The sequence below is a fragment of the Mytilus galloprovincialis genome, chromosome 14 (assembly GCF_965363235.1).
Source record: "Mytilus galloprovincialis chromosome 14, xbMytGall1.hap1.1, whole genome shotgun sequence".
Classification (NCBI taxonomy): domain Eukaryota; kingdom Metazoa; phylum Mollusca; class Bivalvia; order Mytilida; family Mytilidae; genus Mytilus; species Mytilus galloprovincialis.
In genome coordinates this window covers 29806279-29878367 of record NC_134851.1, presented here as the reverse complement: position 1 = coordinate 29878367, position 72089 = coordinate 29806279, and the positions used below count along the sequence as shown (strand labels likewise).

At 31.6% G+C, this 72089-nt stretch overlaps 3 protein-coding genes and 1 long non-coding RNA gene across 4 annotated transcripts in view; all 4 read left to right on the top strand.

The window, feature by feature from the left end:
* Window positions 1-155, top strand: part of LOC143059831 (uncharacterized) — a 5141-nt gene extending 4986 nt beyond the window's left edge. The window contains exon 4 of the long non-coding RNA XR_012973626.1: window positions 51-155. This is a non-coding gene — a long non-coding RNA (uncharacterized LOC143059831). The remainder of the gene's footprint in view (window positions 1-50) is intronic.
* Window positions 156-1671: 1516 nt separating this feature from the next.
* LOC143058490 (uncharacterized) lies at window positions 1672-4466 on the top strand. Its single transcript, XM_076232006.1, has 3 exons — window positions 1672-1796; window positions 3075-3178; window positions 4162-4466. Exons 1-3 carry the CDS (start codon window positions 1726-1728, stop codon window positions 4458-4460), a joined length of 474 nt encoding a protein of 157 aa, XP_076088121.1. The 5' UTR covers window positions 1672-1725; the 3' UTR covers window positions 4461-4466.
* A 27519-nt stretch (window positions 4467-31985) lies between these two features.
* LOC143059424 (opioid-binding protein/cell adhesion molecule-like) lies at window positions 31986-46438 on the top strand. Its single transcript, XM_076232915.1, has 7 exons — window positions 31986-32112; window positions 35761-36027; window positions 36684-36950; window positions 41763-42029; window positions 42634-42738; window positions 44513-44540; window positions 46309-46438. Exons 1-7 carry the CDS (start codon window positions 31986-31988, stop codon window positions 46424-46426), a joined length of 1179 nt encoding a protein of 392 aa, XP_076089030.1. The 3' UTR covers window positions 46427-46438.
* A 7167-nt stretch (window positions 46439-53605) lies between these two features.
* On the top strand, window positions 53606-60830 carry LOC143058849 (uncharacterized). Its single transcript, XM_076232322.1, has 5 exons — window positions 53606-53726; window positions 54486-54587; window positions 55567-55594; window positions 58586-58686; window positions 59755-60830. Exons 1-5 carry the CDS (start codon window positions 53657-53659, stop codon window positions 60708-60710), a joined length of 1257 nt encoding a protein of 418 aa, XP_076088437.1. The 5' UTR covers window positions 53606-53656; the 3' UTR covers window positions 60711-60830.
* The last annotated feature ends 11259 nt before the right edge of the window (window positions 60831-72089 follow it).

Sequence of the window (72089 nt, the reverse complement as noted above, 5' to 3'; positions counted from 1 at the left end):
CTTTAAGTGAAGTAAGTTTTAACATTTGCAATATGTATTATCTATTTCAGCTAATACTTCATCAGTTAAGAAATCACTATTATTTCCAGGCATCATTATTCTAGTATTAATGATAACTATTGCAGTCATAACACCAGGGATTGCATTAATTGTTCGTAAGTACACAGTGTTTGCTTTAGTTAATGTAATGACAATGACTTGGAATATCTAACCAAAACAATTGAACTTTAATATCAACATCATAGACCTTATGTCCCAAATCCAAGATTTGTCCATCATTATAGAATAAAATACCAGTAGCAGGAAGTGAATTTCTTTCTTTCTGGATAGGCGACAATAATAACATTTTGTAAATGACTTCTTTCACTATAATTTAAAAATATGTCCGATCTATTTGCCTTGAAAGTTTCAGACTAATCAGACAACCCGTTGTTAGATTGCTACCTCTGAATTTGTAATTTTAAGAAACGTCTGCAGCTTTTGTTTTTTGAATTTTATTATCGATAGAGATAATCAATAAACAGCAATAATGTATAGCAAAGTAAGACCAACAAAAAAGTCAGCATGACTTAAACGGTCCATTGATCCTTTAAAGAGGTATTGCCCTTTAGAGTAAATTTTTAACAACTTTCATAACTTTTGTAAATTTTTACCAAATATTTTCCTTTGTAAATAATAACTTGCCCAAGTTTATTATAGATAGAGATCTAAAAACATATCACCATCACCAAACACAATTTTGTCATGAATCCATCTGTGACCTTTGTTTAATTTTCACATAGACCAAGGTGCAACACAGGCTCTTCATAGCCTCTAGTTTAATTAAAATCTTGATAACACAGTTTATATGATAGTTAGAATCTGTTCTTTATTATTCTGTTTTTGAAATTGGAGTCATATGATATCATGATCATCTTTAAACAGAGATTGTTAAAGATATCCATGGCCACCGTCAATTTACACAAATTGATGAAAATGGGGAAATCCTCAGGGATAATAAGCTAATGTTCCCGTCTGTTTGATATACTTGTATTCACACCGCAGTTATTCATAAAACATATCAAAACAAGATTATGTCCATAGTACACTTGACCAAAAACTTTGACCTGAAGCGGGACGAACAGACGGACGAACAGACGAACGAACGAACGGACCCACAGACCAGAAAACATAATGTCCTTTACTATCGTAGGTGGGGCAAAAATATGTTATACCTATATATTTATTCATTGTGCTTCAAGGTAAACATTTTCACCTGCGCTGGTTACAAAGGAGTCCTTCCTAAGTACGGGAAAATGTATTTCTACTTATTTCCTTAACATTTCCATTAGAATTGAACTGATAACTGTATAATATGTATGATATATAGAGAATATTATATGGCTTTTGCAATATCACATACTTTTCTTTCCAACCGAACAAAGCTCTTTGAATAATATTGGTCGAGGGTTGATAGGGTGTGTCATATTGACAAAAATACATCATATACACTTTATTATATATATACCTCATGTAGATGTTTTTTTTTATGTCACATGAAGTCATACAGATAAAAGGTTTGACATAACGTCACACAGATTAGAGGATTCTAGTTAACATTTGCAACCGTGACTGTATTTACTTCTAAGTATTTAATAAATATTCAAGGTCGAAAATTACAGTAACTATGATCGATGTTTATTTGAATACGACTGTTATCATTTATCATCTAATACGAAACGTTAAATGATAAAGATGGTATACAATTTTTTCTCCTCATCAATTGCAGATTTCATGAAACAGATGCACAAGAAAAGGTAAGGTTTTCTTTTGTAAAACAAAATAAAAAAGAGTTATTTACAGATCAAAAGAGATAACCTTAGTTTTCATGTTTTCTCTTTAAATTCTAGGACTAGAACGTCGGTCTTAGACAGTAATATATTTTTTGTCATCCAAATTTTTCTTTTAGACTGATGACGTGAAAAGGAAATACTCCAAAGATTCGTATTCATTTGCAAAATATCTAACACAAGGTTTGTGATAAAGGTGATTTATTCAGAAACCATAAAAACATAATACAACTGAATGTTATGACCAATTAGGTAATAAACCAAAACTGAATAAATGACCATAATTTGCAAAAGTGGGGAATAAATACCGTCAGCCTCAACAAGTAAATTGCAAAATATATAAACAAACAAATATTGTACAATAAAAGATTGCAATCATATGAAATTCAAAATGTTTAATTTAAAAAATATAACCTATGAATATAAATCTGTTAAAGAATCAAGGGAGTAGGTGGGTGGGAAATCTTCACTTTTCTTGAGAAAACTTAAATGCGCTAGCATTCAGTGCAATTGCGAGAATTCTTGCTAATCTAAACACATGTGAAGAGATAACATGCGCCTAATCCTCATTGGTCAATTAAATATCATTAAACAATCATATTAGTAATTAATCTTGACCCTGATCGTGAGATGACCCCACTGATCTTTGCCTGTAATCAAAACCTTACAGACAACCCCATGAAGAGATAACACGCGCCTATTCCTCATTGGTCAATTAAATATTATTAAACAATCATATTAGTAATTAATCTTGACCCTGATCGTGAGATGACCCCACTGATCTTTGCATGTAATCAAAAAATTACAGACAACCCCATGCAAATTTACAGTTTCATATTACTTTTGATAAGAAGAATTTTCTGACAAAAAGGTTTTTATGTACCATAAAATAATTATTTGGCGCATCCTTTTAGTCGTACAACTTGTTGTGTATTTCAGCTGTGCACATAGAACATAAATAGTAACTTGGTTAAAAAGACATTTGCTTTATTCTTTTAGTAATCCTTTGTTTTTAATGTCATGCTTTATCATTTAGAATAATTTATAACCTATTGCAATTTGAAATTTGAAAACGTACTTTATGCAAGCTAAAATGAAGTGAACTATTTTGTGATTTGCTTATTTGAGATTATATAGTACGGTGGACAAAAAACTACTGACAAAGATAGTCTTTCAGGTTTTTTTTTCAAGAACTATACTTGGCTCAATCACATTTTAATTTCATAATGTATGCAATTATTTTAGGACGGTACCTCCAAATGATGTCCAAAAACCTGAAGAATCTGAGGAGGAAAGCGCTGATTATACAGAGATAGCTGAAGGTTATAACCTACATACCACATCGCAAGGTATACAATGTAAAACAATCACCTAAGAAATTAAAATATTCAAATTTGATTTTTCTATCTATAAAAGGTAGCAATTCCGAAACATAGGCGGTTCAAAAGTGGAAAATCAGTCCTGTTTTAATTAGATGTGATGCTAAAATAATTTCATCATCACTTTTCCATACTTATTGTTGTGAAGTATTTGTGTATGTGCAAAGAATCGTGAACTTCAACTTTCTTGGTAACTTTTACTTTGGCCTTCTTGGTTACATTATTTAAATCCTTAATACCTGTAAAGTATTTTGCCAATTCTTCGCTTCAGTTCTAAAAGAAGGTAATTAAAAAAAAACTATTTTCGAGCATATTATTTTAAAAGCAATTGTACACGGCTAAGGTGACTTTTTTCGGTCTAAGTTTGTCTTGTTAGAGTGTATTAATTGGTAACATCAATAATGTTCGATGTGGGTGACAAAGATCCGAATTATTTAAGAAAAAAAACGTTATGTTCCATGATATTACTCTAAGTTTGTAACATTGATAACACAACCTCTTTAATCTTAATCGCCTCCTGAAAACATTTTAATCTTTTTACAAAAGGAAGTTTTGGTATCAAGCTTCATATCGTTCATCATATTTGATTAGATTAACCCAAAACACTTATATTGTCAGAAGGTAAAGTTGGTGTGCATATCAATTCAACAAATTCTGCATGTTAGTAATTAAAAAACAACCAAGTCACAAATACTCTTAGAATATGCAAATGAACTTCTTATCACTTTACAAATAGACGTTTGTGTATTTTTGATTTGTAAAATAAGCTTTAGAATATATTGTTTAGAGTGTTATATTTAAATTGTTTACAAAAACACACATGAATGACAGTATTCAATAATTGATAAATAACACTAATCAAATTATTAAACATGTAAATATGTCTGTGGAAGTGAAAAACATGTACATCTGTAACTGTTGAACTGTTTATGTGATAAGTTTACTTATTTCAGGAAATGATAATCCGGTTATATCAGCAGTCACACGAATTGGTGTTAGAAATAAAGTTACAGCCCTAGTGTCCGTAGAACATGCATCCATATCCTTGGACAATGGCAGTAATGTGTCAGAAAATGTTGACGATGATTATGAACATCCTTACAATACACTGAGTGCTGATAATCGAGCAAAAGACGATCATACCTATGTCACGATCAAAGGGAATTCAAACTATGAAAATTCACATCCTTTTAAGAATGCTGCATGCGGACGTTTCATTGACAAGAATCGTCACAAAATAAACAAAATATAAACTTTTTTCAAAATCGAATGAAGGTCAGGTAAAACTAAATCTGAAATACAGTATGAGGGATCCCTGCTTTACATGCATTACATTTCATCTTCAATTAATCACATGCCTGAGGCTAAAAGAAGCCAGTATTTTCTCCCAACTATAAGTTTCGCTATTAAAAAGAAGTTGACCGACTGAATTATCAAAAGTTTGATGACTAATTTGAACGCATCTATCCCATTCAAATTGAAGTTAAGAGTTAAACTTAAACAGTTAAGACTGTCTCATATCTTGTAATTGATAACAAGACAGTTTGAAATAAAATCATTAAGACAAAAGGGATGATTTTAGCTTCACATTTCTATGCATTGTGAACTTTACATTTCCATGTATAAACATTCAAACAGCGCCTGTATACAAAAGTTTTGAACTCTCAGTTGATACGACATTCCAGAGCTCTCGTGTCCCATCATTATATCTTTGTTAGAGTTTTGTTGCCGACAAAGAAGCTATTAAACCAAGAATTCCAAGTAGAGAAATAATAAGCATTCCTTCGAAAATTTTACGGAACCATCACGAGTTGTATGCCCGCAATGAAGTTTCTATTTCAGAGATAACGTTATATTGTCGATTCTAATTACCTCAATTCCGTGCTTTTTATTGAATATGTCTTACCGAATTAAACCATAATCACTCATTTCTCACTAACTCGAGAAACAAGATGGTTGTCACAATTCGAACAAGATCTGATTAAACCTTATTTATACCTAATTTTAACTGATATAATCGTTTTTTGTTGGTTCGTTTTGCTGAATCTTTATTTTTTTGTTTTGTGTTTTGTGTACCGTTGTTCTTTTTTTGTCATTTATCAATCGCATTGTCAGTATCTTATACAACTCTTTTGCAGAAACATTCATTAAGATTGTGACTTTCTAATTCACGAGCTTTACCAAACATTTCAGTCAATATTTGGATAAAGACAATATTAGAATTTTAATTTAGATGTTTGATTGTTATGAGGGGGGGGGGGGGGGGGTGGGGGTGGGTAGGAGGGGTCCTGAACCCGTAATCCAGGGCTTAAAACACGAAATCCCGGGGTCCCGAATTTGAATCAAATTAAATCCCGACATCCCGAAATTCGAAAAAGAATTCCCAGATCCCGAAAGGGTCAATCCCGAAATCCCGAGCTTCAAAACACCTGATCTCGGGGTCCCGATATAGATCCTTTCCCCCTCATTTCGGTTTACGGTGTATATTTGCGTGCTAAAATAAGTTGATGTTTCGTGTTAACGACAGCAAACCAATAAAACGAAGATCCAAGAGACACAAATTATTGGCCCAATAATCTTCTCACTAAATGAATGTGTACCAAAGTTCATATTTTGAAAAAAAAACTTGTCTCTGATGTCATATATCATGTACATTGTATATGTATGATTTTGATCACATACAGGAAAAGCCAAACATAATTAACATCACGTTTTGTTCTAACATCAAGTATTGTTATGATTCATGAATGCACATCGTTTCCTGTGCAAATGTCTGAATATTCCAACAAGGAAATGATTCGATGATCTGTCTGTTACTTTGAACTTTCATTAAATAACATTTACATTTATGAGGTTAACTGGAACATATTTATTCATCATGAGGTAAATCACTCATCTAAATTTGTATTTTAACCAGCAATAAGCACAATACACGTGTAGTAACTGCTGGTAACATTCGTAGCAGTGTTTTCACTCGTTCCGTTGATTCATAGCGTTTGATTTTGTTCTTTTTGTTACTCCACCGTTTCTGAATTTGACTTTTGAATCAATATATTATAGATACGTCTTTAATGCATAAGATAAAATATATTTTAATGTTCTTAAAAAATAATGTCTAGACCTTCATAGCAATTGGTAATTTGAGATACTGAAATCACTTTGCGCCAGTTGTCCGTCATCAAATTTTCAACCTCTTTGATTCTTAAAATTTATTATTTGTCCTAAAATTACTTCATAACCGAGTAAAAATGATATTTCAGAGACCTTCACCTCTGATAAAAATTAAACCAATTCACAATAGTCTATACAAGAATAATTCAAAACGCATTTATAATTTTAAAAGTTTTAAATTATGGTTCTTAGGGAATCAGTTTTCAGAAGCAGGAAATGATAGAGAATAAATGACGCAAAAACTCTCTCTTGTATGAGAGAAATATCCCTATTTTCAAATTTGCATAGGCTATGTTTTGTTCATTCGTTCATAAGGGACTTTCCGTTTTGAATTTTCCTCGGAGTTCAATATTTTTGTGATCTTACTTTGAACCCATCTTTTGAGTTTTAATGTCCCTTGGTATATTCGTCTCTCTTTTGCAATACATTGAAAAAATATGAAGAAACAAAATATCTTAAAAATAGCACCAAAACTGAGAAGCAGAATACCATCATAAATCTTAATTATTTCAATGGTTTCATAGTTTATTATTAATCAAGATTAATGTGTGCATTCTGATGTCGTTTAAAGATGTTATATGATCCGGTTTCACTTAATTGAGTTCGAATTGTTTGTGCTTGAAAAGGAATGACTTATCTCCTGCGAAATATTTTAAAATCTTGAAAAGAAAGAAAAACAGCATTTGAACAGCATTATTTGTAAGTATGCCGTTTGTTTCAATTTTAATCCTTCAGTCATAATTGTAAAACAACATAATTAGCATCTTAGTTGAGAGTGAATATTTTTAGACTTAAAACAGCTGGAAAATTGTTTAAAAAGTCTAATATTTGAATATGAGAGCATTTAAAAAGGTATTTGCTCTCTAGGCTATACACACGTGTGTTCTTATTTGGAAATTGTTACTTGCAAAAATATTAATGTTAATATTCATATATTAATATATTATTAAAACTGTTAATAAGTGTTGCTTGGTCTCTGGTTTTCTATGTTGTGTTTAGTGTCTCCTTCCTTTTTTGGCCATGGCGTTGTCAGTTTATTTTCGACAGATGCGTTTGAATAACCCTTTGGTATTTTTCGCCTTTATGTTTATCTTAATAAAATGGGAATGGGGAATGTGTCAAAGAAACAACAATCCGACGAAAAAGCAGAGAACAGCCGATGCTGCGAGAAACTCACGTACCAGGAGGCGTGCTTCAGCTTCAGCTTATTTTGTTGTATTTACATTGACATTTAGGGTTTATTATTGAGAAGTTTGCAGAGCTCTAATGTCTGTATAGAGTGATTTTATCCAGCAATAAACATCTGCGACAGTTTGTTAATGTCTGTCATTTTGGTTTTTTGTGGACAGTTGTCTCATTGGCAATCATACGACATCTTCTTTTTTATATGTACATTTATTATTTCAAATTGTTTACACATTAAAAACTGACAAAAGATAGCAATTTTTCAAACATAAATGAATAACTCAGGTTATCATGAAAATGTTCCCCAAAGTTTATAAAATGGCGAAAAGAAAGGATTCACACTATTATTTCAAAAAAGGTGAAAAGAAAAGATTTTGAAATGATATATTTATATCCCCTTATCGACACTCTCTTTGTCATATTAGAGGTTTCTCAACATCTTACGAACAACTGAAAAAATTGACCTACCTTGACGTAACTTGCCGTAACGAGAAAAGAGGGAGCATTCATTTATTCAATAATTTTGGACTGTCAGCTGTGATCTTCTTCCCTTTAAAATTTCTTGTTTACATAAAAGATATATATATTCTGGAATTTTTAAGACCATTTTGAGTATCAGACACATTATATTGAATTAAAATATTTAATATAATTTATACAATTTAGGGTTTAATCAAACATTCGAAAATCTAATTGATCAATAAATTATGGCAAAGAATATAAAAAATTAAGACCCAGGACAGCAATCGGACAAAAGGTTTTGATAAACATGGCAACATTACATCGAATTGTTAATACATAAATGAAAAATGGTAAATATAGAAATTTAGAATGAAAGAAGCTATGAACATGTTTGAATCCAAGGATCAGATCAATGGAAGAAGGTCTTTAGCAAACATGAGGTAAAACTAATCTCGGTATCAACGCCTCTATTTATAGTTTCTTATTTGAAAAAAATACATCCTTGGATACTGGGTAACATTGTTGTCCCAACTCTAAAATTCAAATGGTCACTTCTTGACCTTAAGGGCATACGATACAGTTTTGATGCCATATTTAAAGTTTGCATATCGGCTATTTTTTGCCTGATTAAATCATATATGTAATAAAAAATATACATCCATGTGCTACTTTTTGAGCAAATTGAGGCCGAAATATATATATTTGCTTGAAATTCGGATTTGTGGACGTATTTTACTTTTCGACTGAAAGCATAACTTTTCAAAATAGATAAACGCAAGCTGTTTTTTGTTGAATTATTTTCAAAATTCTGTTCTATATAAATGTCATTTAATTAGTGAAATATTTTTTTCAAATAACTCATATTAATCATTTATCACGAAAGTAGAAAAAAAAATTATTGGCTGTATATTTTTCAAATTGAAGAACAATGCTATTTAAGTTTTCATAAAAATTGGCACACATAATCTTCTATATATCATTATCAAACCAAATGCCATTTTAAAAAAGAAGGGTCCAATAACTCGTTTTCAAGTTAACAAGTTTGAATGATAAAAATTAGTCGAAAACTGAACCTTTCCCCGATAAGTCATAGTTTGACGTCGCGAAAATAATAATTTTCGTTAGCAACGTCATTATCTACTTGTAACTGTATCGTATGCCATCAAATGATTTTAACTGATTTATATTCTAGCTAAACTGATAAAGATAAGAAAATACTTAATAGTCCAGTCGATATGTGAAACAATTGCTCAGATTGTGGTACAAGCATAAAATTTGGCAGAGTGTTAGTTGAGGTCAAAACTAATATTTATAGCTATGAACCCAATTCAGAAAATTAAAATGGCGGCTCTGGGCGGCCATTTTAAATCATGTCCAAAAAATTAATAAAAATTATTAAAAAAAATATGAAAAAAAAATATATTACTTTACCAATTTTGATAAACTTTCGTATATCTTATGACAAAGGATATCAACTGAGGACTATTGAAGTATAAGGTGGCCATTTTGGAAACGTAAATTTCAAATATATCATTATTCGCTATCTTAAATTGTTTTTGGAATTAATACTAAGTTTTATATGCATTTACAACTAGTTTTTCTTATCATTTATTTATATGACTGTTGCTATTCATATAGGATATATTCACCAAGTGCTAAAATAAGGCATGCATATGTTAACTGATAAATGTATTTAAAAAATATGCGTTAATTCTTTTAATTGCAGTTTAGCATGTAGGGCTTAGTCACTTTTTTCCCACCAAAAAATGCGTATATACAATATAAGTTATGACCACTGTATGTTGAAAAGGAATAATACGTAGGTATTAAGGCAATGGAGCTGAAAAAAACTGCACGACAGGGCAATTAGACAGAATTCGAGATACAGAAAAAAGTCAAGAATCTGTTATCCATGGAATGGGGCTCGCCAGATTGATAGAAAACAGTGACGGCTCACACTATGGAACAGATATTATTTTAATATTTGAAATTGATGATATTGGTAAATTGTACAGTAAACGTTCTTAGTAAATATGAGTTGTCATGGAAGGAATGATTAATACAACACTTCTGAAAAATTGAATACTAGCTGCCATAGATGATATGCAAGCACACATGAAAGGTTGCGTCTTTCTCCGGAATCTCAACGAATATGTTGTATAAGTTCTGAAACAGGCCATGTCTTTTAGTCGTGATGATGAAGGCCTCTTCATAGTCAAAGTAACTAGAAAAGTTTGAAGAGTTAGGCTTGTTACTATAAAAAGGTTTACAGGGACATTCAATGTAGGCTTTCCAAATGAATCAGTTCCACAATCTTTGAGACATCTTACTCTCTATCTGAGGACTGATAAGTTGCAGTTGTATCCTTTCAACGACGAGTTGCACAATTGAACTATTATAGCTGAGAAATGGTAAGTCTTTTCTGCCACTCAACGATATTTCTGGACTGTATCTTGATGTTTGGCCATCCTGTATCATTCTTACTAAGGAAACTTATGTCTGTTGAACTGATTCGTGTCAACAGCTGTTATTGAGTGTCCTTGTAAAGCTATTCTTAGTATCAAGCATATACATTTTGCCTGCTCTGGCTATAGGGATGCCTTCATTTTTACTTTTATTAGGTCTGTTTCAGAGCTTCAGGATTACATTTGTTGAAAATCAAGAGCACTAATTTATCTTGCTTGTATGCTTATAGGTATCCTATAGCAGCTACATTCCAATTTTGTTGTATCAGTTCTTCCTTCCATGATAACTCCAAGATCTTCCAGGCGTTTACTGTACAATTTAGCCTGATCTGCAAGCTTTGAGGTTGGTAAAATACTTCTTCCAGACCGTGTGCCATCAATGTATTTCATTATTTAGGAAAACACAACTCCAAGGATAAAAGATTCCTGGCTTTCTTTCTGTGTCTTTTATACTGCCTATTTGCTTTGTATCAATCATCAAGCATGATACTAGTGATTTGACATCTCCAGCTCTTACTTTGGCTAAGGATATATGTCTTGTAGTACAAGTGCACAGTCATGCCCTATTTTTGTCGATTTAAATGTCGATGTATCATGGAGATCTTCAGGTACATCACCACAGAAAAAATACATTGCAGTTTCTTTTTGATCCAGTTCCACTTTACAGTGTCTGTTTACTTATTGTTTTCTTTCAATTGGCAACTTATCTTCAACATCAGAAGTATGTTTTCCCTTTTGCTGATGAAATATTTTGAGGTCTGAAAATTTATGACAATGTTTGTGCCATTTTGCCTTGTGATTCTGGAGTGCTTCTGCAGTTCCATAGCCCTCATTCAACTGATTCGAATTGAGCGAAAGGAAAACCAATTCAAGACCCAAAATCTTCGTATGCTTGCATCAAAAGAGTGATTGCCAGCTCAAATGTCTATGACTGTTCTGTTTGTATCTGCTTGGCATTGCAAACCCTTACATGTCCTCTCTTGCCGTTTCACAAATTCCTTCCAGTCTAATTGCCCTTTATGTTTTTCTTATATCTAGTTCTAGTGTTTTCGAAATCTGCAATTTTGATCTTTTCCAAAAAAAAAAAACCTTTGGTAATAAATTATATAATATATACGGAATTTCTGTTTTAAAAAGTGACTTAGGCAAACGTGTAACAGAAATTTTGATACTGATATCTTTATTTTGTAACATATGCATGCCTAATCTGACCTCTTTGTGAATATCCAATATAAATTAGTAAAAAAAAGTATGAATGCAAACAGTGAATTAATAAGATTAGTTAATAATGATATATTGGAAATTCATGTTTTCAAAATGGCCATCATTCAAGATGGCTACCAAAAAATCAATATATATGAAGTCCTCAGATGACAAACCTTGTCAATTGTGATAAATATACCATATGACTATATCATAATTTCCTGCAGCAAGCGCTTAACTTATAAGTCAAAGTGAACATGGTTACTAAGGAATTGCAAATGTGTAAAAGCAGTATTAAGTTGTACTACTCTATGTTAATGTGGAGGACAATGTGATAGAATATGATAAACAGAGTGTGGTTTGACAAAACATGTACATGTACATTTCATTTATTGTTAGATATTGTTAACGTCAATTGAGAACATTTGAGCAGTTGATGTTCTTATAACATTACTTGTATGATATCAAATTCATTATGTCTGCAATCAAGGTTTTTGAAAGTTGTTTCAAATGAACAATATCAACAAAACGAATTATCCAGTAATCAGCCAACTATTATAACCGACAGGTATACAATTATTTTCTTGCTTTATTTCTACGTATAAATTAACATTCTCCTGTTATTCTATGTTGAACAAGCGGTTGCACGAATATTGCTTTCAGCGTAATAGTTCATTTTATGATCCTCTTCGTGTACACGTTTTAATGCTTTTGTACCCGCTACAAAACAGAAGAATAACTTGGGGAGGGGGATAGGCTAGCTTTTTGTCCTGTTTATATAGCTCAAACAAGTACATTTGTATATATCTTCCACAATGCATTTTTTTTTATTTTATCTAATAATGAAAAAAAAAATTCAAGATGGCCGCCATTCAATATGGGTAATATTTCCAAAACTTTTGTTCTACAAGACAATTGGATTCATCACTGTTATTCTATCAACCAAATTTCATGTCAATATCTTCTCTAATATCATTTTCATGATTTTCTATTATTAATCTATTGAGATCAAACGACCGCCATTTTAAAATGGCCGCCTCTTCCGCCAATTTCGATTTTCAGATTGGGTCCATAGCTTACAATTTTGTCCATGACATATACTACTACTATGTCTAATTTCATGCTTTTACCACAATCTGAGCAATTTTGTCAAAAATCTGCACAAATCGACTGGACTATAAGGGAAACATAGAAATACATATTTGAAAAAAAAGTTAACACTTTAAAAAGATATTCTGTCATGTATTTATGTTTTTGTTTGGTTGGTTTTGTTTTCATGGTAGTTCTTATTTTCTTTGTGTTTTTTTGTAAAACTATTTGTTTTAAGATTGTAACAAAGTGATGACTGCTGTACCTATATTTTGCCTATTTTGTTTGTTTTGTCTGTTTTGTTCACGAATCGGTGTAAATATAACGGAATTTGATGAAACTGTCGCACAAGTTAGAGGTTTATAAACACCAGGTTCAATCCACCATGTTCTACATTTGAATATGTCTTTACCAGACAGTGGCTGTCTATTCGTTTTTTATTTGATTTTGACATGTTATCCCATTGAAATTTTTCTGTTGGGTGCATTATTTTAGGAGACAGAATTTATCCAAACTCAGCCTCCTTTATTCGTTCCATATTTATAAAAGAAGTGTGGATACAGTGGCAGATCCAGAACTTTTCATAAAAGGGGGTAGCTGACTGATCCACGAGGGGGGACCCTCCAACCATCCTTAAGTGATTCCCTTTATAATCAACACATTTTCCCCACGAAAGGGGGACCCGTAACCCTCAGCCTTCAATTTGGATCCGCCTATTGGATATAATAAATGAAAAATAATAAACCTGGGTTATCTCAATCACTCTAAAATCCTTTTACTGACGCTAGTCTCGTCGTGACAAAAATTGTATACTTGCCACTGAACGTTAAACATCCAACAATCAATGCAAACAAGACGCGCCAATTGCTTTTAACTACATTACAAACTGACAATGTTCTTTTAAATGGATAAGGGAGATAAGTCGAACGCATATATTTGACATGTAAACAAACGAAACGCAACGTAAGAATACGTAACATTCAACAACAGAAAATTAATTGGAACACCGATGTATAACAACAAAAAAAAGATGTAAGTTTGCAAAAAACTATGCAATTGTTTACTGCTGTCTTTAAACACACTGCAATATCGGTTGAAATTTATCGTGGATTTGATCATAAAAAAACAACTGCTCCTTAACGATACGTTCGTAGAGTTTCGTCCGTTCGTAAGATGTTGAGAAACCTCTTATATACCGTTATATTATACTGTTTTCCGGCTGTGTCTAGACATATGAAAAACAAAGGTTAAAGAATCTTTGATACTCTTTGAAATTTTTATGGAATATGTAAACCAGTTGGACAAAGCTCCGGTTGGATTCGGACAATTTTCGATTTGTTGTTACAATTTGTTTAGATTTTAACCATCAAAGTTCAGGCAATGTTTCACATGTTCTGCACTTGTTCGAATATGCATTGTTCAAATTACTTCAATCTTTATATTGTTGCTGGGATTGGTGAAACTATGCTCTGCTTTGCTTTATTAGAATTTTTGGAATATAACCGCCAAATTAAAGACAATTCTTTTACGCCCAATGATATTTTTTTTTATTTTTAAGGCAGGGCATTTTACTGTTCTCTGCAATATTCAATTGTTTTTGCAAGAATTTAAAAAGACAAATTAAAAAGGCAGGAGACAGAATTGTGTAAGTCGAACAGAAATAGACACTACATAGCAAAACACCCAAAATAACACTAATACAAGGAACACACCCAAGATAACACTAATACAAGCAAATCACCCAAGATAACACTAATACAAGCAAACACCCAAGATAACACTTATACAACGAAAACACCCAAGATAACACTAATACAAGCAAAACACCCAAAATAATACTAATACAAGCAAAACACCCAAGACAACACTAATACAAGCAAAACACTCAAGAAAATACTAATACAGGCAAAACACCAAAGATAACACTAATACAAGCAAAACACCCAAGATAATACTAAGACAAGCAAAACACCCAAGATACACTAATACAAGCAAAACACCCAAGATAACACTAATACAAGCAAAACACCAAAGATAACACTAATACAAGCAAAACACCCAAGATAATACTAATACAACGAAAACACCCAAGATAACACTAATACAAGGAAAACACCCAAGATAACACTAAGACAAGCAAAACACCCAAGATAACACTAATACAAGGAAAACACCCAAGATAACACTATTTCAACAAAAACACCCAAGATAACACTAATACAAGCAAAACACCCAAGATAACACTAATACAAAGATAACATCCAAGATAACACTAAGACAAGGAAAACACCCAAGATAACACTCATACAAGCAAAACACCCAAGATAATACTAAGACAAGGAAAACACCCAAGATAATACTAAGACAAGCAAAACACCCAAGATAACACTAATACAAGCAAAACACCCAAGATAAAACTAAGACAAGGAAAACACCCAAGATAACACTAAGACAAGCAAAATACCCAAGATAAAACTAATGCAAGCAAAACACCCAAGATAAAACTAATACAAGGAAAACACACAAGATAACACTAATACAAGCAAAGCATCCAATATAACACTAACACAAGCAAAACACCCAAGATAACACTAAGACAACCAAACACCCAATATAACATTAAGACAACAGCAAAGATAACACTAAGACAACACCCAAGATAACAGTAATACAAGTAAAACACCAAGGATAATACTAAGACAAGGAAAGCACCCAAGATAACACTAATACTAGCAAAACACCGAACTTAATACTAATACAAGCAACACACTCAAGATAATACTAATATAAGCAAAACACCCAAGATAACACTAATACAAGGAAAAACATCCAAGATAACACTAAGACAAGGAAAACACACAAGATAACACTAATACAAGAAAAACACACAAGATAATACTAAGACAAAGAAAACACCCAAGATAAAACTTAGACAAGCAAAACACCCAAGATAACAAGGAAAACACACAAGATAACACTAATACTGTTCAAGCAAAATACCCAAGATAACACTAAGACAGGGAAAACACACAAGATAACACTAATACAAGCAAAACACCTAAGATAACACTAAGACAAGGAAAACACCCAATAAAACACTAAGACAAGGAAATCACACGAGATAACACAAAGACAAGCAAAACACCCAAAATAACACTAAGACAAGGAAAACACCCATGACAACACTAATACAAGCAAAACACTTAAGATAACACTAAGACAAAGAAAACTCCCAAGATAACACTAAGACAAGGAAAACACCCAAGATAAAACTAAGACAAGGAAAACACCCAAGATAACACTAAGACAAGGAAAACACCCAAGATAACACTAAGACAAGGAAAACACCCAAGATAACACTAAGACAAGCAAAACACCTAGAAAAGCACGAAGACAAGCAAAACACCCAAAACAACACAAATACAAGCAAAACACCTAAGATAACACTAATAGAAGCAAAACACCCAAGATAACACTAAGACAAGGAAAACACCCAAGATAATACTAATACAAGATAAACACCCAAGATAATACTAATACAAGCAAAATACCCAACATAATACTAATATAACATGTACAAGGAAAACACCCAAGATAACACTAATACAAGCAAAACACCTAAGATAACACTAAGACAAGGAAAACACCCAAGATAACACTAAGACAGGGAAAACACCCAAGATAACACTAATACAGGCAAAACACCCAACTTAATACTAATACTAGTTAAACACCTAAGATAATACTAATACAAGACAAACACCCAAGATAACACTAAGACAAGGAAAACACCCAAGATAACACTAATACAAGCAAAACACCCAAGAAAACAAGCAAAACATCCAAGATAACACTAATACAAGGAACACACCCAAGATAACAATAATACAAACAAAACACTCAAGATAATACTAATACAAGCAAAACACCCAAAATAACACTAATACAAGCGAAACACCCAAGATAACACTAAGACAAACAAAACACCCAAGATAACACTAAGACAAGCAAAACACTCAAGATAACACTTATACAAGCAAAACACCCAAGATAACACTAATACAAGCAAAACATCCAAGATAACACTAAGACAATCAAAACACCCAAGATAACACTAATACAAGCAAAACACCAAAGATAACACTTATACAAGCAAATCAACCACCCAAGATAACATTAATACAAGCAAAACATCCAAGATAACACTAATACAAGCAAAACACACAAGATAACACTAATACAAGCAAAACACACAAGATAGCACTAATACAAGCAAAACACACAAGATAACACTAATACAAGAAAAGCACCCAAGATACACTAATACAAGGAAAACACCCAAGATAACACTGATACAAGGAAAACACCTAAGATAACACTAAGACATCACCCAAGATAACATCTTAGACAAGCAAAACACCCAAGATAACACTTATACAAGGAAAACACCCAAGATAACACTAAGACAAACAAACAACCCAAGATAACTTTAATACAAGCAAAACACCCAAGATAATACTAATACAAGCAAAACACCCAAGATAACACTAATATAAGATGTACAAGGAAAACACCCAAGATAACACTAATACAAGCAAAACACTTAAGATAACACTAAGACATGGAAAACACCCAAGATAACACTAAGACAAGGAAAACACACAAGATAACACTAAGACAAGCAAAACACCTAAAATAGCACGAAGACAAGGCAAACACCCAAGATAACACTAAGACAAGGAAAACACACAAGATAACACTAATACAAGCAAAACACCCAAGATAACAATAAGACAAGGAAAACACCCAAGATAATGCTAATAGAAGATAAATACCCAAGATAATACTAATGCAAGAAAAATACCCAACATAACACTAATATAACATGTACAAGGAAAACATCCAAGATAACACTAATACAAGCAAAACACCTAAGATAACACTAAGACAAGGAAAACACCCAAGATAACACTAAGACAGGGAAAACACCCAAGATAACACTAATACAGACAAAACACCCAACTTAATACTAATACTAGTTAAACACCTAAGATAAGACTAATACAAGAAAAACACCCAAGATAACACTAAGACAAGGAAAACACACAAGATAACACTAATACAAGCAAAACACCCAAGAAAACAAGCAAAATCCCAAGATAACACTAATACAAGGAACACACCCAAGATAACAATAATACAAACAAAACACCCAAGATAATACTAATACAAGCAAAACACCCAAAATAACACTAATACAAGCAAAACACCCAAGATAACACTAAGACAAGCAAAACACCCAAGATAACACTAAGACAAGCAAAACACCCAAGATAACACTAAGACAAGCAAAACACCCAAGATAACGCTGAAACAAGGAAAACACCCAAGATAACACTAATACAAGCAAATCACCCACCCAAGATAACACTAATACAAGCAAAACATCCAAGATAACACTAATACAAGCAAAACACATAAGATAACACTAATACAAGCAAAACACACAAGATAGCACTAATACAAGCAAAACACACAAGATAACACTAATACAAGCAAAGCACCCAAGATACATTAATACAAGAAACACCCAAGATGACGCTGAAACAAGGAAAACACCCAAGATAACGCTGATACAAGGAAAACACCTACGATAACACTAAGACAAGCAAATCACCTAAGATAACATCTTAGACAAGCAAAATACCCAAGATAACATCTTAGACAAGCAAAACACCCAAGATAACACTAATACAAGCAAAACACCCAAGATAACACTAAGACAAACAAACAACCCAAGATAACACTAATACAAGAAAAACACCCAAGATAACACTAATACAAGGAAAACACCCAAGATAACACTAAGACAAACAAAACACCCAAGATAACACTGATACAAGCAAAACACCCAAGATAACACTAATACAAGGAAAACACACAAGATAACACTAAGACAAACAAAACATCCAAGATAACACTAAGACAAACAAAACACCCAAGACAACACTAAGACAAACAAAACACCCATGATAACACTAAGACAAACAAAACACCCAAGATAATACTAAGACAAACAAAACATCCAAGATAACACTGATACAAGCAAAACACCCAAGATGACACTAATACAAACAAAACACCCAAGATAACACTAAGACAAACAAAACACCCAAGATAACACTAAGACAAACAAAACACCCAAGATAACACTGATACAAGCAAAACGCCCAAGATAACACTAATACAAGGAAAACACACAAGATAACACTAAGACAAACAAAACACACAAGATAACACTAAGACAAACAAAACACCCAAGATAACACTAAGACAAGCAAAACACCTAAAATAGCACGAAGACAAGCAAAACACCCAAGATAACACTAATACAAGGAAAACACACAAGATAACACTAAGACAAACAAAACACACAAGATAACACTAAGACAAACAAAACACCCAAGATAACACTAATACAAGCAAAACCCCAATATCAAAAACTATAGACTGAGCAACACGAACCAAACAAATTACTAGGCATAAAAAGATCCTGCTCCAATAATGACACCTGTCATGTTGCTGATAATAAAATACTTTTTCGATGATAAATTTAGTTCGGTGATGTGACAATAAAGCAAAGGAGGACGGAGTGTTGTGACGACAACTTATTCATACTTATTCTAGGAGTTATTTCTCAATTTGCCATTGAAATACAACTAAATATCATCTGTTTTTTCATAAAGTTGTCCCAGCTATCCATAAAATACGTTAGGAAAATGTTTTAAATGTTTCTCTCTCTTCGGTATATGCTTTTAAATTTTAGCTTTGCTTTGTTACATAGTCATGATTGATATCGGGTTCATCTTTGATATTGTGTGACTTAACAATTTGCACTATGATACATATTTTGTATGCTTTTTGTTACCACTACCTCCTAATACATTAAAAGAGACATTTTAATTCCTTTCAAAGTTTCTACGATACATCGTCAGAATATTTCAATTATTATCTGGAATCGTTCATGAAAATCATCGGGTTTTCGGTGTACAATGGAATCATTTATTTTCGAGGACATTTAAAACTAATATCATAATATTATGTAGATATTTGATTTAAATAATCCGACATAAGTCTGTATTCATATCTATTACATAAATTGTGTTGAACAGTGCAGAAATCAGCTGTTTAAAAGTATACATAATTAAAAGTGGAGGTCTTTTGATTTGAAAAAAATGACCTAATAATACATGTTTTACCTTGTAATTGTATCAGGTAAAGGTCAATGTTCCATTTTGTACCTGATTTAGGTCTTGTTATTGTAACAAATTAACAAACAAACAAATTAAAAAAAAATAACAACCCGAGCAAGCAATTTGACATACGGGTTTAAAACAGATATGAAAATAAGGAGATGTGGTTTTATTACCAATGAGACAACTATCCATAATAAATCTCAAATGAAGTGGATGTTAGCAAATAAAGATAAGTGTACGGCCGTCCAAAATGCAAAAAGCCCATGCAGAATAGTCATAAAAATATGAAACATGAAACTATAAAAAAAACTATGAAAATTGCTAACATGTAACTTAACAGATCGGAATAAGTAATTAAGCTTTAAATGTTTAGATTTGTGTTTCAAAGTTAAGTTTCTCGCTGATAAAGCAATCCAGTGTTGTCATCGGTTTTGTATAACATCATGCATGTCACTGGAATGGAATTTGTGTAAAGCCAAAATTTGGTTAAGTTATATAAAAAATATATAAAATATGGGTTACTTAGCTTCTTTTCAAGCTACAGATTACGCAAAATTGTCAGATTATGTACAGGTATAGATAATGTATAGAAACTGCTATTCTGTGTTATAGTTAGAAAACTGAACAATATAGAAAAAAGAGATGAATTATGACAAGATAGCTTATATAATTAGCTTTAAAAAAAACCCACTTAGGGTCATGGGTGAGTTTCTCTTGACACAACACAAAAATGCAAAAATAATCCTTTGTATAAGTAATTTTATCTAAGTTATATCTCTGTGCATGGCGAAGTTTATTTTTTGTTAAATCAAACAAAAAATATGTATATGTAATGAACAGTTATAAAAAAATAAAAAACAATATTTTTCTTCTTTAGTTGAAAGTTTGACAAATGATTTACATTCTTCTCTTGACATTTTCACATTGTTTTAAAATCTGTACCGGTTGTTTCCTGCTATTGTACAATGCAAAATTTTGAAAACAATCCCGATCTACCTTCAATCATAAATCATTTGATTGAATATACACAAGGTTTTAATTACATTGGTGAATTGATTATTATTTGATTAACGTCAAGTAACAAATATTACATGCATATACATTATGAGAAAAATAACAATAAATAAAATTAAAAACAAATTGTTCAAAGAACAATTGCAGGTCTTTCAACCAGTAAAGATCTATCTTGATAACATTATTTCAGAAATCAGTCTAAAATGTCAGTTTCTATGGCTTTATGATGTTTTAATATGAATTTAAAGCAAAGGTCAAAATCCAGAACGTCCTATTAACCTATGAGCCTGACCTCAATTTCAAGGTCACAAACCAAGGACCTTAAATCAAAAGATCCTAGGTCTTTGATATGTTTGGTTAATGAGTAATATCACTTTGCGCATAATTCTAAATGTAAGATGGACAAAAACTCCAATTTATTGTCTGCGCACCCTTTCAACCAAAATTTACAAGTAACGACATGTCGAAATTAACAATTTATTACCAATTATTTGTCGACATGTCATACAGTATATGGAAACAAGTGAAAATGAGCCAAAATAAAAAGTAAGAATATGACCTTGACCTTTGACCTTGACCTCATTTCATTTTTCAAGGACTTTAAATCAAAAGACCCTAGGTCTCTATCACTTATGGTTTACCAGTTATAAATGCATATTACTTATATCAAATGCACAAGGGGAAATAACTCTCAAATGGAGTCTCCGAAAATCTTCGGTCCAAATGAATATCTTAATCCTGAAGAAGTAACGAGCAATTTGGAAAAATAAATTTGTATTAACCTTTTACGGTTGCGAAGGAGTAGTGGCCTCAAGAAAAACAGTGTTAGGGGAGATAACTCTTACCACGTAAAGTATTTGGTTACGCGGTGGTCAGTTTTGAAAGCGTTTAAATTATACGATATCATACTCCAAATATCTAAACAACAATACTACAAAGAAAAAAATTAGGCAGAAGAAAAAAAAAATAATAATCAGAACAAAACCAAAAAGACCTAATTAGGTATATATAAAGGAGGTTGAGCATGATGAAAGGCGGAAATATTACACTGCAGAAGGTAAAATAGTTTCAAGTGTTCTAAACGTGCAAAGAGCGTGTCACTCTATAAAAGAGCTATCGAATTTAACATCCACATTCTGACCGGCAGTGGGTGCGTCAATTAGGACAATCCAATCAGCTCCTCACTTAAGTACAGGTTTTACCTCCGGTTTGAAGTAAACCAAGCCATGAACATATTTCTATAGTTTAAATCAGTATAGTGGTAGCAATTATAAAGACCAGACGCGAGAATGTATTACCCGGTTTTATCGTCATTCCTAGTATTAAGAAGAAGAATGTATACAACGGATGCACTTTGAACATTAACTTGACCCAGTTGAACAAAAGGGTCCGGATACCAAAAAGTCATTAGAACCAGATGCAGCAATTGCTATTTTAGATCAAACCATACACCATTTAACCTCTAGTATCATGAATGGTTGTATGGTACATATAGATCTTTTATCCTACAGCTTTTATCACATGTTCGAGCTTTGGTAGTCTTGAATGCCTTAAATGTGATCTTGTAATGCAAAAAAAAAATAAAACGCAAGATCACCATAACCTTTCATATAAAAAAAAAAGATAAAGAAAAAGAAAATGAAGAAAAAATTTAAAACATCAAGTTGCAACTTCAAAATGCAAACTTTATTGAAAAGCTACAACCAAGATAATCCACAAAACTTCAAAAAATGATATATATGGTCAAAACACAGAAACAGTTTGTTATAGAGATCACATGACTGCTTGATTCCTACAGAAGGGCTTAGATAGAAGAAAATAAGTTATAATCAAGCTAACATATAGTTGCGGAACCGTAGCTCTTTTATATATGAGACCGAGGTTATTAGAGTTATCTGTTCTTGTTGTTCGTGACGTTACGACGAGATTCAATGCTGCTGAATAAAATAGGCGTAGAATGTATACAAATTATAATATGTAGATAATAGTGTCACGGAAATGCATATTCAAACATAAATAGGTACGTCATATCCTATAATTTTTTTTTCACGATACGAACTATGTGTATTGACAAGCTATTCATTGATAAAAACAATAGTTTTTTGGGAAATAAATTCGACCTGCACCTTGGTTCGCAATTCCGAACCTTTTGAAACAGGAAAACTCTGTAGCTCTTTAGTCCGTTTATAGTAAAACAAATATCATAAGGTCTAAGGTTTCGCAGCTACCTAACCTATGTCCAGCAGATATTACCAATTACTTATCAAGTCAATCGACAAGAAATCTAAAACATCAAAAAGGCGTTATGACGTTTTCCCGTTTTCCAAATTACTATAAATTATGGTAAGCACAGGAATCTTATAAAATTTAAAAAAGAAGAACGTAAGCTTTAGCTGACCTCATTAAAGTAGGAACTTTACCATTCCACAGCGAGAGTGTGCAGAATGCGTGGCATTCATAAAAGGTGAACATATTTGTTCAGATTTGATGGATAAAATTGTTCTGGATGTGATACTTAAAATGGAATATAAGTTTAAGAAGATGGATATTGGGCAACAGATAAAAAAAAGAAGTATTTTATATATGATGAGTGAAGAAATAGTTTTGAAGTCTTATTAATTGGTAGAGTCCTGAAGATAAAGCAGTATTACGTGTTTGTTCTGCTTATAACTGTACTTTTTATTTTAAATACACTTTTTTCTTTCCTTAAAGAATGAAGACAAATTGTGTGTTCAGAAGTACGATTATTTTTCAAGCTTTGTTATATTTAGCAGGTAACAGTTTCATATTAACATCATATCTCTTGTTTCTATGATAGTACTATAATATAGGGAGATGCTTATTACATTTCAATATGGTTAAATTCACTAAATCAAATTTAAATGTTTTGTAAGTATACCTTCACTGATGATATACTGTTTGACGTATGATTGTAAAAGAATCTTTACAAAAAAAAAGACCAAATGACAAAACAGTATTTCTTTAAGTCACTACCAAATACAATTATATTGCAGAAGCTTCCGGGTTTAGATATATTTACTATTCGGAAGGTTCGACAGTGTTTCTCAAGGGTTCATCATATTTAGAATTGATGGAATGGTTTGGACCAGCTCACACTAACGTATCTGTTGAAGTGGGAGGAATTGATATGTTTGGACATCATATATGGTGGAATGTTATTGAATATTCACAAGGACAATTTGTTATACCTACTTTGCCTCATAGAAATAGGTTACAAGTAATAAGAAGAATGGGAACAGTCGAATTTGATCTTCAGATCACTAACGCTTCAATTTTGGACGAAGGTCTATATTTTTGCTTGGGGGGAAGTTGGTTTGTTTTAAAAATGATAAGTAAGTAAACCAATATTCAAAAGAAGTAATCAATTAGACTGAAATATTAGTAACCCAACAGTGCTATGCAACTTATATGATCTATGACAAAAAAATTCTGAAAATGGTTTTTTTATTTATTTTAGAAGTTAAAAAGACCTTAATCATTTAATTACTTAGACACCACTTATATTTGATTGTATTAATATATATTTGTTGGCCATATAGATACCCAAGTATTTAATGCGGCCTTGGCATCTGAATTTTGACTTGAACTTTCCTGATAAAACCAATAAAGGCTATCTAATGTATTTTTGATTCATACACTCTATAAAGTGTAAGTGTGAAATACATTTTTCTTGTGGAGTTCTGTATAACGAGGCCTTACGTTAAGCTCATATCTACGGTCATGCAACTTTTTAAAATTCATTGCCGTGTATGTGTAGTAATATAAGTAGTTTTGTAAAATTGTGATCTAACTAACAAAGATTGCGAGACAACATTTTGTCATCAAGTAAATAGAATGAAGAAATTAACAGAACAAAGTATGTACTTACGTGACTTACTAGCCACTATTCTGCAAACCAAACGGAAGTCATGCAGCTAGGAAAAAAGCTTTAAAGTTAAAGCTTTTTTTAAAACGACATGAGAAAATCAAATGGATCTAATGAAAATTGTCCATCAAATTCTTTTTTTTATTAGCAAATGTTGCTGATTCTTATTCATTTATGTAGCCTTCATTAGAACTCAAAGAAGTAATTGTTTACACCAATTGGAACATATGTAGCTTCGATACAATTTGCAAGGTAATGGTTGTTATGGTATAACATTTAACCTTTGGACACTATGATGTCAAGCTATTAATCAATAACTCTTGAATAGAAAAAAAAATGTTTTGCAATATTATCCGCTATATTTGAAAGTTTAAAACAACAGTCCTATTTCTTACAAAGTGCTATCTTTTTCGGAAGAAAATCGTTGGCTGAACTTGGTGTTACATTCATATGTGTAATCAATCTCCTGTGCAGGGATCATATCCGTTCCGTTCAATACTTTGTAACACTACACGCAATATTAAGTGCAGTATTGCGGAGCATGTATGGAATGAATATGAACTCTGCTCCGGAGATTGATGTGTAATACCACCACTGTTTCTTCTAGTAGTCTTTGTAATTGTGCAGAAGTTATCTTGTTACAAATAAACAAAATGTTGGCACAAAATAATTTTTGTCCTGTCCAGTATTACAAAAAATATTTCATTGCATGTAAGAAAATTTTCATTGCATATAAGAAAATTGTCATTGCTGTAATCATTCAATTTTCATAATTTTGGGTTTACAAGCTTTAGTACATTTGTAACCACGTAAGGTCAAGTTTTCATAATTATCTATAAAAACACAAAAGAAAAAAGAATGGTGCCTTGAAACACCCATGATGTATGTTGATGACCCATTTTTTTATGATTCGGTGGTATTACACTTACATGTAAAGATAGATATATCGCCCATTCATTTCCATTGGTATGACAGTTGTTAAACTTCTGAGTGAAATTTTACACATAGCTGTTGTTAATGAATCTTTAATCAAAGAAAGGTATGCATGTCTTTACAAAAACCCAAGATTATTACAAAACTGTAATCTATTGACTAATTTACTAATAAAACATATTGCAGATTCATCCAGAATGAGATATAAATACTATCCGGAAGGGTCAAAAGTGTTGCTAAAGTGTTTACTAGATATGCAATGGTTTGGACCTGCGCACTTTAATAATTCATTTAATCAACCATCAGTGATCGATTTGAATGAAAACCGTAGCATGTGGACTATTAATCGTTATACAGAAGGGAAATCAGTTTCTCCTACCCTGCCTCATCACAATAGATTTAAAGTCGTAAGAAGAATACAAACAGGAAATTACGAGCTTCAGATTAGTAATGCCTCAGATTTTGATGAAGGTCTTTACTTTTGCCAGGATTCTGAGATGCCTACTGCTTACGATTATTATTTTCTTAAACTGATTAGTAAGTAGATAGTTAAGGCAGTAGTCAGTTAGAATAAAAATTAAAAAAAAAATGAAATGGGTCAACCACAAGAACAGAAGCTAAAAAACAATTAAAAAAAAGGCAATATATTTTAATTCGTGCATGTTTGAATAAAATACTGTGATTCTAGATCATTTAAAAAATATTTTGTGAATTCGGGTCTCTAAAAAATGCCTCTTTCAAAGGCATGATTTTTTTCAGAATCAGTTTCACGGTTTTTTGTATCAAGAATATATCTCCACAATTATTAAAGAATCCTTGTCTCTCGCAAAGCTTGGTTTTGTGCTTTCCTATAATATGGCGGTTAATTAACAAGAGAGCTACAAACGAACCAAAATAATAAAGGCTTTTTTTAGTCAGCAGTCAGTGTTTCGTCACTCACATAATGTAAAGCACAAGTATCGTAAGGTGACTCGGGTGTCTTTCTCCATCTTGGATTTTTAATTAGCAGATAACTTTGGTCTAGATCTTTCACGAAACTTGTAATTTAGGTTTAAAAGAAGGACGAAAGATACCAGAGGGACAGTCAAACTCATACATCGAAAATAAACTGACAAAGCCATGGCAAAAAATTAAAAAGATAAACAGACACACAATAGTATACATGACACAACATAGACAACTAAAGAATAAGCAACACGAACCCCCACCAAAAACTAGGAGTGATCTCCTGTTCTCCGGAAGGATAAGTAGATCTTGCTCCACATGTGACACCCGTCGTGTTGCTCATGTTATAACAAATCCGATAAATAGTTTAATTCAATAGGTCAAATTCATAAAAGGGAAGGGGATTGTAGTTACGACCTAAGGCACATATCCGATATCATTTGTGAAACGGTTATTCCATAACGGTCAACCAACTCGTGGTGGCGTCTGAATAATTTACGAAGGGATGATTTCAACTTCACCATTTGGAACTCTTGGTTTAATAGCCTCCTTGTGACCAGCAACCCTCTACCAAGAAAATCATGATAGGAAATGCATGCACGGGAATATCGTTTCAATTGGGAGATATATACCCCTTATGCAGGTTCTCCTGGAATGTTGCTACTTAGAAATTAAAAGTTCAAAATTGAAAAGCTGAAATCATCTCTTTTGTCGTCAAGTTTTGTTTTCAACCGACCCGAAATGTCAATTTCTAGATGAAAGTCAAGATATGAGGCCGACGTAACTGTATAAGTATAATAACATCATCTATATAGCGGAAAGAAAAGTTAAAAGGATAAACTTCTTATCTTTCCTACTGAGATTCCCTGTATGAAGTCAGTCTCATTATAATAAAAAAAAAAAACAAGTCGGTAAGAAGAGGGGCACATTGGGTTCCCATGCGAATGCCGACAGTCTGTTGAAATACACGTCCTCTTTAAGACTTTTACGGCTGTAATATCTCTAAAGTAGAAAATAACTACAAATAAGTGGAAATAACTCAGATGAAGTAATTTTTATAATAGAAAGTGTTGTGAAAAACTCCATGTTTTATGCCTCAAATTGCAAGTAGGGGGGGGGGGGGTGAAATTACACTGTAAAAAAATTTGGGTCCAGAAATTTAAAGGAAAGTAGTGATTTGGTCCAGCTGAAAAAGGTTACAATTAGAACTTCGGAACCTGTCAAAAGATTTCAAGATGCCCTAAACATAAAATTGTCCATATTTTGAGTTAGAGCCGATGAGGTTTTTTTTATAATTTTGATATAATTTGTCCCAAAAGTATTACAACACAAAATTTCATTGAAAAAGCGCAGGTGGGATTTTTTTAATTTTCATTTATGTTCTAAAATAAATGCACTACGAATCAATTGTGGTCTCGGACCTATGAGATGAAATCTGTAAATATAGAATCTGTACTTTGGCAACTTCCCTAAATGATTTGATGGTGTCAATTTGTCAAATAGCATGAAACTAAAGGATTTAAACTTTTATTTTATAGAATTTCTGCAAAAAAACCATTGTTTGGTATTTTATGGTCAAAATAGGCATTTTATATTTTTTTCAATGTTGATATATAAATGGCATCCTGACTTTTTATCTGACAGGTTTTCATGTGCCAATATTTGTGTTTCTATGCCTTTATCCAGTTTTTTTACTTATTTATGAACTCTGAATCTACAGAAAAGAAAGTTATCTCTGACAATATGTGCAAAATATGTTGTATAAATGACCCTTGTCTAACGCCCTGTTTGGATGAAGTCAAAGTGGGGAGCTTGGTACATAATAGTTGAAGTCCATGATATAGACCTCACCAAATTTGTATAAAAAGCACTTAACAATGTCTGATGTACCTGTTTCATTTCACATAACATCTTTCTTTTCTTCTGTAGGATAGCAAGTGGTTCAAATATAAGCCTGTTGAGACTAAAACTGCACGCAAGTTTTTCACTAAAAAGGCAAAAATCTTTGTATCAGACCATACTGTCTACAAGAAAAGTTAAATGCAAGAGTCCTTTTGTATTCAGATTTGTTGTATCATGTCACATGAGTATAGAAATGATTAAAAAGACACATTTTTTTTAATTTCTTATAGCCTCAATATGCATTTTTTAATGTAAATATGTGGCACGGCCTAAATTGACCCTAAATTATTTCCAGTCTTACTTGGCCTAAGACCCTTTTAAACTAATATGATATGTTATATGTAACTTTTCTTTCCATTTAAAGTACATTCAATACTTATGTAAGGATTATTTATAACCAAAAAGCTTCACAAATTTAAAATTTGCTGGAAAATATAACATGTAAAAAAACTCAATTTTAGGAGCAGGCTCATCTATATTTGACCTTTGAATAATTATTCTAAGTCTGACAAATCAAATGAGTACTCTTTTGAATTAAGTACATGATAATTGATATATTAAGGCATTTAAACAGGTTTTTTTTGCAATATTTTAATTTTAAATGGCCCAAATGTTGATAGTTGAAATATTTCAATTTTAACGTCAAAATTTAACACACTATGTTGAGAATAGAATTTAACATACTGTCTATAATATATATCCTATCGTTATGAAACTTTGTAAGCAGTGTTATAACTTATTATTATTGACAGTGGGTTATTTGCCAATATTTTTTTATACCCCTTCCAAATTTTATGCTCCATGTTTTATGCCTCAAATTACAAGTAGGGAGGTGAAATTACAATGTTAAATTTTACAGGAAAGTAGTGATTTGGTCCAGCCGAAAAAGGTTAAAAATTAGCACTTCGGAAGCTGTCAAAAGATTTCAAGATGCCCAAACATAAAATTGTTCATATTTTGAGTTAGACCCGATGAAGTTTTCTATAATTTTGATATGATTTGTCCCAAAAGTAGTACAACACACTGTAAAAGTTTCATTGAGAAAGCGCAGGTGGGATTTTTTAAATTTTCATTTATGTTCTAAAATAAAAGCAATACGAATTAATTGTGGTCTCGGACCATATCAAATTCGAGATTGGCTTTCGTAACTATTTTATTATCGTCATCAATGTATGATAATCCACAACACTCACTAGTTCGTACTTAATCGCAAGCATCCTTGAAGATCTTGATCTTAAATATAAATGACTCGTCACAACTTATAAAAGCATGTTTGTACTCTTACTGATCCGTGACAGGAGAGGCAAATGTTTTGATAAGTCAATAGTCTGCCTGCGATTGTCCACTGATTGATTTTCCCATAAAAAAGTGGTAGCACGTCGTAAGTATAACACAACTCTCGTAAATCGCTTTATAATCACTCACTAACCACCAGATGAAACACGTAGAAATCATCCATTTACTGCATGTATTTTCGTTTTACGATAATTTACGATAAGTTAAGGATTTGTGCACGGATTAACAACGGATTAAAACAAGTGCTCATGAGTTATTTACGATATTATCAAGACTTGTTGCCCTGGCTGTATGAATTGTAACACATTATTTCTAGCCTGCATGTGTAGTTACGAATACTTACAATAGATGCGTATTGTATAAGATTTTGGAAAAGTATAAAATTTGCATAATCTTTAGACTCGTTTATACTCATGTCTATAATTTAAGTAATTTAACAAAACGTAAATAGACCGAAACTTACAGGTAAAATCATTGATAAATAGTTATTTCACTTAATATACTAAAACAATAAAGTACAAACTCGTTATTTATCAATTTGTGGCTCTAGGTAGACTTAAATTTAAATATGAATTTTGCCGTAAGTGTAATTGCATTTTGTCAACACTTACCAATCTGTAATAAGCTATAAATAGCTCGATATACGTATCAAATAAGTCGTAATATAGTCAACCCTAAAGGTTTTGTAAAACATATGTGAATTGAGCTAAAACTTTAACAACGCCAACTATGGACGTATTTGATTTACATTCACAGTAATATACCGGGAAAAAATCCGCAAATTAGGTGTGAAGTGGAGAATCAATTTTTTTATTACGGGTAGACAAAGACTTTAGATATATTGAAACCTTACCTTCTCTAGGGATCGCAGGATATGTTAGAGTCAATACAATCTAAGTCCCTTCCGTTACAACCAACATTATAACGTTTTACGTCCCTTCCCTTTATACTGCTTTTCCCCATTATAAAACTAATTACAGTTAGTAAGAACAATTCTAAATTTTATTTTTTAAAAAGAAATGCCGATGTATATACTTATATTTCTTGTTTGGAAATATCATAAATCATACTTTGTTAATTAGGCTCTGATTAAAATCAAAAAACGTTTTTGGGTCGTATTTTTTACAAGCTATCAACGTTTCTATGGACCTTACTGCACTTCCTCTTCATTCGTGTGTAGGTCAGGAAGAATCGAAACAATTTAGCCAATACTAACTTCATAAAGATTAAGTCCCTCTCTTTATTATATTTTGGAAGTAAAACAAAGATTACAACTAAACAGTAGAGTATACATCATATATTTACAGACACTTAAATGATATCAATGGGGGTCGTTTGATAACAAAAACTATTATAGAGACGCCAACCCGAGTCAGTTGATCGTCTTGGAATATCTTTCAGTGCCAGTACCGCAATCCTATTTTCTTCCACTCGATTGTCAAATCACAAAACAAGACTCGGATGCTAAAGTTAATCTGAGTTACTAGATTAGTGTCACAAGATAAGCAGGATCTGCCTACCCGTCCTGAGATTTCCCAAAATGATTGTTGTAGTGTGCGGTGCTCAGGTTTCAGTGTTCTGTGTTGTGTTTAGTTTTCATTTTCGTGTTTGCCTTCGCTAAGTTTGTGTTTTTCTATTGATGACACTTAAATGCACTATTAGCGTCTTCCACTTCATTTTCCCAAAGATACATTAAATGTGGGCAAACTGCAGAATAATTAGTCTAAGTTCAATGATTCATAAACTAGTGATATATTTTAAAAGCATCCTCGATTGAAACAAAAGCTTTTTCGAATGTATTTAATATATGACAATATTTAACCATGTGCACTTTTGTACATCAACTAGATGAGACGGTGGTTTCAAGCAGGTATGCCACGTTTGAAGAAATAAATGAAGGTGAAACGAAGGCATTATGTTGCGATAAGACTACGGTTTGGGTGTCGAAGAAAAATAAAGCAATAATTGTTATGCATAATGTAAACGAATCTTGTTACACCATTCAACATGTTAATCGAGATGATCAAGGAAACTATACGTGTATAGCCGACAGTATTGATGGAAGAGGATTAGTTACTACTGTTCTCAAAGTTAGATGTAAGTGTTCCAAATAATGTTACATAAACATCCGATATGGACATTGAAAACATAATATTGCAAACTAAAATAATGTATTGGTCACGAAAAGCTTTTGTATATAAATCTTTTTTTGCATATATTTGGAAACTTATAGTTGCTTCAATCTTTGGAATCAATCTGTTGTCGGGGGCTTTTTTTAGCTGACCATGCGATGAGCTTTCTGATTGTCGAAGGTAGTACGATTGCCTACCATTGCATAATTTGAAATAAGTTTTCTTATTGGCAATCATATCCAAATCATATCGAGCTGATGCCACAATCAATATCGAAAAGGCCAAATTGTAATCTATAGATAAAATATAAATTTGAAATCAAGTTGACTACTTTCGATATATGTTTTTAGTACTGTTTGTTTCTTTAAATAGATAAACCAGAGGTTTCAATTAAGCAGGGTTCGAAAGAAAATGCAAATGAAGGTGAAACGAAAAAACTTTGTTGTTGTATTGAGAGCTATCCTACACCAACATTAATAAGATGGTTGAATGGGAGTCAACAGATATTGGTTGCATATAATGTTACAGACATTTGCTATACATTTAACAAAGTCAGTCGATACGACCAAGGAAAATACACATGTACCGCGGAGAATATCATTGGAAGTGGATCAAAAACGAACGTTCTCAAAGTATATTGTAAGTTTTGCATTAGTTTGTTTTAATTAATATGATTATAGGTATGAACATTTTGTTATTGGTTTGCGCAATCATGAAATCAGACATCTAGAGAAGTTTGTTTTGGTCCCCGATAATTGGTTTCAATGAAAACAAATAAATGCATATACATGCAAAATGAAACATACTGATAGAAATGAATAACATTAAATACAAAGCATAATTATAACTATTACACAAGACAAAGACCTCATGCATTTAAAACTTATGCCACAATAATCCAAAAATTTACCACTTTCAATCGTTTTAACATTATGCTTTAACAAAAGAATAAAAAGTGGTCTTTTCTTTCATATTAAAAATATAATCATTCCTAGCATATTTGTGAACATACCCATACATTTTTACGTTTGACATTTTGAATGCGCATATTGAAAACTACTGTATTTATTTATTTATTTGCAACGTTACTGATTTCTTAAAATCGAAAATAATAATAATATTAGTTACTTGATGTTCTCAATAAAGTTACGAATTATTTTTCGAGAGATTATAAATGTGTTAATTTGGTTGATTAGTTAACAGAGACCTTGTTAACAATTCAATAATCTCAAGAACAATGAGATTAATACTTATAGATCTGAACAAAGTTTGTTATTAGCTGTCAAATCCTAATTCATATGACGTAGCTAAAGAATGGGCTGCAATTTTGACCCTCTAAAATACATGAATGTTTTAAAAGTTCAAAATAATTGAAAATGGAACAATATCATTTCTTTAACGTTATATATTCTAATACGAAATTATCAAAATTGAAACAAAAAAACATTCAACTTGAGACTTTTCTTTCATTTTATGTTAGTTAGTTCTTCAAGATCAATCATAAAATTTTGCTAAAATCTTTTTGATTTTCAGCTTTTTCCAATCGTTGATGCATTATTTCAATTTGTCATGCATTATTTAACAAATTTGTATGTGTTTTGAAAGATCTACTGTACACACAAGCAGCTTAATTATTATAAATTGATAAAACAATTAACAACCATTGTAATCATCTTTGCCATTTGTTTTCCTTTCAACATGCTCAAATAGATAAACCATTGGTTTCAAGCATTAATGATTTGATTGAAGAAATGAACGAAGATGAACAGAAGAAACTTTGTTGTAATGTTGATAGCAACCCAATACCAACATCAATGATTTGGTTAAATGGAAGTCGGGAAATATTGGTTACACATAATGTAAATGAAACTTGTTACACAATCAAAATGATCAATCGATACGATCAACAAAACTACACATGCATTGCAGAGAATATAATTGGAATTGGATCAGTTTCTGTTGTTCTGATTGTTCATTGTAAGTATATAATTATTTAATAAAAGTTTAAAATATTGAATACAGGACAGGAAACCGGTTTATTCAGGGTCCGGTTTAATCAGGTTTGACTGTACATAAAGAGCATGACAAAATATAACAAATATTCAAAAAGATTGTTTAGTAAAGCCATCTTGTTAGTCTTCCGTTTTCAACCTGTTAACATGTATGATGTTGTGTTTTGTGTACTATTGTTTGCCTTTTGGTCTTTCTGATTTTGTAAAATTGCACTCACACTTACTGTTTAATTGATTATGCATGTTTACACAAACAAACAAAAAATGCTTGCAAATCCAATAACGATTTGTCGACATTTAAGAAATATCCTATTCACAGTTGATGATTAATATGTTCTACTCGTCATTATCACAATCCAATTCTTGTTTCTGGCATGTAAAATACCGAGTTTTACTTATCAGGTGTTTGTATTAACACAAACTGCACGATGGACGCTGTAGAAGATGATGTATTTATCATTTTGATGTGCATTTATTCACCCCAATTTTTGATGGGGTTCGTATCACGTAGTCGTAGTTGTGTTTAATATACAATTGTTAGTATTTTGATTGTTTCTCTCTTTTTACATTGCTTTGTCAGTTTGATTTCGACTTATAAGTTTGTATATTGCTTTGATATTTTTCACTTCATTTTTACTTGGCTGTTGTCACTTTGATTGAAGGGTATGTTGTCAATATTGTGGAATTCTATATGACTGACACATATAAAAATGAAAGGTTTACCTAGCGTAAGAACCAGCTTTAATCCTACATATTCTACAAAAAATAATCTGAATTTAGGAATGTGACAGTTGTTTTCCATTTGTTTGATGTGTTTGTTGTGTTTGATCTTTTGTTGTATGCAATTTGATTAGGTACTTTTAGTAATATAACTTTTTTTACCCTGTGGAAACAAAATGGTTTCTGTGAGAGAATACTGTTTTTCAGTCTTTAGGTTGTCTTCCTTACAGTATTTTGAATTTGTTTGTGTATTGTATCATCTCAATTTAAAAAAAAATGAAATACGTAAATCATGCAAAAATCAATCAACCGATCGTATCATATCGGATACTTAATATGAAAACAAGCAAGATCCAGCCCGGAACAACACTATCGTTTCGGTATATCATCCTGCCTTAATACATACACAGTTTCAACCTTCACATTTATTACTTACGTTTTAATATTCAACAACATCAAAGAAATATATTCCGGAGGTGAATAACCAATTTTGGTACTTGTTGTAGACGACACCGTTAGCGTTTATAGCGGACAAATAAGATGCTCTATTTGTGAAACGAGGCTAAAATTGAAACAAAATTTGGTCAAGAAAGAAAGAACCCGTAAAAGACACTTTCAATTAATTCGGAATGATATCATAATATGAAATTCCAGGACTACAGTTGAAACTATTTTAGACATCATATGATAGAAACTATTAAATGGTAGAATGAACATTATTTATCTTGTTAAGGAATGATTTAAATGTCTCCATTTTTTTAAAAACAATTTGATAAATTGTTGTTCAATATAAACTTCACAACATGTACAAGTGATAATATTTGAATTAAAATATTCGTCCTGTTTTTCAAATGTATGTAAATATGTGTTGTATTTAATAGACAAACCAGAGGTTTCAATCATACATGACTTTTCTGAAGACGTACACGAAGGTGGAACAAAGAAACTTTGTTGTTATGTTGGTAGCAATCCATCACCAACATCAATAAGATGGTTCAACAGGAGTCAGGAAATATCAGTTATAAATAATGCTACAGAAATGTGTTACACAATTAAAAACGTCAGTCGATACGACCAAGGAAACTACACGTGTACAGCGGAGAATATCATTGGTAGTGGATCAGTAAGAACTGTTCTTAAAGTAAAATGTAAGTTTTAGATAAATATTGGATAAGCTGACATATATGGACATTAAGACACAAAATAGCAAAAAAGACTCTCATACACAATGGATATAAGAAGATGGGATACATGTGCCGTTCAAGTCAATATTTCTAAAAGAAAACCCTTTAAGATCATATTACGAGCCTTGGTTCATATCGAACATTATACAAAGAGCCACTAAAATGACTAGTATGAAATAAGTCAAAAAGGAAAACCAACGGTCTATTCTGTGTAAACATGATAAAAAACTAAACGAGAAACACAAAATGCTGTAGATTTTCATGTATTATTATTAAATTTATCTAAATAATAACATATAATACTTTTTATAAATACGTCCCAAACCTTCTCTGTTTTTACATTCTTTATACTTACAAATGTCTGCTTCAAGGTGTACGTTTTGAAGTAAATTTGAAATTTTGGATGCCCAGACCGTTTGTGTACGGGATTTCAATATAGTGTCTAACATTTCAATAGCAATATGTTACCTTCTGTTAAAATATGTGTCTAAAGACAGTATTCTTTTCTTTTCTTTTATATTCTATTCACTTTACACACTAACAACTTCATTTACAATGTATAAAAATAAAACATTCACAACCGATTTTGTTTCTATTATATTAATTTACGTGGTTAATAGATAAACCATTGGTTTTGATCAAGCATGATTTGATTGAAGAAACAAATGAAGGGGAAACGAAGACATTTTGTTGTTATGTTCATAGCAACCCAGCACCAACATCAACGAGCTGGTTCAATGAAAATCAGGAAATCTCGGATACACACAATGGTACAGACACGTGTTTCACAATTGAGAAAGTCAGTCGATATGACAGTGGTGTGTACACGTGTATAGCGGAGAATAGCATTGGAATTGGATCAATAGCAACGATTCTAAAAGTAAATTGTAAGTAAATCAACTATTTATAAAAAAAAAATGAATTATTGACATTAAAAAGAATATAACTAAATGAAGATTGAGTAAAAAATCCAAACACTTTAATAAAAGTGTAAGAATTTGTTAGAATTTTCTAAGTTTTTTTTAAAGTTATTTCCGAACTTGTCTTTATTTTTATCTCATCTGTGAAAGGCGCAAATTTGGACATGGATGCAAAGTTTCAACTTAAAAAAAACCCGCCAATAACTGCTCTATCGTTTCAGGCCAATTCAAGAAAAGTATAACGAATGAGAATTATTATGTAAGAGATATAAGATATAATAAATATTTTACAGAATGGACTGTTAGAGGCTTATATCTTACTTAAAACACTGTTTAACACGTCAGAAATGATAGAACAAAAGAAAAATCAAGCAAAGATTTATTTTCATCATGTATGAAAATCTTTTTGTGAAGAAACTTTCTTTACATTAAAAAATATCCTACATGTTGGCACCTTTAAACAGAAGCTCAATTTAAAAAAAAAGGTAGACAAAAAGAAAGTACAGCTGAAGGTAAACAACATGTAACATATAGTGTAATGATACATGAAGAATAATACACAGGGTATCATGATTTAATTTTGCGTGTGCAAGGACTATTCATATTTTCCGCTGATAGTTTCCGTGAATACCTTTGCATGCGTTTTGTGTTTCAAAATGGATAAAGTGATGGAAGTATATTCTTAATGCGAAACGAAGAAAGAGATGTCGTCATAAGTGATTGTGTTGTTTCCAACTTGGGATTAAAATCAAATATGTATTCAGAATCTATTCAGATACACTATTTTAGTGTGGATTACAAAGAGGATATAGTCAAAGCAACTTATAATGGCAAGTTTTATATATTATATTTCAAAATATTTCTCTCCATAAGTTTCCTGTTCTTCTCTTTATTTTATAATTGGGGACTGAGAAAAAAAGAACAGCATATGAAGACAGGTTCTAGTTGAACCATATCGAGTGCACCGCAGTCGATTTTATTTCAAATATATACTTAATATGAACAAAAGAAGAGATAACAACATGTAATCAGTTTTTTTCTTTTGTTAGAATTTTCAAGAGAATGTTATTGTCGAACCCAAACATAACCACCTGAATATTCCCCTCTCCCTTTTCTGTTTTTTTCTGCAAGGTCGTGTCGCTCTTTTTCCAGTTTATGTGTGTATTGAGTCTCTTGTATTTTTTAAATGTCACCAAAACGTAATTTTGTCTCAATTTTCTTTTTGAAAAACTTTTATAAAACGATCACTGCGAACACAGTGCGAATCGGGCACACGATTGTTTAACTTGTAAATCAACGCCAAAACCTGAAAATTATAAAAAAAACCTCTTATAGTCCCCTAGTTTATGAAGGAAGTTCTAGATTCGCACTCTGTACAACGGATAAAGTTTAGGTTGTTTATGGCCCTTGTATGTCGGCATGATCTATCAAATTTTAGAAGCATTACTTTATTGCTTTTTTCATTTTAATTGTAGTTGAAAATGATGTTAGGAAGAATAAGAGCAACACCAGAGGTCAATTTTAATTACCTAAAGACGGACGAGAATAAATCAACAGTAACTTTTTGAATTAGTGTTTAAAGAGGCAACACAAAAACATGAGAAAATGGCTGTTATATAAGTGTTGGTAGTGTTAAAATTCAATTTGAAAGTGAACTTTTTCCTCTTGATGAGTGACAAAATTATTGTATTGGAAGGCGACTTTAATAAAATGTTTTTTTTTAATTATCATTTGTTCTTTGGTTGTATTTTTGTTTACATGATGAAATCAATTGGGGTATTTACAGCTAATTTCTTAATGCTTGGAAAGTAAAGCTTTGGCTGGATTGCTTACTTTGTTTTAACAAAATTTAACCTAAGCTTTGTAATTAAGATTGACATCTGCATACTATATATATATATAGGCATATCTAAACCTGTCTGCAATTTTATGATGTGAATGAACGTTATCCCAATTACAATTGTTCATAATACAAACAAAGCAATCAAGCTAACCAAAGTCTTGCTCTTCAACCTGTAGGAAATTACCTGTAATAGTTTTTTTTTAGTGATTGAACTATCATTTTCAGTTATGCATCCTTTAGCTGTCCAATATTTTGAAGAAAGAAGAGGGCTATTTTAAAAAAAATATTGGACAGCTAAAGGTAACATATTGGTTTCTTACAGGCTAATAATAGTCCTATCACTTGAATAAAGAACAGGTAAAACAATAGAATGACGTCACAACAATGTTTTAATTATGGTTAATTCTGATTAAGGTATACGTTTAAAACCAAAGTATGATTACCCAATTTAACAGAATTTTAACAGATAGGAGTCTCTGTGATTCTTATTATTGTTATATGGATGCCAGTGTTTACATATTTGTTACTGCGTTGATGAATTTCATATAAAAACATTCAATATAATTAAACTTTCAAAACTAGAACAATGTAAGATTGGAAGTGCCTTATAACTTATATAACATGCATAACTGACATGTTTGAAATATGATCGGAAAGTACTAGTGTTTATACAATCGCACATTCACGTATTCACTCATTCACTCATTCGAACATTCATGGAAGTAGATCTTCGCGATTCTTGCAACTTGTGCTGGAATTCGGAAATGAACTATGGCGAATATTTTGCATAAACCGTAAAATACCAAAAAAACAATAGTGACAACATTACTTTCTACAATTCATACGTCCGAATAAAATATAATACCGATTTGATATGCAGACGAATAGACTACAATTAAGTTTTGCTGACGTCAACCCTGTACCACTGCATTAACCTAAGTTTTAAATGGAAATATACAAACTAAATATTTATAAACTATCTTGAACCCAAAATGACAGGTAGAGTAAATATAAAAACTGCAAAATGAGCATCGTTGACAGAAGATTTGATAAGGTTATAGCAAAAAACAGGTACTTTCCTCGAATTTTTAAATGCATCGTTAAACAGTTTTTGCGACGCATTTAAAGAGTAAGGGGAATATATGTCAAGGGGCGACAATTATTTATCTAGCAATAAACAAAATCATTTGTAGTAACCTGTTCCTAGTAGGATAATCTTACAAATGTTTAAAAGAGAGTGCAAAGTTACAAAAAGATCATTCAATCTCAGTCGTTGATAATAAACTGATAATACCATTGCATTAAACGAAAAACTACGGAAATATCAAGGCACACGGTTTGCAATGCACATCATAAAACCACAAACACTGTTCAACATGTGGCATCTGTCGTGTTGATTATGTTAGTACAGACCTAGTGATAAGTCTGATTCGCAAGGTTGAATTCGAGGAAAAGAGGTTTTGATTATGGTTACAACTCATGATTGTATTCATCATATTTTGAAACGGATGATTTTACCTTCACCACTTGAAATTTTGGTTTTAATAGCAGCAGTATTTCATTATAGTGATTTAGATAATAACACACCGTCGACTGTTGTTCCCAAATTATTAACATTTTATCCTATAATGTCTGTTTGTTTTGCTTATACATGGTTGTCAGCTGTATACAGAACTTTTATACAACTGTCACACGCGGGAGATGTATAGCTGGCTGTAAAATCAGGTGTAAGCAACAATTACCGACAAAAGAATACCCTGTTCCAAATCAGGAATATGACATTTGTTTTTCATTTGTTTAATTTTTTTCATTAATCATTTTTTAATGTACTTTCCGATTAGAATTTTCCGTTTGTCTTACAACTGTTTATCTAAGAAAACATGGTATACTGATTTAAATACTGTGGATTCATTATTAAACGTTCAAAGAATAACAAATGTTCTATATGTTTGTATGCAGACTTCTGCAAACCACAAAAAATAGATATCCACGAAAATTGGTACTCACGAAAATAAATGAATTCACAGTATGTCTTTCAATGTTTAGCCTTTTGTTGACTATGCACATTTTCATATCCGGTTAAAAGACTTTAATAAATGTATTTTGAGTAAAACATTAACTCTGTACAAAAAATCTGTTAATTCAAAACATTAAGTTAACAAATACTTTTTTACTTTTTCATTGTATGCTAGAGCAAAGAAAATTAATCCAATTAAAATGACTTTAGTACCTAAAAATTCTGAGTAACTGTCTTTAACACAGAAAAAATATGAATCTTAAACAGATAAATGTTTAGATACACAACACATATACACAACTGGTAAATTAAGGAGATTTGGTATGATTCAAATAAAACAAATATATAGCAAGGCTCAAATGAAGTCAATGTTAGCAGTAATAGGTAACAGAAATGAACAAAAAACGTATACGGTATAGTCGGTTCTAAGAGGCTCCGATATAAAAAGATATGAAATAATCCAATTAAAGAGCATTTACGACATAATGTTTAAGAAAAATATACAAAAACCAAATATGCCAGCCATTAACGTGCGAGAACCAGAGCACTACATGCCACCGACTTGTTTGGCCTTTTAAACGTTTTTGGTTCAAGTTCACTGATGATTTTTTATATGAAATATACGTGTTGCGCACACATATTGTTGCTGGTATCTACAATTAGTTTATTGGATATGTCAAAGTACCTTGTATGAATGTTCAGGTTGTGAATAGAAATGCTTTACTATCTAAATAAACTGAGAGATTTTTACTTTAAGAGATCATATGCTAACAGCTGTACAATTTAACTACATTGGGTACCTCTTTCAAGATGACGCGTTCTCCTTAAAAAAAATTACACAGTTCTAATCAGTTTAGCTTAACATATGATACTTTTATAACCTATAATGATTTTTTTGTTGTCTTTTTGTTTCAAATAGACAAACCAGTGGTATCCAGGAAGCATGATTTGATTGAAGAAATACATGAAGGTGAAACAAAAAATCTGTGTTGTTATGTTGATAGTAATACAGCAATAACGTCAACCAGATGGTTTAATGGAAGTCAGGAAATTTTCACTACAGATAATGTTACAGAAACTTGTTACACTATCAAAAACGTAAGTCGATACGACCAAGGAATCTACACATGTACAGCGGAGAATACCATTGGAAGTGGATCAATTACTATAGTTCTTCAAGTTAAATGTAAGTAATTATTAAATGTTAAAATACACGTTGACATGAAAATTGTATACATAATACATCGTAAAAATAATAGCAACTACAAATTATCTTTTACACTACAATGCATTGATCAAATTCTTGATTCCTCAATGATTATATTTTAGGTAACTGTTCTAGCCAATATATAATGAAACAACATTTTATTTTACGAATATTTGTTTAATTACATATTTTTACATAAATGCATAAGTGTTTGTTAATATTACTAGCTTTACTTTTTTTCTTGTAGTTACATCATACATTTGTATCATCTAGTGTTTTGGGGTGATGTGTAATAATTTTCATTTATATCAAAAAGATGTGATTCCTTAATGTCTGATACTTTCCATTAAGATTTAGTAATACGAAAGTTGAGATCAAGATTAACACATTTATACTGCTCCAGATATAATTTTCTGTTTATAAACACTGAAACCTTCCATGAACAGGTTTAATAACATGTTAAACCAGTTAAATAAAGCATTGTTACATTATAAATTTGATCTAAAAATACATGAAAAATGCTTTTGTTAAGTGATAATCTTTGAGATTGTATGAAAACATAAAGTATGTTAATTTTCTTTAGCTAATTATCAACTTAAAGAAAATGCACAACCGTTACAAAGTGTTGTCCTTGGGGGATTACTCGGAACAATTGCTGTGCTTGTTGTTGGAATGGGAATTCTGTTTTGTAAGTATAAAGTGCTAGCATTTTGTAAACATATAAGAAACAAAAAACAAAATAGGAAAGAAATGTTTAAGATTTGGAAAACGTTTCGCATGTTTCGTAATAAAAAAAAAGTTATATAAAAATTTGGTTTTGATAAAATTGAGAATGGAAATGGGGAATGTGTCAAAGAGACAACAACCCGACCAAATAAAAAACAACAGCAGAGGGTCACCAACAGGTCTTCAATGTAGCGAGAAATTCCCGCACCCGGAGGCGTCCTTCAGCTGGCCCCTAAACAAATATATACTAGTTCAGTGATAATGAACGCCATACTAATTTCCAAATTGTACACAAGAAACTAAATTAAAATAATACAAGACTAACAAAGGCCAGAGGCTCCTGACTTGGGACAGGCGCAAAAATGCGGCGGGGTTAAACATGTTTGTAAGATCTCAACCCTCCCCCTATACCTCTAACCAATGTAGAAAAGTAAACACATAACAATACGCACATTAAAATTCAGTTCAAGAGAAGTCCGAGTCTGAAGTCAGAAGATGTAACCAAAGAAAATAAACAAAATGACAATAATACATAAATAACAACAGACTACTAGATGTTTGGTAGTACCTGTAAAAAAACTTATTCAAACCAGATAGCAAATCCTCATTTTTACGCAAATGTTGTTTACCGTGCACGGAAATTTAGAAACGATCACGGCAAACATATCTATTCTATAAATAAACTTATAATAAACGGTTACGAATAGAATACTGTAATTATACCATTGTACATTGTTATTATTGGTATAAATATTGATGTTGGTATCAGTAAGGTAAATGCAAACTAAATAGTAATGTTAGATACATATACACATTCATAGATCTACAATCTGTCGATACCTGTATTATAGCACTGCACAAAGTAATGTTTTTCTCTGACTGTTGATGACGTCTTTACACTAAATCCATTTGATGTTGGATGTGCACGGATTGATTATTTAGTCTTAGAAGCCTGTTTTTTTATTAGTTGTATGTGGCTTTGAATTAGCTGTCAGTAACTGCGAGTGCTCTCAGTTTGGTATTTTTTTTATTTTTTTTTGTTGTTTGGATATGCAAGTACCCGGCCACGTCTACACTGTGTTTTGTGAGATGCATTTCTTTTTGTATCAATCTAATGAGATAAGCCTTTTTCAACTGATTTTTGTAGTTCTTATGTTGTATTGTTACACCACTGTCCCAGGTTATGGGGAGGGTTGGGATCCCGCCAACATGTTTAACACCGCCACATTCTGTCTTGAGCCAGGAGGCTGTAATTCAGTGGTTATCGTTTGTTGATGTGTAATTTATGTGTTTTTCGTTATTGTTTGTTTTACATACAATAGGATGTTAGTTTTATTGATTGGAATGTTTTACATGTGTCATTTCGGGGCCTTTTATATCTGACTTTGCATTGTGGCTTTGTTCATTGTCGAAGGCCGTACGGTGATGTATAATTGTTACTTTCTGTGTCATTTGGTATCTTGTGAAGAGTTGTCTCTTTGGCAATCATACCACATCTTCTGTTTTATTTAACAGTATGTTCGAAGCTCCAATCAAATGAAAATTAATCCTTTTATTTGTTTAAATAAGCACTGCATACGATGCTTGAGTGTAAGAATATATTTGTAGACTTGGTTTCCCTTTCATATGAAAATTCAGTGCAATCTTGGGATGAACGGAAATTTAGACAACTTAAATTTTTTAGCGAATTATATTAATTCACTTCATGTTAATCAATTTTAATGTTTTGATTACAGTTCACATGCAACGGAAGAAGAAACAGAGGTGCGTACAATTTAATATGTTTAATATCACAGATAAGAGTATTAATTATCGATTTATAATATTTGTGCATTAAGAAAAGAAGACGCAGCATGAGTGTGAATGAGACAACGCTCCACCTTAGTCACAATGTATACAACGTTAACAATAAGTATCGTACAAAGTACAGAGCCTTGTCTCACACCAAACAGAAAGCTATTAAAAGCCTCCAAATGACTGGTGTTCAACCTCAAACAGGTAAACCAACGGTATAGTTTAATTAAAATTGAAATAATTAAAAACTCATGAACCTTACTAACAAACGACATCAACTGATCAAAAGGCTCTTAACTCATAAACTTAGAACAGGTGTATAAAAATACCGGGTGTTTAAACATTTTAATAGGCGTCAACAATAATAGTAGTATAATGTTATCAGATAAGAAGATGCACTTTAAAATATTAACAGAAATGGCTTACCATGATCACAAAACTTTTCAACAACAAAAATAGATAAACATACATTAATTGAATAAGTTTGTCCATGACGCAATATAAATACAATACTAATAAAACAAAGATACAAGAACAGTTTCAAATTGATAAGTCTAACCTTCAACAAATGGAGTCAAAAAAATCATGGTAAACAGGTAAATTTATTTAGACTAGTTTTGTTGTTAGGAATACAGATGTAAATATTTTTTTCACAAATTAATGAATTTGTTGTTCAGAGTTCATACATGTAACTATTTTAAATTGATGAAACACCTGACAAACATGTTAGTTTATCTAAATCAAAGGTACTTAGTGCTATCGTTCTACAATGAAAAATTACAGGAAACATCACAATCCTTATTACATCCCAGCTCCTTTGTTCTAACAGGGGTGATCTGAGCCGGATCACCCCTACCAGATCACTCCAGTTTGAGTTTCTTTGTTATTCATGCTTTCCTTTGTTCTATAACATTTTGGCGGGAATGTCAAATCCACTACAAAACTTATAATTATTTATACGGAAAAGACTATCTATCAAAATTCACGTAGAAAACATCCAGTGTATATGCTGGTATTCGAACTCAAGACCTTTAGCATATCAAGCCAAGACACATACCACTTCACAAGGATTACTGGTTACGAACTTATAGTAATTTGACATACTTAAAAAAGAAAGATATTCTTATAGGTGGGGCGAGTTGTCAGACCTCTATTCAGTGAGGTTTAAACCTTTTTCGTTAATAAGTGAGTTTTCAGACTGATTGTTCAATTTGGTTTTACACTTTTTTCAAAAATGGGGCGAGTCGGCAAACAAGAGTGGGTCGATTTTCTTATAAAGTGTCGAAATAGTGTGGGCCGATCGGCCAGTGGGGCTAGTTGACATTGTTTGATATCTACTCATCGTGTTTGGGGGTCATAAAGGGTATACATCATATAGTAATATATAAAGTATATTGTAATAGTTGTATGGCGTTCTAAACTAGATTGTGTGAATTGTTTCGTCTAATTTAAAACAGCTGGGATGTAAAATAGTTATCCCACTCGGACTTTGTGTGTCCGCGTCCTTGTGGGATAACTATAAAATACAGCTGGACTCTCAAGAGATTAACTACATTAACTTTATTATGCATTCAGATATTAATGTATCTGTAGTAGGGATGTCAACGATTAGTCGAGTACTCAGGTATCGCTCGGTAGTACTGAGTATCGGTTACCAACTTTATTTTGCAATCCGATAATTAATGGGACTTTAGTGATGAAGATTTGTATCATAGAATATATTTACACATAATTTTAGAATTTTGTCTACAATTAATCTGGGATCTCAAAGAGGAAATGATGATGAGAGTGGTCACTATATGGAGATATATACTATAGATGAGAGCATAGTGATGCCATGGCAAGGTATTGATTGAAAAATAAAATCATAAGATAAGAACTTACAATATTATTCCTTCATCAGATTTGATAGGGGATTTAATGTTAATACACTTGACATAGATACCAGTATTCAAATATTGGGGTGTGCCACACGCACCTGCCCTGTTTAATACTAGGTACAATATGAAGCTAAAAATGTACAAATCAGCATATATATTCAATTCAAGTTCGAATTCTTTACTTGCGTATGTTTGTTTTAACTGGAAGATTATAATTGTTTGTACATTTGTACATTATAAATAGTATGAATTAGTTATTTACAGTTAACGATTTGGAAATTTCAGTCATCGCTGATCTACAACTTTCTACTTCTTTTTGCTCTTTATCTGAACGTCATTGGTGAGTCTTTTGTAGATGACACACGGGTCTAGAGGACACACAAGTCTGGTATTTTTTATGAATTTAAATTCATATGTGCTGTTTCCGAGGACCTGACTGTACAATCCGTTTTTTTTATTACGATAAAGATGGCAATTATAATTCCAGCCTTATATTATTCCTGTTAATTATGTTGTAATTTGCAACGAAAAAAATAAAGTTATCGTGTATGGAAAAGGCCATAATCACGATACATGCACTTTTAGAAATTCTTTGTAGTATGTTAAATGTAGATTAAATGAAAAAAGTATTATTTATGAATGTGCATCTTTTTTTTTTATCCCTTGTGAAATTTAACATTCTTTTATCTTTGATAGAAATAACGTCAATAATGAAATAATGACGCTTTTTCCTTGAGACAATCCTTGGTATAAAACACGTCTTGTATACCCCGGATGTTCCCAGTGTTTCTAACTGATTTCGTAGTGTTATAATATAACCATTGAACTAAATTAATTCATTAAAAATTTTATATAACGCAGCAATATAAAACCATCTAAATTAGTTAAGCAAAAAAGTAATTGCTAAAATAAAAATAGTAAATCAAAATGTGATTTCATTTATTTTCTTCAGAAAACAGTAGACCGATTATAGCTACAGTGGAAAGATCAGTTGTTGAAACCAGAGATATAGATACGATATCTGCAGGAAATTCATCAACATCATCTGACGATGACAGAACCGCTTCGGGTTATTTGGACGATGGCTATGAGCATGCATACAACACGCTGTTGGCAAATAATCGAGATGAAGGCGAACATGTAAGCATGAATGTACGTGATTTCATTTTTGCAGACAACGACAATTCGATTATATCAACAGTCGAAAGAGCAGTTATTGAAAACGTATATATAGGTCTGACATCTGCAGGCCATTCATCAACTTCATCTGATGATGACAGAAACGCTTCGGTATATTTGGACGATGGCTATGAGCATCCATACAACACACTGTTGGCAAATAATCGAGATGACGACGAACATGTTTATCTCACTCCGAATAATACAACAAACAATGAAAACGCAACTCCTTCTGAGAATGCTGATTGTGGATGTTCATATGAATTAACAGAACGAGATTCTTCTCCAGATCAAGCAAAAACTCATTGTGAAGAAAATGAGGGTGACAAAAATAATGAATCCGAAATATAATGATATCGAGTTCAAGAAAACAGATAACGATTTTCTTCAATAAGACATACATTAACGAAAGAACATAATACATTACTCTGCCACTAAGAAATGATTCTATATTTAGTTCTATGTTATTCTATATCAATTATCAAATGGGGCATATGTACATATAGTTCAATTGTAAATACACAACTAAATTGATTGATTGACGTTATGAATTGCATTTTTAATATGCTTGATTTAATTTCTATATTGATTTTTTCATAAATCTTATCATATCACATGTAGACTTTGTAAACTCTGTCTCATATCTTGACTTAATTATAGATATTTGTTGACTAAAATCAAAACTAAACGACAAAATTGATGATTTCAGTTTCCCAATTGTCATCCAGCAGGGCTTGTATAAATGGATTATATGTTTTTTTGTCGCTGCATATATATAAAAAGTTTCTAGTAGAATGTTTAAAGTATTCTTTTGGAGATCAAAGGTTATTGTATGCTGACCCTTATTATCTTTTATTTTATGCAAGTCAAGCTATCAGACAGACTGAACTGTGTCGTTGAAATCCTTCATCTGAAGTTCGTAAAATCAATATTTTGAAAAAGGTCACCTATCTAAGAATTAGTCCTGAGAAGACCTATACTAGACATCGGAGTGGGAAGTCAAAGAATAATACTAGCTTCTTTAATTCTTCATAAAACTCCCACCATCTCCCTTATGAAAACTGTATTATTCCCTCTAGTTTGTCGACTGTACGTTTAAAACACGTCTTCAAAACTAATACCCCCAAGGGTGACTGGGGTATAGAAATATGGTCACTTGGTCTTCTCCCAACCGGCAGTAAGATGCTTGCCGAAATGGGGCGTCCGTTTGGCTGTGCGGGATGTATCAAGTTCGCAGTCACGTCCTGTCAGAAGGGGGACGTTAAATCCGATGCCTCGTGTAAAGAGAGTGCCACGCTCTTTGCACGTTAAGAACCCTTGCAACAACTCTTTGAGGGGTCCGTAGGTGGCCTGTTGCAAGGCAAAATTTCTGTCCCTATCCAAGATACCCTCGTTTTCCAGTGGCAGTCCAAATTTCCCCGACAATCATCCCAGATGGCCTCTATTGTATCAACCTACCTATTGTATTTATTGTGAACTTGTTCTCGTCCTGAATATGCATGAAATATTTGCCACTGGACGTTAAGCAGCCAACAATCAATTAATCAATCAAAACTAATATATAGATTGCCAATCCAATACTAGTAATCAAGTGTCTTGATAATATTGGTGTCAAAGATTTATGCTTATCTAACTGGTTAGAAAAAGTCCTTCCACTAATAGCAACTTGACGAATCATAGCACTGCGTTAAGTGGAAATTGATCCCGTTATATAAGTTTTTATTAAAAAAAACCCAACTACTGGTATAATCAACTAAAGGCAACATTACATCTGACAAAAACTGACAATCCTGTCAAAAGTAATATTACCGCAAGATATGTCTGCTATACGAAATATGAACAATAACACATATTTTACTGCTCATTTGTTTCAAAAATGTTCATTAGACCAACGGTTCGTAATATTTATCAATAAGCATGAATTGGTTATGCATATTAAAAGAATTAAAATCAGCCAAACGACTTGGGTATTGTGAATTAATACAATTGTCATTTAAAGTGTACTTATACATTATCGGTCGGCCTTGATAAGTTTGTCTCAAAGTAAATTTTCTATTATCTTTATAATAATTATTATAATCAGGAAACGGATTTTGAAAGGAATTTATAGATTTGGTCCACATTATTTTTTCAGTTTGTGCATTCTAGATCTCCTTCAAGTGAACAGAACACCTAATGATTTTAACATCCATGAAGTACATGCACTTGATGAGGAATATCTTTGATAACATCCTTCGGAAGTATTAGTTAAAAATAGAACGAAGTAAAATTAAAATCGATTTTAATCTTATTTAATATGTTGTTCGAATACTCTTACATAGCAAACACAATTGCGATATCTATGATAAATACAGAAAAAAACACCTACAATTTGAATGTAATATAGATTTGACCTTTGCCTTTAACTTCATTTTTTCTAAAAAAATGAATGCATTATTTCGGCTCACAAAAAGATTATAAAAAAAGGTTTCCTAACAGTTAAATTGTCTAAAAGATTGAACCAATACAATAAATTATAGATACTAATAAGCATATGCGAAGTCTAAAAAAAAGGAACGTTAAGTTATAGTAAATAATCCTGCTGCTTCTACTTTCAAAAGAAATCATAGATACATATAAATAAAAATGGCAAAATGTCAACGGAAGACAAACGGAATGAGATGGCAAGGTACAACAAAATATATATGACATATAAATGTATTTCATAACAAGTAAAAAGAGCTTTAGATATAATACCACAGGTAGCAATGTATTATAATTAACATTTGCGAATGCAAATGATCTGGCAATTATGTTTTAAATATTTGCATAAATGAAAGTTCAAGACGACAAATAACACTGGTTTGAATTGAACTGTTTCAGAGCTGTCGATCTCGATACATTTATTTTATTTGGGGCAGATTTTACTCTTCTTTAAAAAAGGTTTTTAAAAAGTCAAATAAAAACTATTGGTGATGTATGGGACGATAACACGAAAATTTTAAAATTTTGCAGTGCAATAAAATGACATTTAATGGATACACGTAACTGATTTTCGAAATACTCACAAAATAAACATTACCTACCACACATATTCTTGCAAATAGAAAAAATAATCAAACCCAAAACAAACAATGTTGTTCAACTCACTATAAAATCATGTAATTAATAGTAGTTAACAGTAAGTTTCGAAATCCATGCAATGATTTGACATTTAAATACAAGCAGTCAATCATCAACAGAACTAAAACCCTTTAGTTGCACACAGAATTGGAAAAGAAAATTATCGAGCACATACGCATGCATTGGGGTAAATAGCTGAATGTCAGTAAGAAACTCTTCATAGATACCAGGATGAAAATTGTATATTAACGCCAGACGCGCATTTCGTCTACGAAAGACTCATCAGTGACGCTCGAATAAAAAAATTTAAGAAGGCTAAGTAAAGTACGAAGATGGACAGCATTGAAGACCAACAATCCCTAAAATGTTTGCCAAATACAGCTAAGGTAATCTACTCCTGAGGTAGAAAAGCCTTAGTATTCCAAAAGTTTTGTTAACAGTTAATTTTTAATCATGAGCATATCAATGATAAAATTACATATAAGTTTAAAAGTAAAAGAGTTTTTATGGAAATGGACACATCGAAAACATACTTCAAATAATGCATAAAACGGAACTTGTCACTTATATGATCAAAATAACAATACGGATCATTTATCAATGTAAAACCATGTTAAAAATAGTTCTAAGAAAAACTTACAACTTTGTTACTTATAAATGATGAAACACTTGTTGAAAGAGATACTCTATTAGGAACCTATACATAAAATCCAAATAATGCAATCGTTAATACAAGATTAATGTTTCTTAATTTGGAAATGATTTTGGAAAATATGTTATAAATACAAATCATTAATGTTTGGAAATGTATGAATGAAGTCTCTCTTTCTCTCTCCTTCGAGATAGATTTTGTGAACTTATTTGTTCAAAATTACTATTTTTCAATTGATGGATTGAATGTAACTGTTCACTTTATTTTATTCACTATAAACATTATCCAAGCAGCCTGAAATTCTTATTGGTAAGACATCGGAATGCCCGGAGAAAGAACACCTTCCCCTGACAGAACAGTTCCTGGCTTGTTTGTTATATCTTTTTATAAATTGAATACCAAAATAGATCAACATACTTATGAATCTTGAGTGACTTCATAAGAAGGGTTAATAAGTTATGTCTAAAGCGGGAAACCACTTACACTTACACTCACACTTCACAATCAATTCGACCTTAACCTTTTACGTCTATTTCCTTTACAAGTTGGAACGTGTCATTAGGTTTAAACAACATTTTATTCATTAAATCATTTAAGTTTTTTCATTGTAGATAAGACAATCCGAAAACAAACCAAGATTGCTCATTCTAATATATCTCCGAAAACTCGTCATTTCAACTGAAAATTAGAAAATAACAAAACGGCGAGGTGGACTACGGAATCTTGTGTGAATAAATAATTAGGCATTTAATAAAAAAAACAAACTGATGAGTATGTTAAAATTATTCTTATAAGTAGATCATGTTTTATCGATGTATATATAAATTTAACCATTGGTAAAGTGACATGCTTGAAAACCAATCGACGTGGATACAAGTTCATTGAAAATTCAATGAAGCGAATGGGGAAATAATTAATATTCGTTTATATTTTTCATTATATTGATAACAAATAACATCATAAGATACACCATTAAACAAATAAAAACAAATAGTATATGTATTTAAAACAAATAGATTTCACCGAATTAGGAATACATTTGTCACTGGTTTACACATTATTTTCCAAATTCGGTGCAAAAGACACAAAAGAGGATAGTGTTAAATTTATTAAAAGGTCAACTTTACATTTGAAAATTCATTTCCTTCAAACAGGAAATTGTATCATTATTTGTTTTTTAATTACTGGTGTATCATTTGAACTGCCATTTGCTTAAATAAGAGAAAATAATTGGCAAAGTTTATGCAAGCTTAGTATTATATGGTAAGTTGATGTGTTATGTGCAACTTTAAACAATTAAAGAATATAACTTACCTTTGTGATAAGTTCAAATCAGATTTCTTTTAAATGTAGAACATGAGGTCAATCTTATTCCATTCCTGAAGTAAATGTTAAAAAATAGGTAGATCGAATTAAAGCCTGTATTTTTTTTTGTGTTTTAATGGTCTATGTTCAAGTGTTCACGACACGTATTTACTAACAAAGCTTCGTTGGTCATGTTAGATTTAAAATAATTTGAAGGTTTTAATTATTTTAAATACTATGATGCATCAAGTCGTTTGATATCTTTCAAAAGAGTTACTGCTTGCATTTAAAAAGATCTAGACTGGATTTACTTTTTATCTGTTAAACTTACATTTAACTTGGAGTAATATAAAATATTTGTTGAAAAAAAAACGTTTCTTTCTATGACTTTTAAGTGTCATCGTGTTAAAGTATAAAAGATAACAATAATTGATTAAATTTGCCGGAAGTAGTTTTCTTGATTTATCTTCACCAGGACCACTCCTCAGCAAATAGTTTGGAGCGACACGTGCTGAACTATATTATAAAAGGAACTCTACATACAAGCTAAGTCGACATGCTTGAGAGAGTTTCTAAATAATTCATCAATCTATAGACAGTTCAGTATATTTCAGAAAGGCATTTCATAAATTCTATCGTTACTACTTAACTAATGATATCCTTTGATTATCCACCAGTAGCGGGAACGAACTTGTGCTATACATATGTAAATTACACTTCTTATGCTTTATGCTTCTTAGCATTCTGAAACTTGCCGGCTCATCAAAGGACGCAAAATATACACCATATAAATTCAAACAATTATTTACATACGTTTCATTGACGATTAAAGTCTAAAAATGTAAAAAAAACTATATCATAAGCAATGCTTTAATACATTGTACTTGTAAATTAAAAATTATGTTTATATTGGAAAGAGTTTCAATCAAAGTACATTTCATTTGTCATATTTCTTTTCAGTAACAAAGATGAAGAATTATCGCCTAGCGAGTATATCATGTATATCATTCTGTCATATTTTACGTCTCATAGAGTCTGGTAAGTATTAGTGTCATTTGTTGGACTGACAACGACATATATAATAGCTGACACATGAGGAAGCAGCTAAACCAAAATTTTGGGTCGTTAAGTACAATTTGATCATTATCATATATTTGGACACAACATCATTCCGCTTCTATTCTATTCTTCAGCATTGGTTTTTTGAAAGCGGTATTTCACATGTGCACTACATATTTATGTATATTTTCATCATGTATAAGCTATATATAATGTTTTTTTATTGGTGTAAATTATCTTCGGTCACTATTTGAAATGTAAAAACAATCTTGCGTTCTCAGCATTCATGAAACTACTTAATATTAAAGATAACAATTGGGCATTTTGAAATTATAAGTCATAGAAATACAAACAATAGAATACATACAGCTAGCTTCACTAGTATCACATGTGCACTCGTTGAAGTGATAGGTAATCATGTTGTTTGATAATTACTCATACTTAATAGATTATTATTTTTTTTAAATTTTGAGTTATTAGAAATATAAAGGACTTACAACCTCCGGAGGTACATTACCTGAGCTGTGTTTGGCAAAAAAATATTTTGGAATTTTGGTTTCTTACTGCTCCTCAAATTAGTGCCTTATTTGGCAATTTGATATTTTTGATTCGATCGTCACTGGTGAGATGTTTGTAGACGAAATGCGCAACTAGCGTAAAACATTAAATCCTATTGTCTACGTGTAATTAATGAAATGTTAACTTAAATAACAAAACAAAAAGTTATTTCTTTTCCAGCCAGTTATACTTTACCAAAGGAGAATATTTGTGAATGTTCCACTATCACCGTATTGCTGATAACCTTTGTGGTACTAATTGCTGGAGTGGCAGCATATGTTCGTAAGTACTGTTTGTATTGTACGGAATCAAAAACATTTCGAACAACCAAAAAAAAAGATAATTAGCAATCAAATGTTGAAATAGGGCTTTGACGTAGCTCTCAGTTACACCCAACGAGTATAATTGAAGCAGTAATAGTTGTTTAAGAAATGTGTCATTTGGGTTTATGCTTTCATATTTGATCTCGTGAGTCAATTTATTTTTTCAACTGATTTGTATAGTTAGTTCACATATTAGTTATTATGTTACATCTCTGTTTATTAGTCGTGCAATTTCTTGTACTTTACATTTTACAACTCTGTTTTGTGCAATGTAAGGAGAAGTGTACCACGCAATAAGTGACCATATCAATTTAAGTAAAACAAATCAAAGTACAGCATAGCAAAATAGTAATAGGAAAATATTGAAACGACCACAAAAATAACAAACATATTTCACAAACATATGAAAATGGAGCAATACGAACCAAGCAAAAAAAGGGGACTAAGTGTGTGCTCCGAAAATGGTGCGCTCGACCTACATGTATTCCAAATTAATTATGTTCCTGTACAACATAAATAAAATTAAAGCCTTAAACGGTTTACATCAAGTTATTCAAATGCAAACACAAATTGCCCTAGCGTAGTTTACATCTATTTCGCGGTTTGAATAAACTTTGATTTTGTATTTGATTTAAACATTTAGCTTTTTGAATCAAACCGCACTCATGAGTTTAATTGAGACGAAACCCTCATATGGGGTATCAAATTAATTGCCTTGCATCTTGAATTAGTTAACTATAATACATATTATATATGTTAAATATTTACATAGACTTCAACGATTTGCAACAAATACCAAGCTCCCGTTATAGTAATCATATATAGATATAAATCTGCATGACAAAGTTCCGAGCGTTGTTTTTATACAGTTACAACATATGACAAAGTTATTATCGTTTTGATTTACTCTCTTTTATTGTTTTTTTTTATTATAACAGGACATCTTAAAAGAAGCCACAAAAAGAGGTATGCAAGATATATAATAATCTTAAAAGAAACTGCATCAGTTACAATACAGATAAAATAGCTTTTCGTAGTATTTTTCAAATCGTGTCCGTTATCTTTAATTCACCATTCCAAAAATATATATTCAAAATATGTAAAAACTACTAGCATCCTGGCATTTCTAATTATAATTGTTCTGCGTATAGAAGACATGTTTCAATCGAACATTTTGAAACATTTCTTTAACTATCAGTTAGTTAACATTTGAATACAATCATAAACATAGAAATTTATAAGTTGTTTTATTATATGCTTGTCTGTTTAGAAAACCAAATATTACCAAAAGTAAAATATACCTTTCTAGATTTCGTAAAAGAGCAGGCTAATGCCGCTACAATGCAGCAGTCGCACCCACAAAATTGAAAGGGATTAACATAAGTTGCAATAACTTGTCTCCCAATCCACTATAGATATGTTTAAAACTAAAACTTACGAGAGTTTAACACGGATAAATTTCTTAAGTGATGAACATACGAATTTATTAAAATGTCGATTGTAAAATCGTTGCTTGACCTTACTTGAAATTGTTTTTTTTCGATATTTGTTGTTTTCCACTCTTTCTTGCTTAGTATTTTTTCTTTAAATAATCGTGATTTTTGCGAACTTCTTCATTTTTTCTATTAAGATGCCAGTTTCATTTCGATTTTGTTTTTCTCTTTTTCATATATTTATTTTACTTCTAAAAAGATTATATTGAATTTCGTAAGTGCATCGTCTCATGCATCAAAAAACTTATCAGCTAGTGTGATTTTTTAGCTCACCTGGCCCAAAGGGCCAAGTGAGCTTTTCTCATCACTTGGCATCCGTCGTCGTCGTCGTCGTCGTCGTCGTCCGTCGTTAGCTTTTACAAAAAACGTCTCCTCTGAAACTCCTGGGCCAAATTAATCCAAATTATTGGGGTATCTAGTTAAAAAATGTGTCCGGTGACCCCGCCAACCAACCAAGATGGCCGCCATGGCTAAAAATAGAAAATAGGGGTAAAATGCAGTTTTTGGCTTATAACTAAAAAACCAAAGCACTTAGAGAAAATCTGACAGGGAGTAAAATTGTTTATCAGGTCAAGATCTATCTGCCCTAACATTTTCAGATGAATAGGACAACCCGTTGTTGGGTTGCTGTCCCTAAATTGGTAATTTTAAGGAAATTTTACTGTTTTTGGTTATTATCTTGAATATTATTATAGATAGAGATAAACTGTAAACAGCAATAATGTTCAGCAAAGTAAGATTTACTTATAAGTCAACATGACCGAAATGGTCAGTTGACCCCTTTAGAGGTTATTGCCCTTTATAGTCCATTTTTAACCATTTTACGTAAATCTTAGTTATCTTTTACAAAAATCTTCTCCTCTGAAACTACTGGGCCAAATTAACCAAACTTGGCCACAATCATCATTTGGGTATCTAGTTTGAAAAATGTGTCCGGTGACCCCGCCAACCAACCAAGATGGCCGCCACAGCTAAAAATAGAACATAGGGGTAAAATGCAGTTTTTGGCTTATAACTCAAAAACCAATTGAAAGCATTTAGAGAAAATCTGATAGGGTAAAATTGTTTATCATGTCAAGATCTATCTGCCCTGAAATTTTCAGATGAATTGGACAACCCGTTGTTGGGTTGCTGTCCCTAAATTGGTAATTTTAAGGAAATTTTACTGTTTTTGGTTATTATCTTGAATATTATTATAGATAGAGATAAACTGAAAACAGCAATAATGTTCAGCAAAGTAAGATTTACAAATAAGTCAACATGACCGAAATGGTCAGTTGACCCCTTAAGAAGTTATTGCCTTTTATAGTCCATTTTTAACCATTTTACGTAAATCTTAGTAATCCTTTACAAAAATCTTCTCCTCTGAAACTACTGGGCCAAATTAACCAAACTTGGCCACAATCATCATTTGGGTATTTAGTTTAAAAAATGTGTCCGGTGACCCCGCCAACCAACCAAGTTGGCCGCCACAGCTAAAAATAGAACATAGGGGTAAAATGCAGTTTTTGGCTTATAACTCAAAAACCAATTGGGTAAAATTGTATATTAGGTCAAGATCTATCTACCCTGAAATTTTCAGATGAATCGGACAATCCATTGTTTGGTTGCTGCCCCTGAGTGGTAATTTTAAGGAAATTTTACTGTTTTTGGTTATTATCTTGAATATTATTAAAGATAGAGATAAACTGTAAACAGCAATAATTTACAGCAAAGTAAGACCTTAAAATAAGTCAACATGACCCAAATGGTCAATTGACCCCATAAGGAGTTATTGTCCTTTATAGTCAATTTTGAACAATTTTCATAAAATTTGTAAATTTTTTCTAACTTTTTCCACTGAAACTACTGGGCCAAGTTTATTATAGATAGAGATAATTGTAAGCAGCAAGAATGTTCAGTAAAGTAAGATGTACAAACACATCCCCATCACCAAAACGCAATTTTGTCATGAATCCATCTGCTTCCTTTGTTTAATATTCACATAGACCAAGGTGAGCGACACAGGCTCTTTAGAGTCTCTAGTTTTATTTTGCTTATTGTTGATGATATTTGAACAGACTGTTTGATTTTTATGATCATAAGAGTTTCCAACATTTGACTTTCAAACATGATAGTTATTACCTAGAAACGTGTCGTAAGCACAGGGATTAATATCTAACGACTCGGTCAGTGTGATTAATATCAACGCGTCTTACTTATGTTTTGTTGATGACGTATGTTTATGGAAAATATTAATTTACTAAATTAGATTTGTTACTGGGTTTTTACTAACATGAGCAACATGCCACATGCAACATGTGGAACAAGATCTGCTAACCCTCCCGGAAAACTTGATATCACAAAAAAATTTGGCGAAGTTTGGATTGCGAAGTTTTTACTTTTGTCAAATGGTGCGACGAGGATAATCTGTTATTTATAATTCTGGTACCTTTGATAACTGTTAATTCAATTTCAATTTTAGAATACGAACTTTAATGAAAAAACAGGTATCAGGGAGAGGTTCTGAAAATGCTCAATTTGTAGAAATAATTGACGGAATAGAAATGCAACCTATAATTCGAGGTATGACATTTAAAATTAACAGTAAGAGTATTGCAATTTTTTTTTTATAAAATACGGAAAAAACGATTATTGTAGCTTTGAACTTTGAGAAAAAAAACAATATTCAAAAATACAGAAATAGACATATCTCAAATTATATAAGACGAAGAATAGCAATTACAAAACATTACAACAAAAATTGAAGAATCATATTCGTGGGAACCATACCTGGAAGAACAAAAGTAATGTTGATGTGTACTGGTTGATATTATAGTCTTAAATACATATTTGTTTTATCAGTTGTTATTGGCCTTGCACTAGCTGTCTGGATCTACGAGTACTCTCAGATCTGTACTTACTGTCTTTTTTGTTTGTTAGGGATGAGGAATGGATATATGCCTTGCCTTGACTATGCTTTCTTCTTCTGTGTTTATTTTTGTACCGATCTGTCGAGTTAAGCCTTTTCAATAAACTCATCATAGATACCAGGACCAAATTTAGTACATACGTCAGACGCGCGTTTCGTCTACAAAAGACTCATCAGTGACGCTCGAATCCAACTAATTGTTATAGTTTGATTTGTTATAAAAGGAGATGTTATTTTTTCATTTTAATTGTTTCGTATATTTATCTATGTCGTGGCCTTTTATAGCCTTCTATACAGTATGGGGTTTTCTATGTTTATTAAGGACGTACTATTGCCTCGATATGCTAAAATCCACGGTATTTGAACTTAGATGGATAGTGTTCTTGTTGGCAATCAAACAGCATTTCTTTATAACGGTGCACAACATTACTTGTTTAGTAAAAAATTAAGTCAACTTTATTCAAATTACTGTGAACTATCTCAAAAGTAACGGATGTTTTCGCAGAATCTGTATTCAAAGTAACAAAATGATTACGATATACGTATGCAAATCAGCAACTTCCAAATGCTACAAAATTTCGTTAAAGGCCAGAGGATGACGTTTTTTTTAGAATACAATTATTTTTTCCCTACAAATTGACGATGAGTTATAAAATTGTACATGGTATGTATGTGTTGTTATTTTTCAATTACGATCAAAGCCGTGATTTCCCTAATTACAGATAATACAATGAAAGACGAACATGTTTACGTATCTTCCAGAACAGATAGTTCAACTGTTTCTAGATGTGTGAATGGTGCTTGTGGAAATTCCTTTGAATTTACAGATCAAGATTCCAAAACGGATAAAACAGAAATTAATGTTTATGAAACTGACAGTAACATCAGAAAGAAAAATATAAAAGTGAAACATTCACCGAATAAAATAAAATGTCATGTTGATGTAAATCTTTTAGAAGAAAATACGAATCTGAAATACTTACCACATTATGCAGAAACTCATTTTTATGAAAATGACGGTCAGGAAAATGTGAATCTGAAGTTTTTACCTGATACAGCAGAAGTTCATTTCTATGAAAATGACAGTTTTGAAAATATGCGACTTATGTCTTCTACGGATAAAAAAGAAACTAATTTTTATGAAAATGACGGCCAAGAAAATGTGAAACTGAATTTTTTCCCGGATATTTCAAAAAATATCTGTAATGAAAATATAGAATTCAACAACAAAGATAATTCAGAAACTAATTTTTATGAAAATGACGGTCAAGAAAATGATATACCGCATTTCTCACCGGGTAAAGCAGAGATTCATTTTTATGAAAATGACGGTGATGAACACGTTCTCCCTTCTCCTGCTACAGATACAGCCGAAGATGCATTTTATGAAAATGTCCGTTCGAAAAATAAGCCCCGTTCTTTTTCTACAGATAAAACAGAAACTCATTATGATGACACTAAAGTTGATGAGAAACTTAATTCTGCCTGTGAAGATAATTTGACACCTAGTTCTTTGGATAATACAGATATTCATTGTGCAGAAAATTACAGTGAGGAAAATGTTAAACTGAAATATGTTGAGATCGATTTCACCAAAGCAGATAACGATTTTCACCGGTCAAATATTGATCTACCACAGAACCAGGCAGATTACATAAACTTGTCATTAAAACAATAGAATAAAATTTTGACTAAAGTGAATCGTTGTCAACACTTTCATTCTTCTTTGGTTCACATTGCGTTTTGAAATAAGATTTCGTTAAATGTTGACTTACATGTTAAAACTTATGTTTTTGGAATGCATTATAAGACAAATCCTACAATTAGCAAATCCAATCGTCAAAACAAGCTATATAACAATGTATAAGGCCTGCAATGACAAAAGTTAAACAATTCATATCAAAACAACTTATGACCTGATTCAAGTACAAACCATTTCGGACTAGCTGTCAGTAGTGTACTTGGTGTCGTTTGTTGTTCGAATATGTGAGTACCCTGACACGATGGTTCTAATGTTATACAGCTAAACCACCGTCCAAGGGTAAGGGACAATTATCACTCCTTCAAACAATTCTGTATATGTCTGTCCAATGCGATGAGACTTTAATTCAGTGGTTATCGTTTGTTGCTGTACATCATACTTGTTTTTCGCTAATCATTTTGAACATAAACATGATAAATCAGGCCGCTAGTTTTCTCATTTGATTTTTTTATGTGCCATTTTGTCTTTTGGAGAATTGTCTTATGAGCAATTAAACCCCAACGTCTCATTTACAAAGAATATTAGTATACCAGAGTACATTATGACAAAAAAATCAATGATGTTACAACACTTTCTATGGTCAATCGAAATTCCAGTAGGAATTCAAGAAAACACAAAAGCAAAAACATCAAGTATTAAAGTAATTTTAACGCGATATTTCTGATTGTATTCAAAAATGTCCAATCGTTAAATCGAAGAAGTTAAAGGATTTTAGAAGATGTAAAATTGTGCCTTATTTTAATTGGAAAATTAATGTTACAAATTCCTCATGTAGACCAACTAATAAGTTTTAAAAAAATCCGAAATAATAGTTAATAGTGAACTTAGTATTTTTTATTTAGTTTCAATAACTTAGATTAGTGCTTATAATTGGCGAGTAATGTTTTAAATGATCAAACAATACCTACTTCAGAACAATATATTTTATTTCCTATTTTGACAGGAAAGGGCTTAAAACAATATATTGAACTGACCTCATTGATAATTCAAAAACAATACGTTTAGTTCAATTTTCCATATGACAAATAGCGGGAAGTATTTGTAAGTAAAATTTCACATCAAAAATGCACTCGTTAGACATCAGACTAATTTCTAGCCAGACTATTAAATCAACTGAGGTCAACCTGTGACATATTTTGAATAAGTGTATTCATTGTACAACAAGTATTAACATGATAAAGGAAATAAACACTTCTGCTGAATTGTTTGCACCAGAAACGAAACAAATTAATAATCAAATGTCATATTGAAAAAAAAACATACTTATTAAATGTATTGAACTGAAATACATTATTTATGATTAAAAGTTACAATATTCCAATGCAATGAAATTAGAGCATACTCTGTAATTATATTACACATGATCTACCTCTAGATCTTGATTGCTAGTGCCAAATTCAAAACTGTAACGTCTGGTCAGTATTTGAAAAATATATAGACAATTTATAATTGTACAGATACTTATATATCTGATTGTGTGATACATTCATGATAAATCCATGTAGAGTTAAGTACACGTCATCAATATCATTTTACATATACATCATGAGTGTCATATCATGTATTATTAATACAATACAATATAAGATGACTTTTGTAAATAGTACTATCTTATAAGGCCAAATAAAGTACAAAAGAGGGACGACAGATACCAGAGGGACAGTCAAACTCATAAATCGAAAATAAACTGACAACGTCATGACTAAAAATGAAAAAGACAAACAGACAAATAATAGTACACATAACACAACATAAAGAATAAGCAACACGAACCCCACAAACAACTAGGGGTGATCTAAGATGCTCCGGAAGGGTAAGCAGATCCTTTTCCCCATGTGGCACCCGTCGTGTTGCTTATGTGATAGCAAATCCGGTAAATAGTCTAATTTGGTAGGTAGCATTCATGAAAGGGGATGGGATTGTAGTTACAACGTAAGGAACATATCTGATATCATTTGTGAAACTGTTATTCCATAACGGTCAACCAACTCGTGATGGCAACACGATCACAAATTGAGGAGTATTGTTTTATCTGGAATTGTGGTGGTGGGATCTCTGATATGGTGAGATGAAGTTGCATTTGTTATTGACGAGTAAACTGTTACTAAAAGGTGTTATAAGTTACTTTTAGTTAAGTGCTTGTATCTGGTGACTAATGCTTTAAATGTCACCGAACAAACAATACGTACTGCAGAACAAAAAAAAATATTTGCCTTATTTGACAGGAATGGGGTAAAACAATATACCAAAAAAAGTTCATTAATAATTCAAAAACAATACGTTAATTGCAAAGTCCAAATTGAGAAATAATGGGAAGTATTTGTAAATATGTTGTTTTGATAATGCATTGTTATCGGGGAAACGTATGTTATATGTATGTGATTAAAGTCAAATGGATGTAAAAAGTGCAAACTATAAGTCTTATGGGATGTTCCTGAAATTTCATTGAGAATAAGGGTTTTAAAGCCGTTATATGGTTGCATCTTAAATTAGAAAACATTTAAAAACAACAAAACCCGTTGTGCGTAATATGACTAAGGCTAACTGTACTTTTGGTTAAACAATCCTAAACATTTCGAATTTTGCAAAAACTATATATAATATTTTTTTTCCCCAAATGAACATATCAATGATTATTCGTGCACCGGACTGATAATTTTATAAGGATAATTTGTTTTAGCATTGGCATTGAAACAGTGGTGAAAACGACTCACAAAAGATGCAAGACCAATCATCAATATGAAAATAAGATATGGTTTGATTGCCAGTGAGACTACTCTCAAGCAGAGTCCAAATGACATATAGATAAACAAATAAAGGTCAACATTCGGCACTCAAGACTGAGTAAAAGCCATACCACATAAACAGCTTTTAAAAGCCCCACAGATACAAATATACAACAATTTAAGCAAGAATATTTACGGCCTGTTTTCGGTACAAAACAAGGAACGCAAGACGATCTCGATATACAGCAATATACGACAACCACTTAATTAAAGGCTCCTACATTATGAGACGGAGCTTAACATGTTTCAAAGCTCCAAAATCTTCTTTAGCTGGTGAAGTATATTTATGGCTAACACTTGATGCACGTTTCGTATACATAAGAGTGGAACAACAATGAAATTCAAATCATTAAAGAAATTTAACAGCATTGATATATTCATAGTTATTTTTATATGTATAAAGGGGACCCTATTTATCAAAAACAAATATATGTTCTCCGTCCCCATTAATTGTTCACTCATATATTTTTAAAATAGTGAAAATTAGCAAAGAAATTATTTTGAATGTTTCATTAAGATTCAAATGAATCTGTTTTAGTGATTTACATTTTGATAAATATCTTTTAATTCAAAATATAAATCAACGGAATCCTTTCCAATTTTAACACAAACTAAGTGATGACATATCTTAATACATGAAATCGATGCACATGTTCTGACTTCTTGGTGTTTTTCCTACGATACAGGGTAACATATTTTGCCCCATAACACAAAATTTTCACGACTCCAATAGCTCTTAAACGGTGCAAAAATAAAAGCTTTTATTAGATTACTTTTCTTTTGATTTGAGACATAAAAAACACGAAATTTATGCAAAAATAGGCTAAAAGTCAGAGTCAGCCTTTTTCCGCCATTTAAAAAAATCACCCAAACGTGTCCAATTCCCCAAACCATGTCTATTCTCCCCAAACGTGTCCGTAATATTTACTATTCCCCAAACTTGTCCGATTCCATAACCTTCAAACGTGTCCGATATTTGTTATTCGCCAAAACGTGTCCATTATTACACGCCAGAACGTCTCACGTCTCACGTCTTTTAGCGCTAATACATGCATGTACAAAATCATTAACGTTTACGGCAATTCTGTGATGGGGAACATAGTTGATAAAGTGGTCATGTATTAGCATTAGTCTGTTCAATGCCAGTTGTTAATGATAAGAATTCAAAAATATTGCAAATTTAATCTGTAACATATGAATCGACTTTTCACTGAAATTGATTATTGTCCAGTTGCAAATATTTCATGCTCATTTAGAGCGAACATACATAGAATCTTTGTACTGTTGAATTAATCGTTTAATATGTAAATTATTTTGTACTAGTAAACTCCGTTGATGCCTTTTATCTTAATCCAAATATTGCACTTTTTTCCAGCAGAATTGACTTCCTTTCTTTCGACAGTTCTGATATTTTAAAAGCTCTTAAAACCATTAACTGGTTGTCAGGTTTTTTAATAGATGTTAGGTTTCGAACATCATTAAAGACACACGAACAAGAGACATAACGTCCAGTGCCAAATATTTAATGCATTTTTTGAAAGATATCATGTTAGCAATAAATACATTTGTCATTTCGGGGCCTTTGATAGCTGACTATGCGGTAAGGGCTTTGCTCATTGTTGAATGCCGTACGGTGACATATACAAGTAGCTGTTAATTTCTGTGTCGTATTGAATCATCAACTTCCAAGCAAGGAGCGAAGCTCATAAACTCGGCAATCAATTCAAGGATGTCAAACGCAGGACTTCGGAGAGGCGACACCCTTGCTTCGGAAGTTGATGCAATCATATACCACATCTTCTTATTTATACTGTAGATAGGTTATTTTATCATACCGGGAATTCAAGATTGGACCTAAATTCTAACGGTTATTCGGGATTAACACTAGTTGGGATTTTTATCTAAAAAAAATTAAGAGTTAGTAAAAACCGAGTTTTTTATGACTTTAGGAAGAAACGCGCAGAGAATGGGAGCTTCTCCCTACAAGAGGTGTCTGATTTAATATCTTCATGTATTTATGATATTGACACGAAGGATAATTCCAATTAAAAGAAATATGGATACATTTGGGGGATTGGACACGTTTGGGTGTTTTTTTTTAAATAGACACGTTTGGGCGTTTATTCAAATGACAAGCTTTGGTGCTGTTGACATGTTTTGCAGTTCAGTGACGTCATGTGGACACGTTTGAGGGAACCGGACATGTTTTGTTTTGGGGGGGACACGTTTCTGAGTGTTACATATCTCATCAGCTTCAAAACATATCAACATTGTTTGGTTAATTTGTTCCTTCCGACTTATCAGTTTTAAGTTCTACATTTTTTAAAATTATAGCGAGGTACATGCTAAGTTATACAAAAAAAAAACATATCTTTATTTCTCTTTGAAAAAAAGCACATAAAGTATTACAAAATAGAAAGTTTCGATCAAAATGCACTCGTTAGACATTAAGATAATTTTGAATTTAAGTATTAATCAGTTACGGTCAAATTGTAACTTTGAACTCAAAAATATTTTTAACAAATTGTATGCATTGTGTAAAATATATAAAGGAAATAAACACTGAACCGTTTGTACTAGAACGTAAAAAATTGATAATCAAACGTAAAAGTAAAATACAATTACTAATTATTTCCATATAATTATAATACTTTGCTAAGGACTCAAACAGATAGTATATTAAGTGGAAGCATGGTATGTAATAATATAAACAATGACAAATAAATTGTTCGTGTCGATTTCAGACCTTAAATAATATCATTTATAAAATATTCTAAATCAGTCAGATTGGTTATGTATCTTAAAATGTTTATACTTTGTTAGTTAGTACTTGATTGTTTGTGAAATAAATATGCTGAGTATAGAACTGAAAAGCTGAGTTAACATCTCAAATAACATCAAATGTATCGATTTTATGAGTGTAATATCGTGTACAATAATATCTATACAATATTGTGATGTTTATGATAAATTATCACTTTACACCAAATGACAAATATTACATGCATATCAAGATGAGAATGATATAGTATAAACACCAGGGTTACAATTGTATACGACAAAAGACTCACCAAGGACCCTCTAATCATTTAAGATAAAAGATGACCAATAAAGTACAAAGTTGAAAAGTATTGATAACAAAAAATTCCGAGATGCTAAATAAAGTAATTTGCTTAGTATTAAAGAAAATGAAAAGTTTTTATAGACATTGCATTTATTTTATTTCAGTAAAAATAATTTCGAAAAATTATTTTGATATAAATAAGACCGTTAGTTTTCTCAATTGAATTGTCAAATATTTTCATGTCGGGGGTTTCTATAGCCGACAATAAGGTATTTGATTTCTAATTTTGCAATGCCGTACATGTAGTATTGTTTTCAATTGCTGTAATCCACCCCATTTGAAGTTTAATAGATAGTATGCATTGCATTGGCAATCATGCCACATCTCCTTATTTATTTTTATGTTTGTGGACTCCTGGTTGCATTTTGTATTGTTTATTTGTCGTAGTTTTGTCCGTGTTCAATAAACATATAATTTGATATTTGCTTATTTGTACCTTTCGATCATTTTTAACAAGATGGAACTCTATTCCAAAATTTTAAAATAATAAAACTGGTCCACAGTAAATTTGTCAAATTGAATCCGACAATATATAATGATAAATACTTCCGAATAAACTTGATATTGCCTTAATATATAGTACTTTGATAGGGTATCTGTCACATTATATTACTATTAAAGGACCTATATCAATAAAGCGGAAACAAAAAGAGCAACTCAATTAATTTATGAAATGCAATTGATATTTTGATTATGAAGTTTCATTGTAGAACAGTAAGTACGACGTATTTTCTGTACAAAGTATGCATGACAAAGATATATCGTTGCTTGAATGATTGTCTATACTTTAAAACTTGTATTGTTGCACATATTACTTAAATAACAGCTTGTTTTGTTGTTTTTATGTAACGAAGATGATCTTTATATTATTGCTGTCCACATTCGCCTGATAGTTTTCACATGTTTCACGGTTGTCACATTAGTCAAACAAAAAGCAACTTGGTCTAATTTTAGAGATTCCTTATCCCTTTTATAAAAAACACCTAATTCTTTATAATAGGTCATCACAAACAGGTGTTACTGATCAGTTTGCAAAATTTGAAGCTTTTTAAAATAAAAAATAAAAAACAATGTGCAACACAGATGGTATAAGTTTTTTTTTGTGATGTTGAACTAAGAATAATGTGCTTTAGTAACACTCTGGTTGTAAAATGATCTGACAAAATCTGATAAAAATGCTTAGAAGTAAAGCTTTTTAATTTCATCAAACACATAGTGAAACATGTCAAACGAAAACGTTGAATTAAGGCCAACTTATCACATACATTGCAGACAATTTACATTGTGAACTGGTTTACTTAAAAGGAACACATTTATGCAAACCAGGGTTGAGGTAAAAAAAACAACAGTAAATTTACTATATTATAGTACTATAGAGTGTCTTTTGAAAAAGCTACCGTTATGAATACTGACGTTTAAAGAGAAACGGTCATTAAAACCACAGGAAATGAGCAAAGTTTCTTACTCCATCCCGAGAAAACATCAAATCCTAAAGATCAGTCAAATTGTTATATGCAAATAATTTACTTCATTTATAAGTTATGTAGTTATGCAAATAGAAGAATGAAGAAATCATGGGCAACAGCTTTAATCCTGACATGGAGTTATTGTAACACATTGGCAACAGGTATTTATATTAAATTTCGGAAGTAATATATATTATATTTTGTGGAATTTTTTTAGTTTGTAAAACAGGCGCATTTTTGATATTTTTGTTTCTACCCAACACGTAGATTTGTGATGTTTACTCGTATTTGATGTATAGACTTTGAAATAATAATAATGTTAGTAAACACTGAACGAAACCCTATTTCATACTTGGTGTGAACTCAGTTCCTCTTTAAGGGTAAGCAGATCCGGCTCCACATGTGGCACCGGTCATGTTGCTAATGTTGGTACATACACGTGAATACGTCTCACTCCGTAAGTGACTTTCGGGAAAAGGGCCTGGAATTGTAGTTAGGAACATATCCGCTATCATCTTTTGAACTGATATAACGTTAATTAGGTATGTGTCACCTTCTTTTGGTTATACGTAGCGAATTATAATAGCTTGTAAAACTTACTGGAAAATGATACAGTCATCTTCAAAAATAAGCATGTTGTGATTTGTATTTCCAATAAAAATGATACGAAATATTGCAAAACAAGTCTTGCATTTGCAGCAAATTGACTCTTAAGTAGGCACTAAAGTCTTCTTCAACGTTTTCGAAGCAACATACTAAACATGTGTTGGTGCATTAGTTCAAGGAGAGTCGTGAGATACCAATGGTATATTCAAACTAATCAATCGAAAACAAACCTGACAACACCAAAGCTGATAAAAGAATAAGACCAACTGTCAAATAACAAACAACTGTAAACCTCGGGGTGATCTCTTATGAGTAAGCAAATCCTGCTCCACATGTGCACATATCGTGTGGATTATGTAGCACAAATGAGTATGAATAAAGGAATAGGCCCACTTGATAGCAAACTTCGTCAATCTGTTGGTTATGTTTCATACCATATTTTGTATTCCTGAAATAGAATACCTCAGGTATGCATGTATATTTAGCAAAAACGTTTGCTATTTTGGGTTCTCGCTGATGTTCAACATTGGACGAAATTTGTGTCTTTTGACTATTTCGTGTGTCACTCATGAGTCTCGTCATTTTTCTAGATAGGTTCATCGGAAGATACCAAGACCTTGTTGATGTATATTCCGTTTCAACTTTGAAAATAGTATTTTTGGTTTTAGTATAGACTATATGTACTATCGACGCTGATATGTTTATCATCTTAATTAAATGTAATAATGATCTTTTATTTGTCATTGTAAATTTTTTACCTTTACTGTTAGTTTTTTTTTAAATATTATCATTTTGGTGAAGATCCTACTAATGCATCCCACCAGTTTGTTCTGCTGTGCTGTGGTCATTTTTTGTATCTTTGTCTTTCATTTTTGTGCGCTATATGCTTTGTCTATATACCATTTTTGTTTTTCTTTGTCGACAGTTTTTTTAAAAGTAGTTAAGATTATAGCACAATGATGAATGCGGTACCCCTATTTTTGTTATGTTTGTTTGTTTTGTTGTCAGTATTATGGAATATTTTGTCATTCAAATGAGAGGTTTAGCGAGCTATACATTCAGTGTTAATAAATCATTTTTATACATATGGAAATGCTTATACTAAGTCAGTAACATGATAAAAAGCGAGTTTGGCATAATATGTTTTAGGTAACTATGAGGAGTTTATTTACTCACTAGTTATGCATTAATGAGATATGTCTGGCTAATTGATGTATAAATTAAAGGACAAATCGATACACTCTGATACTTCAGTACAGTAAAACCACTGTTGTAGTAACTCTGACATTATAAACAAGTCGAAATTGTAAGAATCGATTTTTGTAAGAGTAAAACCAAAGCTGATATATGTATATATTACGGATTGCGAATATGTCGAGATTTGTGATTGGATAACAACACAGAGATGTCAATATATATTCAGGAAACTGCAGGGGTATATAGGACGAATTTATCCAAAATTGGCACGTAAAAAACGTCATCATAACATCGGTTACGACGTGACGTAGTCAAAAGGTATACATAACACTAAGGAATGTCAGAGGCTGACATAGGGAAGATAATAACGTGCATCATTAAATAATACATTTTCAATACAAAATCACGCAATTTATACTTGAAATACTTAAATTTAATGTTGAAAGTGTTATTATGAATTATTACAGAATCCTTCTTCAATATGTATGTGTTGTAAAAACCAAAGCCACACACGTATACAAACACAAAATATGAAATCTAAAAACTTTATTGAAAACATTTTCCTAAGGAAAAAAAAATTGTCAAGATAAAAAAGATGCATTAAAATTGGATTACTCAAAATATCAAGTAACAATAAACATGATGTAATGAATATCCATTCTGCATCATGAATTTTAAACAAATAGGCGTACCTGAACTGGAAAAGCATTAAGACAGAGGTAAGCGTACATATACGTGTATTTCAGGTCTCAGACTGGGTATATAATGTGACATTCCGGGCTTAGGGCTTATATACCCTTCGTCTTCGGCTCAGGGGATATAACTCTTAGCCGGGAATGTCACAGTAAATGCCCTGTCTGAGACCTGAATAACATATAATATTGATGTATATATATGAAAAAAGTGATTGATTCAAATAAATCTACAGAAAAAATAGTTTTGCAGACACAATTTATTCATCTATTATGATATTATTCCCTCTAATTTCGGATTGACGAATTAATCTTTAGTCTATTTTAATTTATAGCTGATGAGGCGACTAAGTATATAAACTTTTCCGATGGAGAAACAGTTCTGCTAAAATGTATAAATAGATCTGACGAATATAGAGCAGTCTGGGATGGACCTGCACATAACAGCTCGAATTCGTCACCTATATTAGTTTCTGACCCTTTCGGAAAAGAAAAGATTTGGATGATAACAAAATATACAGATGATCGGGAGATAAACCCTTTTATTCCAAACTTGAAAAAAAGATTACGAGTTGTTGGGAATGAGGGACATTACGATTTAAAAATAAGTAATGCCTCGCTTTGTGACCAAGGGTTTTATAGGTGTATGATAGATCCATCCAAAGGAAATCCTATTCAAGTGATATCATATATTTTGCTATTAAAAAGTAAGTGTTTTGATATAACGTAGAATATTTCAAATGTCTGAGGAATAAAATGATTCTAACAGATATGTTCCATAAAGAAAGATTAATTCCATATTTGAATTTTTAATTAAAAAAAAATTAAGTATCATAATGGAGTATATTTCATTAGCCATGTGTTGCACATTGTAAAACAATTTGTTGTGTTGTGACTTGATCGTTGCTGATGAGTCTTTTGCAGGCCAATCGGGTGTAACAAAGTAGAGGCCATCATATTTGATGAGTTTGATAACAACTCTATGGTCGGGTTGTTGTCTCTTTGACACATTCCCCATTTTCATTCTCAATTTTATTACTACATTCACTGAAAACAACAACAACCAAACTTATCAATCTATGGTTTTTCCTTTGTAACAGATTCATCTGTTATTTGTAGGTACTCTCTAAATAATAGTATAAATAAGTTCTTATAAAATGATGCTGAAGAATCAGCTAAAAAATGTATTAATCCTTGTTAAAATAAAATTAGTATTCGTCCATTTCAATAATGCCGAATGACCATCATTGATAGGCAAAATAATTGCTTTGATTACTGTTCCACAGTTCGTGAAAAAAAAATGAAGTCGTTTCTGCAAAAGGACACTAGAGATAAAATTGTATTGAAATGTTATAAGGTCAGATTTTGTATACAGATTATGATTTACAATTTAAAAACATCTAGGAGGCACACATTGGTACATC

Excerpts from the sequence above, each read along its gene's own strand:
- LOC143058849 (XM_076232322.1), top strand. The coding sequence starts at position 53,657 with ATGAAGAATTATCGCCTAGCGAGTATATCATGTATATCATTCTGTCAT. Across the intron at positions 54,588-55,566 it reads TGGAGTGGCAGCATATGTTC|GACATCTTAAAAGAAGCCAC; the intron begins GTAAGTACTGTT and ends TTATTATAACAG. Across the intron at positions 55,595-58,585 it reads AAAAGAAGCCACAAAAAGAG|AATACGAACTTTAATGAAAA; the intron begins GTATGCAAGATA and ends TTTCAATTTTAG.
- LOC143059424 (XM_076232915.1), top strand. The coding sequence starts at position 31,986 with ATGCATAATGTAAACGAATCTTGTTACACCATTCAACATGTTAATCGA. Across the intron at positions 32,113-35,760 it reads TACTGTTCTCAAAGTTAGAT|ACAAACCAGAGGTTTCAATC; the intron begins GTAAGTGTTCCA and ends TGTATTTAATAG. Across the intron at positions 44,541-46,308 it reads CAACGGAAGAAGAAACAGAG|AATTTTGTCTACAATTAATC; the intron begins GTGCGTACAATT and ends ACATAATTTTAG.
- LOC143058490 (XM_076232006.1), top strand. The coding sequence starts at position 1,726 with ATGATAAAGATGGTATACAATTTTTTCTCCTCATCAATTGCAGATTTC. Across the intron at positions 1,797-3,074 it reads AAACAGATGCACAAGAAAAG|GACGGTACCTCCAAATGATG; the intron begins GTAAGGTTTTCT and ends CAATTATTTTAG. Across the intron at positions 3,179-4,161 it reads CCTACATACCACATCGCAAG|GAAATGATAATCCGGTTATA; the intron begins GTATACAATGTA and ends TACTTATTTCAG.